We start from the raw sequence: 72089 nt of genomic DNA, 5'->3' as shown, positions 1-72089 counted from the left end.
ACTCGAGTACCAGCACTTCTCTCATAGCGGTCGCAAACCCGGGTCCCTATGGCTGAAAAAAAGTACGTTATCCTGTACCATGTTTGTTACTACTTTATTCTTTTTTTCAAAATAACGCATATTTCACTGCATTTCCCTACACTGACACACCACTAGGTTGCTTGCATATCACACCCGAGGATCACATATGCGTATTTTTACGTAACACAAAGAGAAACTACCTAATTCTATCAAACTTATATATTTTTCTGAAATCGAAGTGTTATTTTGTCTTCTGCAGCGCTATATTTTGATGCACCCTGTATATATATTTTCGATGTCAGAACAAAATATGTTGTTTTCATATTCTACACATCAGGATAGGTAGGAAAAGCACAAATTAGCAGAATAAAAATAAAATAATGAAGTTAGAAACATATATTCTACATGAACGACTTTAACCCTTACCTTTTCAATGAGATCACATGACGCACACCTTCTGTCAAAAATTGATTCCAATTACCACGGAGCTATTCAATTTTGTTTTAATTTTCTTATTTCACGTAAAAATGTTGGCTGGCAACCGCCTAACAATATATTATATGTCATTATGTGCATATTGAATTGTTACTAATTGTCGTGTATTATAATCTGTTTTGGTCTATATCTTAAGAACCATTTAACATATTTTCACGAAATAAAGCTCAAACTCGAGTACCAGCACTTCTCTCATAGCGGTCGTAAACCCGGGTCTCTATGGCTGAAAAAAAGTACCTTATCCTGTACCATGTTTGTTACTACTTTATTCTTTTTTTCAAAATAACGCATATTTCACTGCATTTCCCTACACTGACACACCACTAGGTTGCTTGCATATGACACCCGAGGATCACATATGCGTATTTTTACGTAACAGAAAGAGAAACTACCTAATTCTATCAAACTTATATATTTTTCTGAAATCGAAGTGTTATTTTGTCTTCTGCAGCGCTATATTTTGATGCACCCTGTATATATATTTTCGATGTCAGAACAAAATATGTTGTTTTCGTATTCTACACATCAGGATATGTACGAAAAGCACAAATTAGCAGAATAAAAATAAAATAATGAAGTTAGAAACATATATTCTACATGAACGACTTTAACCCTTACCTTTTCAATGAGATCACATGACGCACACCTTCTGTCGAAAATTGATTCAAATTACCACGGAGGTATTCAATTTTGTTTTAATTTTCTTATTTCACGTAAAAATGTTGGCTGGCAACCGCCTAACAATATATTATATGTCATTATGTGCATATTGAATTGTTACTAATTGTCGTGTATTATAATGTGTTTTGGTCTATATCTTAAGAACCATTTAACATATTTTCACGAAATAAAGCTCAAACTCGAGTACCAGCATTTCTCTCATAGAGGTCGCAAACCCGGGTCCCTATGGCTGAAAAAAGGTACCTTATCCTGTACCATGTTTGTTACTACTTTATTCTTTTTTTCAAAATAACGCATATTTCACTGCATTTCCCTACACTGACACACCACTAGGTTGCTTGCATATGACACCCGAGGATCACATATGCGTATTTTTACGTAACACAAAGAGAAACTACCTAATTCTATCAAACTTATATATTTTTCTGAAATCGAAGTCTTTTTTTGTCTTCTGCAGCGCTATATTTTGATGCACTCTGTATATATATTTTCGATGTCAGAACAAAATATGTTGTTTTCATATTCTACACATCAGGATATATACGAAAAGCACAAATTAGCAGAATAAAAATAAAATAATGAAGTTAGAAACATATATTCTACATGAACGACTTTAACCCTTACCTTTTCAATGAGATCACATGACGCACACCTTCTGTCAAAAATTGATTCCAATTACCACGGAGCTATTCAATTTTGTTTTAATTTTCTTATTTCACGTAAAAATGTTGGCTGGCAACCGCCTAACAATATATTATATGTCATTATGTGCATATTGAATTGTTACTAATTGTCGTGTATTATAATCTGTTTTGGTCTATATCTTAAGAACCATTTAACATATTTTCACGAAATAAAGCTCAAACTCGAGTACCAGCATTTCTCTCATAGAGGTCGCAAACCCGGGTCCCTATGGCTGAAAAAAGGTACCTTATCCTGTACCATGTTTGTTACTACTTTATTCTTTTTTTCAAAATAACGCATATTTCACTGCATTTCCCTACACTGACACACCACTAGGTTGCTTGCATATGACACCCGAGGATCACATATGCGTATTTTTACGTAACACAAAGAGAAACTACCTAATTCTATCAAACTTATATATTTTTCTGAAATCGAAGTCTCATTTTGTCTTCTGCAGCGCTATATTTTGATGCACCCTGTATATATATTTTCGATGTCAGAACAAAATATGTTGTTTTCATATTCTACACATCAGGATAGGTAGGAAAAGCACAAATTAGCAGAATAAAAATAAAATAATGAAGTTAGAAACATATATTCTACATGAACGACTTTAACCCTTACTTTTTCAATGAGATCACATGACGCACACCTTCTGTCAAAAATTGATTCCAATTACCACGGAGCTATTCAATTTTGTTTTAATTTTCTTATTTCACGTAAAAATGTTGGCTGGCAACCGCCTAACAATATATTATATGTCATTATGTGCATATTGAATTGTTACTAATTGTCGTGTATTATAATCTGTTTTGGTCTATATCTTAAGAACCATTTAACATATTTTCACGAAATAAAGCTCAAACTCGAGTACCAGCATTTCTCTCATAGAGGTCGCAAACCCGGGTCCCTATGGCTGAAAAAAGGTACCTTATCCTGTACCATGTTTGTTACTACTTTATTCTTTTTTTCAAAATAACGCATATTTCACTGCATTTCCCTACACTGACACACCACTAGGTTGCTTGCATATGACACCCGAGGATCACATATGCGTATTTTTACGTAACACAAAGAGAAACTACCTAATTCTATCAAACTTATATATTTTTCTGAAATCGAAGTCTTATTTTGTCTTCTGCAGCGCTATATTTTGATGCACTCTGTATATATATTTTCGATGTCAGAACAAAATATGTTGTTTTCATATTCTACACATCAGGATATGTACGAAAAGCACAAATTAGCAGAATAAAAATAAAATAATGAAGTTAGAAACATATATTCTACATGAACGACTTTAACCCTTACCTTTTCAATGAGATCACATGACGCACACCTTCTGTCGAAAATTGATTCAAATTACCACGGAGCTATTCAATTTTGTTTTAATTTTCTTATTTCACGTAAAAATGTTGGCTGGCAACCGCCTAACAATATATTATATGTCATTATGTGCATATTGAATTGTTACTAATTGTCGTGTATTATAATCTGTTTTGGTCTATATCTTAAGAACCATTTAACATATTTTCACGAAATAAAGCTCAAACTCGAGTACCAGCACTTCTCTCATAGAGGTCGCAAACCCGGGTCCCTATGGCTGAAAAAAAGTACCTTATCCTGTACCATGTTTGTTACTACTTTATTCTTTTTTTCAAAATAACGCATATTTCACTGCATTTCCCTTCACTGACACTACCACTAGGTTGCTTGCATATCACACACGAGGATCACATATGCGTATTTTTACGTAACACAAACAGAAACTACCTAATTTTATCAAACTTATATATTTTTCTGAAATCGAAGTTTATTTTGTCTTCTGCAGCGCTATATTTTGATGCACCCTGTATATATATTTTCGATGTCAGAACAAAATATGTTGTTTTCATATTCTACACATCAGGATAGGTAGGAAAAGCACAAATTAGCAGAATAAAAATAAAATAATGAAGTTAGAAACATATATTCTACATGAACGACTTTAACCCTTACTTTTTCAATGAGATCACATGACGCACACCTTCTGTCAAAAATTGATTACAATTACCACGGAGCTATTCAATTTTGTTTTAATTTTCTTATTTCACGTAAAAATGTTGGCTGGCAACCGCCTAACAATATATTATATGTCATTATGTGCATATTGAATTGTTACTAATTGTCGTGTATTATAATCTGTTTTGGTCTATATCTTAAGAACCATTTAACATATTTTCACGAAATAAAGCTCAAACTCGAGTACCAGCACTTCTCTCATAGCGGTCGTAAACCCGGGTCTCTATGGCTGAAAAAAAGTACCTTATCCTGTACCATGTTTGTTACTACTTTATTCTTTTTTCAAAATAACGCATATTTCACTGCATTTCCCTACACTGACACACCACTAGGTTGCTTGCATATGACACCCGAGGATCACATATGCGTATTTTTACGTAACAGAAAGAGAAACTACCAAATTCTATCAAACTTATATATTTTTCTGAAATCGAAGTGTTATTTTGTCTTCTGCAGCGCTATATTTTGATGCACCCTTTATATATATTTTCGATGTCAGAACAAAATATGTTGTTTTCATATTCTACACATCAGGATATGTACGAAAAGCACAAATTAGCAGAATAAAAATAAAATAATGAAGTTAGAAACATATATTCTACATGAACGACTTTAACCCTTACCTTTTCAATGAGATCACATGACGCACACCTTCTGTCGAAAATTGATTCAAATTACCACGGAGGTATTCAATTTTGTTTTAATTTTCTTATTTCACGTAAAAATGTTGGCTGGCAACCGCCTAACAATATATTATATGTCATTATGTGCATATTGAATTGTTACTAATTGTCGTGTATTATAATGTGTTTTGGTCTATATCTTAAGAACCATTTAACATATTTTCACGAAATAAAGCTCAAACTCGAGTACCAGCATTTCTCTCATAGAGGTCGCAAACCCGGGTCCCTATGGCTGAAAAAAGGTACCTTATCCTGTACCATGTTTGTTACTACTTTATTCTTTTTTTCAAAATAACGCATATTTCACTGCATTTCCCTACACTGACACACCACTAGGTTGCTTGCATATGACACCCGAGGATCACATATGCGTATTTTTACGTAACACAAAGAGAAACTACCTAATTCTATCAAACTTATATATTTTTCTGAAATCGAAGTCTTTTTTTGTCTTCTGCAGCGCTATATTTTGATGCACTCTGTATATATATTTTCGATGTCAGAACAAAATATGTTGTTTTCATATTCTACACATCAGGATATGTACGAAAAGCACAAATTAGCAGAATAAAAATAAAATAATGAAGTTAGAAACATATATTCTACATGAACGACTTTAACCCTTACCTTTTCAATGAGATCACATGACGCACACCTTCTGTCAAAAATTGATTCCAATTACCACGGAGCTATTCAATTTTGTTTTAATTTTCTTATTTCACGTAAAAATGTTGGCTGGCAACCGCCTAACAATATATTATATGTCATTATGTGCATATTGAATTGTTACTAATTGTCGTGTATTATAATCTGTTTTGGTCTATATCTTAAGAACCATTTAACATATTTTCACGAAATAAAGCTCAAACTCGAGTACCAGCACTTCTCTCATAGAGGTCGCAAACCCGGGTCCCTAAGGCTGAAAAAAAGTACCTTATCTTGTACCATGTTTGTTACTACTTTATTCTTTTTTTCAAAATAACGCATATTTCACTGCATTTCCCTACACTGACACACCACTAGGTTGCTTGCATATCACACACGAGGATCACATATGCGTATTTTTACGTAACACAAAGAGAAACTACCTAATTCTATCAAACTTATATATTTTTCTGAAATCGAAGTGTTATTTTGTCTTCTGCAGCGCTATATTTTGATGCACCCTGTATATATATTTTCGATGTCAGAACAAAATATGTTGTTTTCATATTCTACACATCAGGATAGGTAGGAAAAGCACAAATTAGCAGAATAAAAATAAAATAATGAAGTTAGAAACATATATTCTACATGAACGACTTTAACCCTTACTTTTTCAATGAGATCACATGACGCACACCTTCTGTCAAAAATTGATTCCAATTACCACGGAGCTATTCAATTTTGTTTTAATTTTCTTATTTCACGTAAAAATGTTGGCTGGCAACCGCCTAACAATATATTATATGTCATTATGTGCATATTGAATTGTTACTAATTGTCGTGTATTATAATCTGTTTTGGTCTATATCTTAAGAACCATTTAACATATTTTCACGAAATAAAGCTCAAACTCGAGTACCAGCATTTCTCTCATAGAGGTCGCAAACCCGGGTCCCTATGGCTGAAAAAAGGTACCTTATCCTGTACCATGTTTGTTACTACTTTATTCTTTTTTTCAAAATAACGCATATTTCACTGCATTTCCCTACACTGACACACCACTAGGTTGCTTGCATATGACACCCGAGGATCACATATGCGTATTTTTACGTAACACAAGGAGAAACTACCTAATTCTATCAAACTTATATATTTTTCTGAAATCGAAGTCTTATTTAGTCTTCTGCAGCGCTATATTTTGATGCACTCTGTATATATATTTTCGATGTCAGAACAAAATATGTTGTTTTCATATTCTACACATCAGGATATGTACGAAAAGCACAAATTAGCAGAATAAAAATAAAATAATGAAGTTAGAAACATATATTCTACATGAACGAATTTAACCCTTACCTTTTCAATGAGATCACATGACGCACACCTTCTGTCGAAAATTGATTCAAATTACCACGGAGCTATTCAATTTTGTTTTAATTTTCTTATTTCACGTAAAAATGTTGGCTGGCAACCGCCTAACAATATATTATATGTCATTATGTGCATATTGAATTGTTACTAATTGTCGTGTATTATAATCTGTTTTGGTCTATATCTTAAGAACCATTTAACATATTTTCACGAAATAAAGCTCAAACTCGAGTACCAGCACTTCTCTCATAACGGTCGCAAACCGGGGTCCCTATGGCTGAAAAAAAGTACGTTATCCTGTACCATGTTTGTTACTACTTTATTCTTTTTTTCAAAATAACACATATTTCACTGCATTTCCCTACACTGACACACCACTAGGTTGCTTGCATATGACACCCGAGGATCACATATGCGTATTTTTACGTAACACAAAGAGAAACTACCTAATTCTATCAAACTTATATATTTTTGTGAAATCGAAGTGTTATTTTGTCTTCTGCAGTGCTATATTTTGATGCACCCTGTATATACCCGCTATATTTTCAATGTGAGAACAAAATATGTTGTTTTCATATTCTACACGTCAGGATATGTTCGAAAAGCACAAATTAGAAGAATAAAAATAAAATAATGAAGTTAGAAACATATATTCTACATGAACGACTTTAACCCTTACCTTTTCAATGAGATCACATGACGCACACCTTCTGTCAAAAATTGATTCCAATTACCACGGAGCTATTCAATTTTGTTTTAATTTTCTTATTCCACGTAAAAATGTTGGCTGGCAACCGCCTAACAATATATTATATGTCATTATGTGCATATTGAATTGTTACTAATTGTCGTGTATTATAATCTGTTTTGGTCTATATCTTAAGAACCATTTAACATATTTTCACGAAATAAAGCTCAAACTCGAGTACCAGCACTTCTCTCATAGAGGTCGCAAACCCGGGTCCCTATGGCTGAAAAAAAGTACCTTATCCTGTACCATGTTTGTTACTACTTTATTCTTTTTTTCAAAATAACGCATATTTCACTGCATTTCCCTTCACTGACACACCACTAGGTTGCTTGCATATCACACACGAGGATCACATATGCGTATTTTTACGTAACACAAACAGAAACTACCTAATTTTATCAAACTTATATATTTTTCTGAAATCGAAGTGTTATTTTGTCTTCTGCAGCGCTATATTTTGATGCACCCTGTATATATATTTTCGATGTCAGAACAAAATATGTTGTTTTCATATTCTACACATCAGGATAGGTAGGAAAAGCACAAATTAGCAGAATAAAAATAAAATAATGAAGTTAGAAACATATATTCTACATGAACGACTTTAACCCTTACTTTTTCAATGAGATCACATGACGCACACCTTCTGTCAAAAATTGATTCCAATTACCACGGAGCTATTCAATTTTGTTTTAATTTTCTTATTTCACGTAAAAATGTTGGCTGGCAACCGCCTAACAATATATTATATGTCATTATGTGCATATTGAATTGTTACTAATTGTCGTGTATTATAATCTGTTTTGGTCTATATCTTAAGAACCATTTAACATATTTTCACGAAATAAAGCTCAAACTCGAGTACCAGCATTTCTCTCATAGAGGTCGCAAACCCGGGTCCCTATGGCTGAAAAAAGGTACCTTATCCTGTACCATGTTTGTTACTACTTTATTCTTTTTTTCAAAATAACGCATATTTCACTGCATTTCCCTACACTGACACACCACTAGGTTGCTTGCATATGACACCCGAGGATCACATATGCGTATTTTTACGTAACACAAAGAGAAACTACCTAATTCTATCAAACTTATATATTTTTCTGAAATCGAAGTGTTATTTTGTCTTCTGCAGCGCTATATTTTGATGCACCCTGTATATATATTTTCGATGTCAGAACAAAATATGTTGTTTTCATATTCTACACATCAGGATATGTACGAAAAGCACAAATTAGCAGAATAAAAATAAAATAATGAAGTTAGAAACATATATTCTACATGAACGACTTTAACCCTTACCTTTTCAATGAGATCACATGACGCACACCTTCTGTCGAAAATTGATTCAAATTACCACGGAGCTATTCAATTTTGTTTTAATTTTCTTATTTCACGTAAAAATGTTGGCTGGCAACCGCCTAACAATATATTATATGTCATTATGTGCATATTGAATTGTTACTAATTGTCGTGTATTATAATCTGTTTTGGTCTATATCTTAAGAACCATTTAACATATTTACACGAAATAAAGCTCAAACTCGAGTACCACAAGTTCTCTTATAGAGGTCGCAAACCCGGGTCCCTATGGCTGAAAAAAAGTACGTTATCCTGTACCATGTTTGTTACTACTTTATTCTTTTTTTCAAAATAACGCATATTTCACTGCATTTCCCTACACTGACACACCACTAGGTTGCTTGCATATCACACCCGAGGATCACATATGCGTATTTTTACGTAACACAAAGAGAAACTACCTAATTTTATCAAACTTATATATTTTTCTGAAATCGAAGTGTTATTTTGTCTTCTGCAGCGCTATATTTTGATGCACCCTGTATATATATTTTCGATGTCAGAACAAAATATGTTGTTTTCATATTCTACACATCAGGATAGGTACGAAAAGCACAAATTAGAAGAATAAAAATAAAATAACGAAGTTAGAAACATATATTCTACATGAACGACTTTAACCCTTACCTTTTCAATGAGATCACATGACGCACACCTTCTGTCAAAAATTGATTCCAATTACCACGGAGCTATTCAATTTTGTTTTAATTTTCTTATTTCACGTAAAAATATTGGCTGGCAACCGCCTAACAATATATTATATGTCATTATGTGCATATTGAATTGTTACTAATTGTCGAGTATTATAATCTGTTTTTGTCTATATCTTAAGAACCATTTAACATATTTTCACGAAATAAAGCTCAAACTCGAGTACCATCACTTCTCTCATAGCGGTCGTAAACCCGGGTCTCTATGGCTGAAAAAAAGTACCTTATCCTGTACCATGTTTGTTACTACTTTATTCTTTTTTTCAAAATAACGCATATTTCACTGCATTTCCCTACACTGTCACACCACTAGGTTGCTTGCATATCACACCCGAGGATCACATATGCGTATTTTTACGTAAAACAAAGAGAAACTACCTAATTCTATCAAACTTATATATTTTTCTGAAATCGAAGTGTTATTTTGTCTTCTGCAGCGCTATATTTTGATGCACCCTGTATATATATTTTCGATGTCAGAACAAAATATGTTGTTTTCATATTCTACACATCAGGATATGTACGAAAAGCACAAATTAGCAGAATAAAAATAAAATAATGAAGTTAGAAACATATATTCTACATGAACGACTTTAACCCTTACCTTTTCAATGAGATCACATGACGCACACCTTCTGTCAAAAATTGATTCCAATTACCACGGAGCTATTCAATTTTGTTTTAATTTTCTTATTTCACGTAAAAATGTTGGCTGGCAACCGCCTAACAATATATTATATGTCATTATGTGCATATTGAATTGTTACTAATTTTCGTGTATTATAATCTGTTTTGGTTTATATCTTAAGAACCATTTAACATATTTTCACGAAATAAAGCTCAAACTCGAGTACCAGCACTTATCTTATAGCGGTCGCAAACCCGGGTCCCTATGGCTGAAACAAAGTACCTTATTCTCTACCATGTTTGTTACTACTTTATTCTTTTTTTCAAAATAACGCATATTTCACTGCATTACCCTACACTGACACACCACTAGGTTGCTTGCATATGACACCCGAGGATCACATATGCGTATTTTTACGTAACACAAAGAGAAACTACCTAATTATATCAAACTTTTAAAATTTTCTGAAATCGAAGTTTTATCTTATCTTCTGCAACGGGTTATTTTGATGCACCCTGTATATATATTTTCAATGTTAGAACAAAAAAAATGTTTTCATATTCTACACATCAGGATAGGTACGAAAGGCACAAATTAGCAGAAAAAGCATAAAATAATGAAGTTAGAAACATATATTCTATATGAGCGACTATAACCCTTACCTTTTCTATGAGATCACATGACGCACACCTTCTGTCAAAAATTGATTCCAATTACCACGGAGCTATTCAATTTTGTTTTAATTTTCTTATTTCACGTAAAAATGTTGGCTGGCAACCGCCTAACAATATATTATATGTCATTATGTGCATATTGAATTGTTACTAATTGTCGTGTATTATAATCTGTTTTGGTCTATATCTTAAGAACCATTTAACATATTTTCACGAAATAAAGCTCAAACTCGAGTACCAGCATTTCTCTCATAGAGGTCGCAAACCCGGGTCCCTATGGCTGAAAAAAGGTACCTTATCCTGTACCATGTTTGTTACTACTTTATTCTTTTTTTCAAAATAACGCATATTTCACTGCATTTCCCTACACTGACACACCACTAGGTTGCTTGCATATGACACCGGAGGATCACATATGCGTATTTTTACGTAACACAAAGAGAAACTACCTAATTCTATCAAACTTATATATTTTTGTGAAATCGAAGTGTTATTTTGTCTTCTGCAGTGCTATATTTTGATGCACCCTGTATATACCCGCTATATTTTCGATGTGAGAACAAAATATGTTGTTTTCATATTCTACACGTCAGGATATGTTCGAAAAGCACAAATTAGAAGAATAAAAATAAAATAATGAAGTTAGAAACATATATTCTACATGAACGACTTTAACCCTTACCTTTTCAATGAGATCACATGACGCACACCTTCTGTCAAAAATTGATTCCAATTACCACGGAGCTATTCAATTTTGTTTTAATTTTCTTATTCCACGTAAAAATGTTGGCTGGCAACCGCCTAACAATATATTATATGTCATTATGTGCATATTGAATTGTTACTAATTGTCGTGTATTATAATCTGTTTTGGTCTATATTTTAAGAACCATTTAACATATTTTCACGAAATAAAGCTCAAACTCGAGTACCAGCACTTCTCTCATAGAGGTCGCAAACCCGGGTCCCTATGGCTGAAAAAAAGTACCTTATCCTGTACCATGTTTGTTACTACTTTATTCTTTTTTTCAAAATAACACATATTTCACTGCATTTCCCTACACTGACACACCACTAGGTTGCATGCATATGACACCCGAGGATCACATATGCGTATTTTTACGTAACACAAAGAGAAACTACCTAATTCTATCAAACTTATAAATTTTTCTGAAATCGAAGTCTTATTTTGTCTTCTGCAGCGCTATATTTTGATGCACTCTGTATATATATTTTCGATGTCAGAACAAAATATGTTGTTTTCATATTCTACACATCAGGATATGTACGAAAAGCACAAATTAGCAGAATAAAAATAAAATAATGAAGTTAGAAACATATATTCTACATGAACGACTTTAACCCTTACCTTTTCAATGAGATCACATGACGCACACCTTCTGTCGAAAATTGATTCAAATTACCACGGAGCTATTCAATTTTGTTTTAATTTTCTTATTTCACGTAAAAATGTTGGCTGGCAACCGCCTAACAATATATTATATGTCATTATGTGCATATTGAATTGTTACTAATTGTCGTGTATTATAATCTGTTTTGGTCTATATCTTAAGAACCATTTAACATATTTTCACGAAATAAAGCTCAAACTCGAGTACCAGCACTTCTCTCATAACGGTCGCAAACCGGGGTCCCTATGGCTGAAAAAAAGTACGTTATCCTGTACCATGTTTGTTACTACTTTATTCTTTTTTTCAAAATAACACATATTTCACTGCATTTCCCTACACTGACACACCACTAGGTTGCATGCATATGACACCCGAGGATCACATATGCGTATTTTTACGTAACACAAAGAGAAACTACCTAATTCTATCAAACTTATATATTTTTGTGAAATCGAAGTGTTATTTTGTCTTCTGCAGTGCTATATTTTGATGCACCCTGTATATACCCGCTATATTTTCGATGTGAGAACAAAATATGTTGTTTTCATATTCTACACGTCAGGATATGTTCGAAAAGCACAAATTAGAAGAATAAAAATAAAATAATGAAGTTAGAAACATATATTCTACATGAACGACTTTAACCCTTACCTTTTCAATGAGATCACATGACGCACACCTTCTGTCAAAAATTGATTCCAATTACCACGGAGCTATTCAATTTTGTTTTAATTTTCTTATTCCACGTAAAAATGTTGGCTGGCAACCGCCTAACAATATATTATATGTCATTATGTGCATATTGAATTGTTACTAATTGTCGTGTATTATAATCTGTTTTGGTCTATATTTTAAGAACCATTTAACATATTTTCACGAAATAAAGCTCAAACTCGAGTACCAGCACTTCTCTCATAGAGGTCGCAAACCCGGGTCCCTATGGCTGAAAAAAAGTACCTTATCCTGTACCATGTTTGTTACTACTTTATTCTTTTTTTCAAAATAACGCATATTTCACTGCATTTCCCTTCACTGACACACCACTAGGTTGCTTGCATATCACACACGAGGATCACATATGCGTATTTTTACGTAACACAAACAGAAACTACCTAATTTTATCAAACTTATATATTTTTCTGAAATCGAAGTGTTATTTTGTCTTCTGCAGCGCTATATTTTGATGCACCCTGTATATATATTTTCGATGTCAGAACAAAATATGTTGTTTTCATATTCTACACATCAGGATAGGTAGGAAAAGCACAAATTAGCAGAATAAAAATAAAATAATGAAGTTAGAAACATATATTCTACATGAACGACTTTAACCCTTACTTTTTCAATGAGATCACATGACGCACACCTTCTGTCAAAAATTGATTCCAATTACCACGGAGCTATTCAATTTTGTTTTAATTTTCTTATTTCACGTAAAATTGTTGGCTGGCAACCGCCTAACAATATATTATATGTCATTATGTGCATATTGAATTGTTACTAATTGTCATGTATTATAATCTGTTTTGGTCTATATCTTAAGAACCATTTAACATATTTTCACGAAATAAAGCTCAAACTCGAGTACCAGCATTTCTCTCATAGAGGTCGCAAACCCGGGTCCCTATGGCTGAAAAAAGGTACCTTATCCTGTACCATGTTTGTTACTACTTTATTCTTTTTTTCAAAATAACGCATATTTCACTGCATTTCCCTACACTGACACACCACTAGGTTGCTTGCATATGACACCCGAGGATCACATATGCGTATTTTTACGTAACACAAAGAGAAACTACCTAATTCTATCAAACTTATATATTTTTCTGAAATCGAAGTCTTATTTTGTCTTCTGAAGCGCTATATTTTGATGCACTCTGTATATATATTTTCGATGTCAGAACAAAATATGTTGTTTTCATATTCTACACATCAGGATATGTACGAAAAGCACAAATTAGCAGAATAAAAATAAAATAATGAAGTTAGAAACATATATTCTACATGAACGACTTTAACCCTTACCTTTTCAATGAGATCACATGACGCACACCTTCTGTCGAAAATTGATTCAAATTACCACGGAGCTATTCAATTTTGTTTTAATTTTCTTATTTCACGTAAAAATGTTGGCTGGCAACCGCCTAACAATATATTATATGTCATTATGTGCATATTGAATTGTTACTAATTGTCGTGTATTATAATCTGTTTTGGTCTATATCTTAAGAACCATTTAACATATTTACACGAAATAAAGCTCAAACTCGAGTACCAGCAGTTCTCTTATAGAGGTCGCAAACCCGGGTCCCTATGGCTGAAAAAAAGTACGTTATCCTGTACCATGTTTGTTACTACTTTATTCTTTTTTTCAAAATAACGCATATTTCACTGCATTTCCCTTCACTGACACACCACTAGGTTGCTTGCATATCACACACGAGGATCACATATGCGTATTTTTACGTAACACAAACAGAAACTACCTAATTTTATCAAACTTATATATTTTTCTGAAATCGAAGTGTTATTTTGTCTTCTGCAGCGCTATATTTTGATGCACCCTGTATATATATTTTCGATGTCAGAACAAAATATGTTGTTTTCATATTCTACACATCAGGATATGTACGAAAAGCACAAATTAGCAGAATAAAAATAAAATAATGAAGTTAGAAACATATATTCTACATGAACGACTTTAACCCTTACCTTTTCAATGAGATCACATGACGCACACCTTCTGTCGAAAAGTGATTCAAATTACCACGGAGCTATTCAATTTTGTTTTAATTTTCTTATTTCACGTAAAAATGTTGGCTGGCAACCGCCTAACAATATATTATATGTCATTATGTGCATATTGAATTGTTACTAATTGTCGTGTATTATAATCTGTTTTGGTCTATATCTTAAGAACCATTTAACATATTTTCACGAAATAAAGCTCAAACTCGAGTACCATCACTTCTCTCATAGCGGTCGTAAACCCGGGTCTCTATGGCTGAAAAAAGTACCTTATCCTGTACCATGTTTGTTACTACTTTATTCTTTTTTTCAAAATAACGCATATTTCACTGCATTTCCCTACACTGACACACCACTAGGTTGCTTGCATATCACACCCGAGGATCACATATGCGTATTTTTACGTAACACAAAGAGAAACTACCTAATTCTATCAAACTTATATATTTTTCTGAAATCGAAGTGTTATTTTGTCTTCTGCAGCGCTATATTTTGATGCACCCTGTATATATATTTTCGATGTCAGAACAAAATATGTTGTTTTCATATTCTACACATCAGGATATGTACGAAAAGCACAAATTAGCAGAATAAAAATAAAATAATGAAGTTAGAAACATATATTCTACATGAACGACTTTAACCCTTACCTTTTCAATGAGATCACATGACGCACACCTTCTGTCAAAAATTGATTCCAATTACCACGGAGCTATTCAATTTTGTTTTAATTTTCTTATTTCACGTAAAAATGTTGGCTGGCAACCGCCTAACAATATATTATATGTCATTATGTGCATATTGAATTGTTACTAATTTTCGTGTATTATAATCTGTTTTGGTTTATATCTTAAGAACCATTTAACATATTTTCACGAAATAAAGCTCAAACTCGAGTACCAGCACTTATCTTATAGCGGTCGCAAACCCGGGTCCCTATGGCTGAAACAAAGTACCTTATTCTCTACCATGTTTGTTACTACTTTATTCTTTTTTTCAAAATAACGCATATTTCACTGCATTACCCTACACTGACACACCACTAGGTTGCTTGCATATGACACCCGAGGATCACATATGCGTATTTTTACGTAACACAAAGAGAAACTACCTAATTATATCAAACTTTTAAAATTTTCTGAAATCGAAGTTTTATCTTATCTTCTGCAACGGGTTATTTTGATGCACCCTGTATATATATTTTCAATGTTAGAACAAAAAAAATGTTTTCATATTCTACACATCAGGATAGGTACGAAAGGCACAAATTAGCAGAAAAAGCATAAAATAATGAAGTTAGAAACATATATTCTATATGAGCGACTATAACCCTTACCTTTTCTATGAGATCACATGACGCACACCTTCTGTCAAAAATTGATTCCAATTACCACGGAGCTATTCAATTTTGTTTTAATTTTCTTATTTCACGTAAAAATGTTGGCTGGCAACCGCCTAACAATATATTATATGTCATTATGTGCATATTGAATTGTTACTAATTGTCGTGTATTATAATCTGTTTTGGTCTATATCTTAAGAACCATTTAACATATTTTCACGAAATAAAGCTCAAACTCGAGTACCAGCATTTCTCTCATAGAGGTCGCAAACCCGGGTCCCTATGGCTGAAAAATGGTACCTTATCCTGTACCATGTTTGTTACTACTTTATTCTTTTTTTCAAAATAACGCATATTTCACTGCATTTCCCTACACTGACACACCACTAGGTTGCTTGCATATGACACCCGAGGATCACATATGCGTATTTTTACGTAACACAAAGAGAAACTACCTAATTCTATCAAACTTATATATTTTTCTGAAATCGAAGTTTTATTTTGTCTTCTGCAGCGCTATATTTTGATGCACTCTGTATATATATTTTCGATGTCAGAACAAAATATGTTGTTTTATATTCTACACATCAGGATATGTACGAAAAGAACAAATTAGCAGAATAAAAATAAAATAATGAAGTTAGAAACATATATTCTACATGAACGACTTTAACCCTTACCTTTTCAATGAGATCACATGACGCACACCTCTGTCGAAAATTGATTCAAATTACCACGGAGCTATTCAATTTTGTTTTAATTTTCTTATTTCACGTAAAAATGTTGGCTGGCAACCGCCTAACAATATATTATATGTCATTATGTGCATATTGAATTGTTACTAATTGTCGTGTATTATAATCTGTTTTGGTCTATATCTTAAGAACCATTTAACATATTTTCACGAAATAAAGCTCAAACTCGAGTACCAGCACTTCTCTCATAACGGTCGCAAACCGGGGTCCCTATGGCTGAAAAAAAGTACGTTATCCTGTACCATGTTTGTTACTACTTTATTCTTTTTTTCAAAATAACACATATTTCACTGCATTTCCCTACACTGACACACCACTAGGTTGCTTGCATATGACACCCGAGGATCACATATGCGTATTTTTACGTAACACAAAGAGAAACTACCTAATTCTATCAAACTTATATATTTTTGTGAAATCGAAGTGTTATTTTGTCTTCTGCAGTGCTATATTTTGATGCACCCTGTATATACCCGCTATATTTTCGATGTGAGAACAAAATATGTTGTTTTCATATTCTACACGTCAGGATATGTTCGAAAAGCACAAATTAGAAGAATAAAAATAAAATAATGAAGTTAGAAACATATATTCTACATGAACGACTTTAACCCTTACCTTTTCAATGAGATCACATGACGCACACCTTCTGTCAAAAATTGATTCCAATTACCACGGAGCTATTCAATTTTGTTTTAATTTTCTTATTCCACGTAAAAATGTTGGCTGGCAACCGCCTAACAATATATTATATGTCATTATGTGCATATTGAATTGTTACTAATTGTCGTGTATTATAATCTGTTTTGGTCTATATTTTAAGAACCATTTAACATATTTTCACGAAATAAAGCTCAAACTCGAGTACCAGCACTTCTCTCATAGAGGTCGCAAACCCGGGTCCCTATGGCTGAAAAAAAGTACCTTATCCTGTACCATGTTTGTTACTACTTTATTCTTTTTTTCAAAATAACGCATATTTCACTGCATTTCCCTTCACTGACACACCACTAGGTTGCTTGCATATCACACACGAGGATCACATATGCGTATTTTTACGTAACACAAACAGAAACTACCTAATTTTATCAAACTTATATATTTTTCTGAAATCGAAGTGTTATTTTGTCTTCTGCAGCGCTATATTTTGATGCACCCTGTATATATATTTTCGATGTCAGAACAAAATATGTTGTTTTCATATTCTACACATCAGGATAGGTAGGAAAAGCACAAATTAGCAGAATAAAAATAAAATAATGAAGTTAGAAACATATATTCTACATGAACGACTTTAACCCTTACTTTTTCAATGAGATCACATGACGCACACCTTCTGTCAAAAATTGATTCCAATTACCACGGAGCTATTCAATTTTGTTTTAATTTTCTTATTTCACGTAAAATTGTTGGCTGGCAACCGCCTAACAATATATTATATGTCATTATGTGCATATTGAATTGTTACTAATTGTCATGTATTATAATCTGTTTTGGTCTATATCTTAAGAACCATTTAACATATTTTCACGAAATAAAGCTCAAACTCGAGTACCAGCATTTCTCTCATAGAGGTCGCAAACCCGGGTCCCTATGGCTGAAAAAAGGTACCTTATCCTGTACCATGTTTGTTACTACTTTATTCTTTTTTTCAAAATAACGCATATTTCACTGCATTTCCCTACACTGACACACCACTAGGTTGCTTGCATATGACACCCGAGGATCACATATGCGTATTTTTACGTAACACAAAGAGAAACTACCTAATTCTATCAAACTTATATATTTTTCTGAAATCGAAGTCTTATTTTGTCTTCTGAAGCGCTATATTTTGATGCACTCTGTATATATATTTTCGATGTCAGAACAAAATATGTTGTTTTCATATTCTACACATCAGGATATGTACGAAAAGCACAAATTAGCAGAATAAAAATAAAATAATGAAGTTAGAAACATATATTCTACATGAACGACTTTAACCCTTACCTTTTCAATGAGATCACATGACGCACACCTTCTGTCGAAAATTGATTCAAATTACCACGGAGCTATTCAATTTTGTTTTAATTTTCTTATTTCACGTAAAAATGTTGGCTGGCAACCGCCTAACAATATATTATATGTCATTATGTGCATATTGAATTGTTACTAATTGTCGTGTATTATAATCTGTTTTGGTCTATATCTTAAGAACCATTTAACATATTTACACGAAATAAAGCTCAAACTCGAGTACCAGCAGTTCTCTTATAGAGGTCGCAAACCCGGGTCCCTATGGCTGAAAAAAAGTACGTTATCCTGTACCATGTTTGTTACTACTTTATTCTTTTTTTCAAAATAACGCATATTTCACTGCATTTCCCTTCACTGACACACCACTAGGTTGCTTGCATATCACACACGAGGATCACATATGCGTATTTTTACGTAACACAAACAGAAACTACCTAATTTTATCAAACTTATATATTTTTCTGAAATCGAAGTGTTATTTTGTCTTCTGCAGCGCTATATTTTGATGCACCCTGTATATATATTTTCGATGTCAGAACAAAATATGTTGTTTTCATATTCTACACATCAGGATAGGTAGGAAAAGCACAAATTAGCAGAATAAAAATAAAATAATGAAGTTAGAAACATATATTCTACATGAACGACTTTAACCCTTACTTTTTCAATGAGATCACATGACGCACACCTTCTGTCAAAAATTGATTCCAATTACCACGGAGCTATTCAATTTTGTTTTAATTTTCTTATTTCACGTAAAAATGTTGACTGGCAACCGCCTAACAATATATTATATGTCATTATGTGCATATTGAATTGTTACTAATTGTCGTGTATTATAATCTGTTTTGGTCTATATCTTAAGAACCATTTAACATATTTTCACGAAATAAAGCTCAAACTCGAGTACCAGCATTTCTCTCATAGAGGTCGCAAACCCGGGTCCCTATGGCTGAAAAAAGGTACCTTATCCTGTACCATGTTTGTTACTACTTTATTCTTTTTTTTCAAAATAACGCATATTTCACTGCATTTCCCTACACTGACACACCACTAGGTTGCTTGCATATGACACCCGAGGATCACATATGCGTATTTTTACGTAACACAAAGAGAAACTACCTAATTCTATCAAACTTATATATTTTTCTGAAATCGAAGTCTTATTTTGTCTTCTGAAGCGCTATATTTTGATGCACTCTGTATATATATTTTCGATGTCAGAACAAAATATGTTGTTTTCATATTCTACACATCAGGATATGTACGAAAAGCACAAATTAGCAGAATAAAAATAAAATAATGAAGTTAGAAACATATATTCTACATGAACGACTTTAACCCTTACCTTTTCAATGAGATCACATGACGCACACCTTCTGTCGAAAATTGATTCAAATTACCACGGAGCTATTCAATTTTGTTTTAATTTTCTTATTTCACGTAAAAATGTTGGCTGGCAACCGCCTAACAATATATTATATGTCATTATGTGCATATTGAATTGTTACTAATTGTCGTGTATTATAATCTGTTTTGGTCTATATCTTAAGAACCATTTAACATATTTTCACGAAATAAAGCTCAAACTCGAGTACCATCACTTCTCTCATAGCGGTCGTAAACCCGGGTCTCTATGGCTGAAAAAAGTACCTTATCCTGTACCATGTTTGTTACTACTTTATTCTTTTTTTCAAAATAACGCATATTTCACTGCATTTCCCTACACTGACACACCACTAGGTTGCTTGCATATCACACCCGAGGATCACATATGCGTATTTTTACGTAACACAAAGAGAAACTACCTAATTCTATCAAACTTATATATTTTTCTGAAATCGAAGTGTTATTTTGTCTTCTGCAGCGCTATATTTTGATGCACCCTGTATATATATTTTCGATGTCAGAACAAAATATGTTGTTTTCATATTCTACACATCAGGATATGTACGAAAAGCACAAATTAGCAGAATAAAAATAAAATAATGAAGTTAGAAACATATATTCTACATGAACGACTTTAACCCTTACCTTTTCAATGAGATCACATGACGCACACCTTCTGTCAAAAATTGATTCCAATTACCACGGAGCTATTCAATTTTGTTTTAATTTTCTTATTTCACGTAAAAATGTTGGCTGGCAACCGCCTAACAATATATTATATGTCATTATGTGCATATTGAATTGTTACTAATTTTCGTGTATTATAATCTGTTTTGGTTTATATCTTAAGAACCATTTAACATATTTTCACGAAATAAAGCTCAAACTCGAGTACCAGCACTTATCTTATAGCGGTCGCAAACCCGGGTCCCTATGGCTGAAACAAAGTACCTTATTCTCTACCATGTTTGTTACTACTTTATTCTTTTTTTCAAAATAACGCATATTTCACTGCATTACCCTACACTGACACACCACTAGGTTGCTTGCATATGACACCCGAGGATCACATATGCGTATTTTTACGTAACACAAAGAGAAACTACCTAATTATATCAAACTTTTAAAATTTTCTGAAATCGAAGTTTTATCTTATCTTCTGCAACGGGTTATTTTGATGCACCCTGTATATATATTTTCAATGTTAGAACAAAAAAAATGTTTTCATATTCTACACATCAGGATAGGTACGAAAGGCACAAATTAGCAGAAAAAGCATAAAATAATGAAGTTAGAAACATATATTCTATATGAGCGACTATAACCCTTACCTTTTCTATGAGATCACATGACGCACACCTTCTGTCAAAAATTGATTCCAATTACCACGGAGCTATTCAATTTTGTTTTAATTTTCTTATTTCACGTAAAAATGTTGGCTGGCAACCGCCTAACAATATATTATATGTCATTATGTGCATATTGAATTGTTACTAATTGTCGTGTATTATAATCTGTTTTGGTCTATATCTTAAGAACCATTTAACATATTTTCACGAAATAAAGCTCAAACTCGAGTACCAGCATTTCTCTCATAGAGGTCGCAAACCCGGGTCCCTATGGCTGAAAAATGGTACCTTATCCTGTACCATGTTTGTTACTACTTTATTCTTTTTTTCAAAATAACGCATATTTCACTGCATTTCCCTACACTGACACACCACTAGGTTGCTTGCATATGACACCCGAGGATCACATATGCGTATTTTTACGTAACACAAAGAGAAACTACCTAATTCTATCAAACTTATATATTTTTCTGAAATCGAAGTTTTATTTTGTCTTCTGCAGCGCTATATTTTGATGCACTCTGTATATATATTTTCGATGTCAGAACAAAATATGTTGTTTTATATTCTACACATCAGGATATGTACGAAAAGAACAAATTAGCAGAATAAAAATAAAATAATGAAGTTAGAAACATATATTCTACATGAACGACTTTAACCCTTACCTTTTCAATGAGATCACATGACGCACACCTCTGTCGAAAATTGATTCAAATTACCACGGAGCTATTCAATTTTGTTTTAATTTTCTTATTTCACGTAAAAATGTTGGCTGGCAACCGCCTAACAATATATTATATGTCATTATGTGCATATTGAATTGTTACTAATTGTCGTGTATTATAATCTGTTTTGGTCTATATCTTAAGAACCATTTAACATATTTTCACGAAATAAAGCTCAAACTCGAGTACCAGCACTTCTCTCATAACGGTCGCAAACCGGGGTCCCTATGGCTGAAAAAAAGTACGTTATCCTGTACCATGTTTGTTACTACTTTATTCTTTTTTTCAAAATAACACATATTTCACTGCATTTCCCTACACTGACACACCACTAGGTTGCTTGCATATGACACCCGAGGATCACATATGCGTATTTTTACGTAACACAAAGAGAAACTACCTAATTCTATCAAACTTATATATTTTTGTGAAATCGAAGTGTTATTTTGTCTTCTGCAGTGCTATATTTTGATGCACCCTGTATATACCCGCTATATTTTCGATGTGAGAACAAAATATGTTGTTTTCATATTCTACACGTCAGGATATGTTCGAAAAGCACAAATTAGAAGAATAAAAATAAAATAATGAAGTTAGAAACATATATTCTACATGAACGACTTTAACCCTTACCTTTTCAATGAGATCACATGACGCACACCTTCTGTCAAAAATTGATTCCAATTACCACGGAGCTATTCAATTTTGTTTTAATTTTCTTATTTCACGTAAAAATGTTGGCTGGCAACCGCCTAACAATATATTATATGTCATTATGTGCATATTGAATTGTTACTAATTGTCGTGTATTATAATCTGTTTTGGTCTATATCTTAAGAACCATTTAACATATTTTCACGAAATAAAGCTCAAACTCGAGTACCAGCACTTCTCTCATAGAGGTCGCAAACCCGGGTCCCTATGGCTGAAAAAAAGTACCTTATCCTGTACCATGTTTGTTACTACTTTATTCTTTTTTTCAAAATAACGCATATTTCACTGCATTTCCCTTCACTGACACACCACTAGGTTGCTTGCATATCACACACGAGGATCACATATGCGTATTTTTACGTAACACAAACAGAAACTACCTAATTCTATCAAACTTATATATTTTTCTGAAATCGAAGTGTTATTTTGTCTTCTGCAGCGCTATATTTTGATGCACCCTGTATATATATTTTCGATGTCAGAACAAAATATGTTGTTTTCATATTCTACACATCAGGATATGTACGAAAAGCACAAATTAGCAGAATAAAAATAAAATAATGAAGTTAGAAACATATATTCTACATGAACGACTTTAACCCTTACCTTTTCAATGAGATCACATGACGCACACCTTCTGTCAAAAATTGATTCCAATTACCACGGAGCTATTCAATTTTGTTTTAATTTTCTTATTTCACGTAAAAATGTTGGCTGGCAACCGCCTAACAATATATTATATGTCATTATGTGCATATTGAATTGTTACTAATTTTCGTGTATTATAATCTGTTTTGGTTTATATCTTAAGAACCATTTAACATATTTTCACGAAATAAAGCTCAAACTCGAGTACCAGCACTTCTCTCATAGCGGTCGCAAACCCGGGTCCCTATGGCTGAAAAAAGTACCTTATCCTGTACCATGTTTGTTACTACTTTATTCTTTTTTTCAAAATAACGCATATTTCACTGCATTTCCCTACACTGACACACCACTAGGTTGCTTGCATATGACACCCGAGGATCACATATGCGTATTTTTACGTAACACAAAGAGAAACTACCTAATTCTATCAAACTTATATATTTTTCTGAAATCGAAGTGTTATTTTGTCTTCTGCAGCGCTATATTTTGATGCACCCTGTATATATATTTTCGATGTCAGAACAAAATATGTTGTTTTCATATTCTACACATCAGGATATGTACGAAAAGCACAAATTAGCAGAATAAAAATAAAATAATGAAGTTAGAAACATATATTCTACATGAACGACTTTAACCCTTACCTTTTCAATGAGATCACATGACGCACACCTTCTGTCAAAAATTGATTCCAATTACCACGGAGCTATTCAATTTTGTTTTAATTTTCTTATTTCACGTAAAAATGTTGGCTGGCAACCGCCTAACAATATATTATATGTCATTATGTGCATATTGAATTGTTACTAATTTTCGTGTATTATAATCTGTTTTGGTTTATATCTTAAGAACCATTTAACATATTTTCACGAAATAAAGCTCAAACTCGAGTACCAGCAATAATCTTATAGCGGTCGCAAACCCGGGTCCCTATGGCTGAAACAAAGTACCTTATTCTCTACCATGTTTGTTACTACTTTATTCTTTTCTTCAAAATAACGCATATTTCACTGCATTACCCTACACTGACACACCACTAGGTTGCTTGCATATGACACCCGAGGATCACATATGCGTATTTTTACGTAACACAAAGAGAAACTACCTAATTATATCAAACTTTTAAAATTTTCTGAAATCGAAGTTTTATCTTATCTTCTGCAACGGGTTATTTTGATGCACCCTGTATATATATTTTCAATGTTAGAACAAAAAAAATGTTTTCATATTTTACACATCAGGATAGGTACGAAAGGCACAAATTAGCAGAAAAAGCATAAAATAATGAAGTTAGAAACATATATTCTATATGAGCGACTATAACCCTTACCTTTTCTATGAGATCACATGACGCACACCTTCTGTCAAAAATTGATTCCAATTACCACGGAGCTATTCAATTTTGTTTTAATTTTCTTATTTCACGTAAAAATGTTGGCTGGCAACCGCCTAACAATATATTATATGTCATTATGTGCATATTGAATTGTTACTAATTGTCGTGTATTATAATCTGTTTTGGTCTATATCTTAAGAACCATTTAACATATTTTCACGAAATAAAGCTCAAACTCGAGTACCAGCATTTCTCTCATAGAGGTCGCAAACCCGGGTCCCTATGGCTGAAAAAAGGTACCTTATCCTGTACCATGTTTGTTACTACTTTATTCTTTTTTTCAAAATAACGCATATTTCACTGCATTTCCCTACACTGACACACCACTAGGTTGCTTGCATATGACACCCGAGGATCACATATGCGTATTTTTACGTAACACAAACAGAAACTACCTAATTCTATCAAACTTATATATTTTTCTGAAATCGAAGTCTTATTTTGTCTTCTGCAGCGCTATATTTTGATGCACTCTGTATATATATTTTCGATGTCAGAACAAAATATGTTGTTTTCATATTCTACACATCAGGATATGTACGAAAAGCACAAATTAGCAGAATAAAAATAAAATAATGAAGTTAGAAACATATATTCTACATGAACGACTTTAACCCTTACCTTTTCAATGAGATCACATGACGCACACCTTCTGTCGAAAATTGATTCAAATTACCACGGAGCTATTCAATTTTGTTTTAATTTTCTTATTTCACGTAAAAATGTTGGCTGGCAACCGCCTAACAATATATTATATGTCATTATGTGCATATTGAATTGTTACTAATTGTCGTGTATTATAATCTGTTTTGGTCTATATCTTAAGAACCATTTAACATATTTTCACGAAATAAAGCTCAAACTCGAGTACCAGCACTTCTCTCATAACGGTCGCAAACCGGGGTCCCTATGGCTGAAAAAAAGTACGTTATCCTGTACCATGTTTGTTACTACTTTATTCTTTTTTTCAAAATAACACATATTTCAGTGCATTTCCCTACACTGACACACCACTAGGTTGCTTGCATATGACACCCGAGGATCACATATGCGTATTTTTACGTAACACAAAGAGAAACTACCTAATTCTATCAAACTTATATATTTTTGTGAAATCGAAGTGTTATTTTGTCTTCTGCAGTGCTATATTTTGATGCACCCTGTATATACCCGCTATATTTTCGATGTGAGAACAAAATATGTTGTTTTCATATTCTACACGTCAGGATATGTTCGAAACGCACAAATTAGAAGAATAAAAATAAAATAATGAAGTTAGAAACATATATTCTACATGAACGACTTTAACCCTTACCTTTTCAATGAGATCACATGACGCACACCTTCTGTCAAAAATTGATTCCAATTACCACGGAGCTATTCAATTTTGTTTTAATTTTCTTATTCCACGTAAAAATGTTGGCTGGCAACCGCCTAACAATATATTATATGTCATTATGTGCATATTGAATTGTTACTAATTGTCGTGTATTATAATCTGTTTTGGTCTATATCTTAAGAACCATTTAACATATTTTCACGAAATAAAGCTCAAACTCGAGTACCAGCACTTCTTTCATAGAGGTCGCAAACCCGGGTCCCTATGGCTGAAAAAAAGTACCTTATCCTGTACCATGTTTGTTACTACTTTATTCTTTCTTTCAAAATAACGCATATTTCACTGCATTTCCCTTCACTGACACACCACTAGGTTGCTTGCATATGACACCCGAGGATCACATATGCGTATTTTTACGTAACACAAAGAGAAACTACCTAATTTTATCAAACTTATATATTTTTCTGAAATCGAAGTGTTATTTTGTCTTCTGCAGCGCTATATTTTGATGCACCCTGTATATATATTTTCGATGTCAGAACAAAATATGTTGTTTTCATATTCTACACATCAGGATAGGTAGGAAAAGCACAAATTAGCAGAATAAAAATAAAATAATGAAGTTAGAAACATATATTCTACATGAACGACTTTAACCCTTACTTTTTCAATGAGATCACATGACGCACACCTTCTGTCAAAAATTGATTCCAATTACCACGGAGCTATTCAATTTTGTTTTAATTTTCTTATTTCACGTAAAAATGTTGGCTGGCAACCGCCTAACAATATATTATATGTCATTATGTGCATATTGAATTGTTACTAATTGTCGTGTATTATAATCTGTTTTGGTCTATATCTTAAGAACCATTTAACATATTTTCACGAAATAAAGCTCAAACTCGAGTACCAGCACTTCTCTCATAGCGGTCGTAAACCCGGGTCTCTATGGCTGAAAAAAAGTACCTTATCCTGTACCATGTTTGTTACTACTTTATTCTTTTTTTCAAAATAACGCATATTTCACTGCATTTCCCTACACTGACACACAACTAGGTTTCTTGCATATGACACCGGAGGATCACATATGCGTATTTTTACGTAACACAAAGAGAAACTACCTAATTCTATCAAACTTATATATTTTTCTGAAATCGAAGTCTTATTTTGTCTTCTGCAGCGCTATATTTTGATGCACTCTGTATATATATTTTCGATGTCAGAACAAAATATGTTGTTTTCATATTCTACACATCAGGATATGTACGAAAAGCACAAATTAGCAGAATAAAAATAAAATAATGAAGTTAGAAACATATATTCTACATGAACGACTTTAACCCTTACCTTTTCAATGAGATCACATGACGCACACCTTCTGTCGAAAATTGATTCAAATTACCACGGAGCTATTCAATTTTGTTTTAATTTTCTTATTTCACGTAAAAATGTTGGCTGGCAACCGCCTAACAATATATTATATGTCATTATGTGCATATTGAATTGTTACTAATTGTCGTGTATTATAATCTGTTTTGGTCTATATCTTAAGAACCATTTAACATATTTTCACGAAATAAAGCTCAAACTCGAGTACCAGCACTTCTCTCATAACGGTCGCAAACCGGGGTCCCTATGGCTGAAAAAAAGTACGTTATCCTCTACCATGTTTGTTACTACTTTATTCTTTTTTTCAAAATAACACATATTTCACTGCATTTCCCTACACTGACACACCACTAGGTTGCTTGCATATGACACCCGAGGATCACATATGCGTATTTTTACGTAACACAAAGAGAAACTACCTAATTCTATCAAACTTATATATTTTTGTGAAATCGAAGTGTTATTTTGTCTTCTGCAGTGCTATATTTTGATGCACCCTGTATATACCCGCTATATTTTCGATGTGAGAACAAAATATGTTGTTTTCATATTCTACACGTCAGGATATGTTCGAAAAGCACAAATTAGAAGAATAAAAATAAAATAATGAAGTTAGAAACATATATTCTACATGAACGACTTTAACCCTTACCTTTTCAATGAGATCACATGACGCACACCTTCTGTCAAAAATTGATTCCAATTACCACGGAGCTATTCAATTTTGTTTTAATTTTCTTATTTCACGTAAAAATGTTGGCTGGCAACCGCCTAACAATATATTATATGTCATTATGTGCATATTGAATTGTTACTAATTGTCGTGTATTATAATCTGTTTTGGTCTATATCTTAAGAACCATTTAACATATTTTCACGAAATAAAGCTCAAACTCGAGTACCAGCACTTCTCTCATAGAGGTCGCAAACGCGGGTCCCTATGGCTGAAAAAAAGTACCTTATCCTGTACCATGTTTGTTACTACTTTATTCTTTTTTTCAAAATAACGCATATTTCACTGCATTTCCCTTCACTGACACACCACTAGGTTGCTTGCATATCACACACGAGGATCACATATGCGTATTTTTACGTAACACAAACAGAAACTACCTAATTCTATCAAACTTATATATTTTTCTGAAATCGAAGTGTTATTTTGTCTTCTGCAGCGCTATATTTTGATGCACCCTGTATATATATTTTCGATGTCAGAACAAAATATGTTGTTTTCATATTCTACACATCAGGATATGTACGAAAAGCACAAATTAGCAGAATAAAAATAAAATAATGAAGTTAGAAACATATATTCTACATGAACGACTTTAACCCTTACCTTTTCAATGAGATCACATGACGCACACCTTCTGTCAAAAATTGATTCCAATTACCACGGAGCTATTCAATTTTGTTTTAATTTTCTTATTTCACGTAAAAATGTTGGCTGGCAACCGCCTAACAATATATTATATGTCATTATGTGCATATTGAATTGTTACTAATTTTCGTGTATTATAATCTGTTTTGGTTTATATCTTAAGAACCATTTAACATATTTTCACGAAATAAAGCTCAAACTCGAGTACCAGCACTTCTCTCATAACGGTCGCAAACCGGGGTCCCTATGGCTGAAAAAAAGTACGTTATCCTGTACCATGTTTGTTACTACTTTATTCTTTTTTTCAAAATAACACATATTTCAGTGCATTTCCCTACACTGACACACCACTAGGTTGCTTGCATATGACACCCGAGGATCACATATGCGTATTTTTACGTAACACAAAGAGAAACTACCTAATTCTATCAAACTTATATATTTTTGTGAAATCGAAGTGTTATTTTGTCTTCTGCAGTGCTATATTTTGATGCACCCTGTATATACCCGCTATATTTTCGATGTGAGAACAAAATATGTTGTTTTCATATTCTACACGTCAGGATATGTTCGAAACGCACAAATTAGAAGAATAAAAATAAAATAATGAAGTTAGAAACATATATTCTACATGAACGACTTTAACCCTTACCTTTTCAATGAGATCACATGACGCACACCTTCTGTCAAAAATTGATTCCAATTACCACGGAGCTATTCAATTTTGTTTTAATTTTCTTATTCCACGTAAAAATGTTGGCTGGCAACCGCCTAACAATATATTATATGTCATTATGTGCATATTGAATTGTTACTAATTGTCGTGTATTATAATCTGTTTTGGTCTATATCTTAAGAACCATTTAACATATTTTCACGAAATAAAGCTCAAACTCGAGTACCAGCACTTCTTTCATAGAGGTCGCAAACCCGGGTCCCTATGGCTGAAAAAAAGTACCTTATCCTGTACCATGTTTGTTACTACTTTATTCTTTTTTTCAAAATAACGCATATTTCACTGCATTTCCCTTCACTGACACACCACTAGGTTGCTTGCATATGACACCCGAGGATCACATATGCGTATTTTTACGTAACACAAAGAGAAACTACCTAATTTTATCAAACTTATATATTTTTCTGAAATCGAAGTGTTATTTTGTCTTCTGCAGCGCTATATTTTGATGCACCCTGTATATATATTTTCGATGTCAGAACAAAATATGTTGTTTTCATATTCTACACATCAGGATAGGTAGGAAAAGCACAAATTAGCAGAATAAAAATAAAATAATGAAGTTAGAAACATATATTCTACATGAACGACTTTAACCCTTACTTTTTCAATGAGATCACATGACGCACACCTTCTGTCAAAAATTGATTCCAATTACCACGGAGCTATTCAATTTTGTTTTAATTTTCTTATTTCACGTAAAAATGTTGGCTGGCAACCGCCTAACAATATATTATATGTCATTATGTGCATATTGAATTGTTACTAATTGTCGTGTATTATAATCTGTTTTGGTCTATATCTTAAGAACCATTTAACATATTTTCACGAAATAAAGCTCAAACTCGAGTACCAGCACTTCTCTCATAGCGGTCGTAAACCCGGGTCTCTATGGCTGAAAAAAAGTACCTTATCCTGTACCATGTTTGTTACTACTTTATTCTTTTTTTCAAAATAACGCATATTTCACTGCATTTCCCTACACTGACACACAACTAGGTTTCTTGCATATGACACCGGAGGATCACATATGCGTATTTTTACGTAACACAAAGAGAAACTACCTAATTCTATCAAACTTATATATTTTTCTGAAATCGAAGTCTTATTTTGTCTTCTGCAGCGCTATATTTTGATGCACTCTGTATATATATTTTCGATGTCAGAACAAAATATGTTGTTTTCATATTCTACACATCAGGATATGTACGAAAAGCACAAATTAGCAGAATAAAAATAAAATAATGAAGTTAGAAACATATATTCTACATGAACGAATTTAACCCTTACCTTTTCAATGAGATCACATGACGCACACCTTCTGTCGAAAATTGATTCAAATTACCACGGAGCTATTCAATTTTGTTTTAATTTTCTTATTTCACGTAAAAATGTTGGCTGGCAACCGCCTAACAATATATTATATGTCATTATGTGCATATTGAATTGTTACTAATTGTCGTGTATTATAATCTGTTTTGGTCTATATCTTAAGAACCATTTAACATATTTTCACGAAATAAAGCTCAAACTCGAGTACCAGCACTTCTCTCATAACGGTCGCAAACCGGGGTCCCTATGGCTGAAAAAAAGTACGTTATCCTGTACCATGTTTGTTACTACTTTATTCTTTTTTTCAAAATAACACATATTTCACTGCATTTCCCTACACTGACACACCACTAGGTTGCTTGCATATGACACCCGAGGATCACATATGCGTATTTTTACGTAACACAAAGAGAAACTACCTAATTCTATCAAACTTATATATTTTTGTGAAATCGAAGTGTTATTTTGTCTTCTGCAGTGCTATATTTTCATGCACCCTGTATATACCCGCTATATTTTCGATGTGAGAACAAAATATGTTGTTTTCATATTCTACACGTCAGGATATGTTCGAAAAGCACAAATTAGAAGAATAAAAATAAAATAATGAAGTTAGAAACATATATTCTACATGAACGACTTTAACCCTTACCTTTTCAATGAGATCACATGACGCACACCTTCTGTCAAAAATTGATTCCAATTACCACGGAGCTATTCAATTTTGTTTTAATTTTCTTATTTCACGTAAAAATGTTGGCTGGCAACCGCCTAACAATATATTATATGTCATTATGTGCATATTGAATTGTTACTAATTGTCGTGTATTATAATCTGTTTTGGTCTATATCTTAAGAACCATTTAACATATTTTCACGAAATAAAGCTCAAACTCGAGTACCAGCACTTCTCTCATAGAGGTCGCAAACCCGGGTCCCTATGGCTGAAAAAAAGTACCTTATCCTGTACCATGTTTGTTACTACTTTATTCTTTTTTTCAAAATAACGCATATTTCACTGCATTTCCCTTCACTGACACACCACTAGGTTGCTTGCATATCACACACGAGGATCACATATGCGTATTTTTACGTAACACAAACAGAAACTACCTAATTCTATCAAACTTATATATTTTTCTGAAATCGAAGTGTTATTTTGTCTTCTGCAGCGCTATATTTTGATGCACCCTGTATATATATTTTCGATGTCAGAACAAAATATGTTGTTTTCATATTCTACACATCAGGATATGTACGAAAAGCACAAATTAGCAGAATAAAAATAAAATAATGAAGTTAGAAACATATATTCTACATGAACGACTTTAACCCTTACCTTTTCAATGAGATCACATGACGCACACCTTCTGTCAAAAATTGATTCCAATTACCACGGAGCTATTCAATTTTGTTTTAATTTTCTTATTTCACGTAAAAATGTTGGCTGGCAACCGCCTAACAATATATTATATGTCATTATGTGCATATTCAATTGTTACTAATTTTCGTGTATTATAATCTGTTTTGGTTTATATCTTAAGAACCATTTAACATATTTTCACGAAATAAAGCTCAAACTCGAGTACCAGCACTTCTCTCATAGCGGTCGTAAACCCGGGTCTCTATGGCTGAAAAAAAGTACCTTATCCTGTACCATGTTTGTTACTACTTTATTCTTTTTTTCAAAATAACGCATATTTCACTGCATTTCCCTACACTGACACACAACTAGGTTTCTTGCATATGACACCGGAGGATCACATATGCGTATTTTTACGTAACACAAAGAGAAACTACCTAATTCTATCAAACTTATATATTTTTCTGAAATCGAAGTCTTATTTTGTCTTCTGCAGCGCTATATTTTGATGCACTCTGTATATATATTTTCGATGTCAGAACAAAATATGTTGTTTTCATATTCTACACATCAGGATATGTACGAAAAGCACAAATTAGCAGAATAAAAATAAAATAATGAAGTTAGAAACATATATTCTACATGAACGACTTTAACCCTTACCTTTTCAATGAGATCACATGACGCACACCTTCTGTCGAAAATTGATTCAAATTACCACGGAGCTATTCAATTTTGTTTTAATTTTCTTATTTCACGTAAAAATGTTGGCTGGCAACCGCCTAACAATATATTATATGTCATTATGTGCATATTGAATTGTTACTAATTGTCGTGTATTATAATCTGTTTTGGTCTATATCTTAAGAACCATTTAACATATTTTCACGAAATAAAGCTCAAACTCGAGTACCAGCACTTCTCTCATAACGGTCGCAAACCGGGGTCCCTATGGCTGAAAAAAAGTACGTTATCCTCTACCATGTTTGTTACTACTTTATTCTTTTTTTCAAAATAACACATATTTCACTGCATTTCCCTACACTGACACACCACTAGGTTGCTTGCATATGACACCCGAGGATCACATATGCGTATTTTTACGTAACACAAAGAGAAACTACCTAATTCTATCAAACTTATATATTTTTGTGAAATCGAAGTGTTATTTTGTCTTCTGCAGTGCTATATTTTGATGCACCCTGTATATACCCGCTATATTTTCGATGTGAGAACAAAATATGTTGTTTTCATATTCTACACGTCAGGATATGTTCGAAAAGCACAAATTAGAAGAATAAAAATAAAATAATGAAGTTAGAAACATATATTCTACATGAACGACTTTAACCCTTACCTTTTCAATGAGATCACATGACGCACACCTTCTGTCAAAAATTGATTCCAATTACCACGGAGCTATTCAATTTTGTTTTAATTTTCTTATTTCACGTAAAAATGTTGGCTGGCAACCGCCTAACAATATATTATATGTCATTATGTGCATATTGAATTGTTACTAATTGTCGTGTATTATAATCTGTTTTGGTCTATATCTTAAGAACCATTTAACATATTTTCACGAAATAAAGCTCAAACTCGAGTACCAGCACTTCTCTCATAGAGGTCGCAAACCCGGGTCCCTATGGCTGAAAAAAAGTACCTTATCCTGTACCATGTTTGTTACTACTTTATTCTTTTTTTCAAAATAACGCATATTTCACTGCATTTCCCTTCACTGACACACCACTAGGTTGCTTGCATATCACACACGAGGATCACATATGCGTATTTTTACGTAACACAAACAGAAACTACCTAATTTTATCAAACTTATATATTTTTCTGAAATCGAAGTGTTATTTTGTCTTCTGCAGCGCTATATTTTGATGCACCCTGTATATATATTTTCGATGTCAGAACAAAATATGTTGTTTTCATATTCTACACATCAGGATAGGTAGGAAAAGCACAAATTAGCAGAATAAAAATAAAATAATGAAGTTAGAAACATATATTCTACATGAACGACTTTAACCCTTACTTTTTCAATGAGATCACATGACGCACACCTTCTGTCAAAAATTGATTCCAATTACCACGGAGCTATTCAATTTTGTTTTAATTTTCTTATTTCACGTAAAATTGTTGGCTGGCAACCGCCTAACAATATATTATATGTCATTATGTGCATATTGAATTGTTACTAATTGTCATGTATTATAATCTGTTTTGGTCTATATCTTAAGAACCATTTAACATATTTTCACGAAATAAAGCTCAAACTCGAGTACCAGCATTTCTCTCATAGAGGTCGCAAACCCGGGTCCCTATGGCTGAAAAAAGGTACCTTATCCTGTACCATGTTTGTTACTACTTTATTCTTTTTTTCAAAATAACGCATATTTCAGTGCATTTCCCTACACTGACACACCACTAGGTTGCTTGCATATGACACCCGAGGATCACATATGCGTATTTTTACGTAACACAAAGAGAAACTACCTAATTCTATCAAACTTATATATTTTTGTGAAATCGAAGTGTTATTTTGTCTTCTGCAGTGCTATATTTTGATGCACCCTGTATATACCCGCTATATTTTCGATGTGAGAACAAAATATGTTGTTTTCATATTCTACACGTCAGGATATGTTCGAAACGCACAAATTAGAAGAATAAAAATAAAATAATGAAGTTAGAAACATATATTCTACATGAACGACTTTAACCCTTACCTTTTCAATGAGATCACATGACGCACACCTTCTGTCAAAAATTGATTCCAATTACCACGGAGCTATTCAATTTTGTTTTAATTTTCTTATTCCACGTAAAAATTTTGGCTGGCAACCGCCTAACAATATATTATATGTCATTATGTGCATATTGAATTGTTACTAATTGTCGTGTATTATAATCTGTTTTGGTCTATATCTTAAGAACCATTTAACATATTTTCACGAAATAAAGCTCAAACTCGAGTACCAGCACTTCTTTCATAGAGGTCGCAAACCCGGGTCCCTATGGCTGAAAAAAAGTACCTTATCCTGTACCATGTTTGTTACTACTTTATTCTTTCTTTCAAAATAACGCATATTTCACTGCATTTCCCTTCACTGACACACCACTAGGTTGCTTGCATATGACACCCGAGGATCACATATGCGTATTTTTACGTAACACAAAGAGAAACTACCTAATTTTATCAAACTTATATATTTTTCTGAAATCGAAGTGTTATTTTGTCTTCTGCAGCGCTATATTTTGATGCACCCTGTATATATATTTTCGATGTCAGAACAAAATATGTTGTTTTCATATTCTACACATCAGGATAGGTAGGAAAAGCACAAATTAGCAGAATAAAAATAAAATAATGAAGTTAGAAACATATATTCTACATGAACGACTTTAACCCTTACTTTTTCAATGAGATCACATGACGCACACCTTCTGTCAAAAATTGATTCCAATTACCACGGAGCTATTCAATTTTGTTTTAATTTTCTTATTTCACGTAAAAATGTTGGCTGGCAACCGCCTAACAATATATTATATGTCATTATGTGCATATTGAATTGTTACTAATTGTCGTGTATTATAATCTGTTTTGGTCTATATCTTAAGAACCATTTAACATATTTTCACGAAATAAAGCTCAAACTCGAGTACCAGCACTTCTCTCATAGCGGTCGTAAACCCGGGTCTCTATGGCTGAAAAAAAGTACCTTATCCTGTACCATGTTTGTTACTACTTTATTCTTTTTTTCAAAATAACGCATATTTCACTGCATTTCCCTACACTGACACACAACTAGGTTTCTTGCATATGACACCGGAGGATCACATATGCGTATTTTTACGTAACACAAAGAGAAACTACCTAATTCTATCAAACTTATATATTTTTCTGAAATCGAAGTCTTATTTTGTCTTCTGCAGCGCTATATTTTGATGCACTCTGTATATATATTTTCGATGTCAGAACAAAATATGTTGTTTTCATATTCTACACATCAGGATATGTACGAAAAGCACAAATTAGCAGAATAAAAATAAAATAATGAAGTTAGAAACATATATTCTACATGAACGAATTTAACCCTTACCTTTTCAATGAGATCACATGACGCACACCTTCTGTCGAAAATTGATTCAAATTACCACGGAGCTATTCAATTTTGTTTTAATTTTCTTATTTCACGTAAAAATGTTGGCTGGCAACCGCCTAACAATATATTATATGTCATTATGTGCATATTGAATTGTTACTAATTGTCGTGTATTATAATCTGTTTTGGTCTATATCTTAAGAACCATTTAACATATTTTCACGAAATAAAGCTCAAACTCGAGTACCAGCACTTCTCTCATAACGGTCGCAAACCGGGGTCCCTATGGCTGAAAAAAAGTACGTTATCCTGTACCATGTTTGTTACTACTTTATTCTTTTTTTCAAAATAACACATATTTCACTGCATTTCCCTACACTGACACACCACTAGGTTGCTTGCATATGACACCCGAGGATCACATATGCGTATTTTTACGTAACACAAAGAGAAACTACCTAATTCTATCAAACTTATATATTTTTGTGAAATCGAAGTGTTATTTTGTCTTCTGCAGTGCTATATTTTGATGCACCCTGTATATACCCGCTATATTTTCGATGTGAGAACAAAATATGTTGTTTTCATATTCTACACGTCAGGATATGTTCGAAACGCACAAATTAGAAGAATAAAAATAAAATAATGAAGTTAGAAACATATATTCTACATGAACGACTTTAACCCTTACCTTTTCAATGAGATCACATGACGCACACCTTCTGTCAAAAATTGATTCCAATTACCACGGAGCTATTCAATTTTGTTTTAATTTTCTTATTCCACGTAAAAATGTTGGCTGGCAACCGCCTAACAATATATTATATGTCATTATGTGCATATTGAATTGTTACTAATTGTCGTGTATTATAATCTGTTTTGGTCTATATCTTAAGAACCATTTAACATATTTTCACGAAATAAAGCTCAAACTCGAGTACCAGCACTTCTTTCATAGAGGTCGCAAACCCGGGTCCCTATGGCTGAAAAAAAGTACCTTATCCTGTACCATGTTTGTTACTACTTTATTCTTTCTTTCAAAATAACGCATATTTCACTGCATTTCCCTTCACTGACACACCACTAGGTTGCTTGCATATGACACCCGAGGATCACATATGCGTATTTTTACGTAACACAAAGAGAAACTACCTAATTTTATCAAACTTATATATTTTTCTGAAATCGAAGTGTTATTTTGTCTTCTGCAGCGCTATATTTTGATGCACCCTGTATATATATTTTCGATGTCAGAACAAAATATGTTGTTTTCATATTCTACACATCAGGATAGGTAGGAAAAGCACAAATTAGCAGAATAAAAATAAAATAATGAAGTTAGAAACATATATTCTACATGAACGACTTTAACCCTTACTTTTTCAATGAGATCACATGACGCACACCTTCTGTCAAAAATTGATTCCAATTACCACGGAGCTATTCAATTTTGTTTTAATTTTCTTATTTCACGTAAAAATGTTGGCTGGCAACCGCCTAACAATATATTATATGTCATTATGTGCATATTGAATTGTTACTAATTGTCGTGTATTATAATCTGTTTTGGTCTATATCTTAAGAACCATTTAACATATTTTCACGAAATAAAGCTCAAACTCGAGTACCAGCACTTCTCTCATAGCGGTCGTAAACCCGGGTCTCTATGGCTGAAAAAAAGTACCTTATCCTGTACCATGTTTGTTACTACTTTATTCTTTTTTTCAAAATAACGCATATTTCACTGCATTTCCCTACACTGACACACAACTAGGTTTCTTGCATATGACACCGGAGGATCACATATGCGTATTTTTACGTAACACAAAGAGAAACTACCTAATTCTATCAAACTTATATATTTTTCTGAAATCGAAGTCTTATTTTGTCTTCTGCAGCGCTATATTTTGATGCACTCTGTATATATATTTTCGATGTCAGAACAAAATATGTTGTTTTCATATTCTACACATCAGGATATGTACGAAAAGCACAAATTAGCAGAATAAAAATAAAATAATGAAGTTAGAAACATATATTCTACATGAACGAATTTAACCCTTACCTTTTCAATGAGATCACATGACGCACACCTTCTGTCGAAAATTGATTCAAATTACCACGGAGCTATTCAATTTTGTTTTAATTTTCTTATTTCACGTAAAAATGTTGGCTGGCAACCGCCTAACAATATATTATATGTCATTATGTGCATATTGAATTGTTACTAATTGTCGTGTATTATAATCTGTTTTGGTCTATATCTTAAGAACCATTTAACATATTTTCACGAAATAAAGCTCAAACTCGAGTACCAGCACTTCTCTCATAACGGTCGCAAACCGGGGTCCCTATGGCTGAAAAAAAGTACGTTATCCTGTACCATGTTTGTTACTACTTTATTCTTTTTTTCAAAATAACACATATTTCACTGCATTTCCCTACACTGACACACCACTAGGTTGCTTGCATATGACACCCGAGGATCACATATGCGTATTTTTACGTAACACAAAGAGAAACTACCTAATTCTATCAAACTTATATATTTTTGTGAAATCGAAGTGTTATTTTGTCTTCTGCAGTGCTATATTTTCATGCACCCTGTATATACCCGCTATATTTTCGATGTGAGAACAAAATATGTTGTTTTCATATTCTACACGTCAGGATATGTTCGAAAAGCACAAATTAGAAGAATAAAAATAAAATAATGAAGTTAGAAACATATATTCTACATGAACGACTTTAACCCTTACCTTTTCAATGAGATCACATGACGCACACCTTCTGTCAAAAATTGATTCCAATTACCACGGAGCTATTCAATTTTGTTTTAATTTTCTTATTTCACGTAAAAATGTTGGCTGGCAACCGCCTAACAATATATTATATGTCATTATGTGCATATTGAATTGTTACTAATTGTCGTGTATTATAATCTGTTTTGGTCTATATCTTAAGAACCATTTAACATATTTTCACGAAATAAAGCTCAAACTCGAGTACCAGCACTTCTCTCATAGAGGTCGCAAACCCGGGTCCCTATGGCTGAAAAAAAGTACCTTATCCTGTACCATGTTTGTTACTACTTTATTCTTTTTTTCAAAATAACGCATATTTCACTGCATTTCCCTTCACTGACACACCACTAGGTTGCTTGCATATCACACACGAGGATCACATATGCGTATTTTTACGTAACACAAACAGAAACTACCTAATTCTATCAAACTTATATATTTTTCTGAAATCGAAGTGTTATTTTGTCTTCTGCAGCGCTATATTTTGATGCACCCTGTATATATATTTTCGATGTCAGAACAAAATATGTTGTTTTCATATTCTACACATCAGGATATGTACGAAAAGCACAAATTAGCAGAATAAAAATAAAATAATGAAGTTAGAAACATATATTCTACATGAACGACTTTAACCCTTACCTTTTCAATGAGATCACATGACGCACACCTTCTGTCAAAAATTGATTCCAATTACCACGGAGCTATTCAATTTTGTTTTAATTTTCTTATTTCACGTAAAAATGTTGGCTGGCAACCGCCTAACAATATATTATATGTCATTATGTGCATATTGAATTGTTACTAATTTTCGTGTATTATAATCTGTTTTGGTTTATATCTTAAGAACCATTTAACATATTTTCACGAAATAAAGCTCAAACTCGAGTACCAGCACTTCTCTCATAGCGGTCGTAAACCCGGGTCTCTATGGCTGAAAAAAAGTACCTTATCCTGTACCATGTTTGTTACTACTTTATTCTTTTTTTCAAAATAACGCATATTTCACTGCATTTCCCTACACTGACACACAACTAGGTTTCTTGCATATGACACCGGAGGATCACATATGCGTATTTTTACGTAACACAAAGAGAAACTACCTAATTCTATCAAACTTATATATTTTTCTGAAATCGAAGTCTTATTTTGTCTTCTGCAGCGCTATATTTTGATGCACTCTGTATATATATTTTCGATGTCAGAACAAAATATGTTGTTTTCATATTCTACACATCAGGATATGTACGAAAAGCACAAATTAGCAGAATAAAAATAAAATAATGAAGTTAGAAACATATATTCTACATGAACGACTTTAACCCTTACCTTTTCAATGAGATCACATGACGCACACCTTCTGTCGAAAATTGATTCAAATTACCACGGAGCTATTCAATTTTGTTTTAATTTTCTTATTTCACGTAAAAATGTTGGCTGGCAACCGCCTAACAATATATTATATGTCATTATGTGCATATTGAATTGTTACTAATTGTCGTGTATTATAATCTGTTTTGGTCTATATCTTAAGAACCATTTAACATATTTTCACGAAATAAAGCTCAAACTCGAGTACCAGCACTTCTCTCATAACGGTCGCAAACCGGGGTCCCTATGGCTGAAAAAAAGTACGTTATCCTCTACCATGTTTGTTACTACTTTATTCTTTTTTTCAAAATAACACATATTTCACTGCATTTCCCTACACTGACACACCACTAGGTTGCTTGCATATGACACCCGAGGATCACATATGCGTATTTTTACGTAACACAAAGAGAAACTACCTAATTCTATCAAACTTATATATTTTTGTGAAATCGAAGTGTTATTTTGTCTTCTGCAGTGCTATATTTTGATGCACCCTGTATATACCCGCTATATTTTCGATGTGAGAACAAAATATGTTGTTTTCATATTCTACACGTCAGGATATGTTCGAAAAGCACAAATTAGAAGAATAAAAATAAAATAATGAAGTTAGAAACATATATTCTACATGAACGACTTTAACCCTTACCTTTTCAATGAGATCACATGACGCACACCTTCTGTCAAAAATTGATTCCAATTACCACGGAGCTATTCAATTTTGTTTTAATTTTCTTATTTCACGTAAAAATGTTGGCTGGCAACCGCCTAACAATATATTATATGTCATTATGTGCATATTGAATTGTTACTAATTGTCGTGTATTATAATCTGTTTTGGTCTATATCTTAAGAACCATTTAACATATTTTCACGAAATAAAGCTCAAACTCGAGTACCAGCACTTCTCTCATAGAGGTCGCAAACCCGGGTCCCTATGGCTGAAAAAAAGTACCTTATCCTGTACCATGTTTGTTACTACTTTATTCTTTTTTTCAAAATAACGCATATTTCACTGCATTTCCCTTCACTGACACACCACTAGGTTGCTTGCATATCACACACGAGGATCACATATGCGTATTTTTACGTAACACAAACAGAAACTACCTAATTTTATCAAACTTATATATTTTTCTGAAATCGAAGTGTTATTTTGTCTTCTGCAGCGCTATATTTTGATGCACCCTGTATATATATTTTCGATGTCAGAACAAAATATGTTGTTTTCATATTCTACACATCAGGATAGGTAGGAAAAGCACAAATTAGCAGAATAAAAATAAAATAATGAAGTTAGAAACATATATTCTACATGAACGACTTTAACCCTTACTTTTTCAATGAGATCACATGACGCACACCTTCTGTCAAAAATTGATTCCAATTACCACGGAGCTATTCAATTTTGTTTTAATTTTCTTATTTCACGTAAAATTGTTGGCTGGCAACCGCCTAACAATATATTATATGTCATTATGTGCATATTGAATTGTTACTAATTGTCATGTATTATAATCTGTTTTGGTCTATATCTTAAGAACCATTTAACATATTTTCACGAAATAAAGCTCAAACTCGAGTACCAGCATTTCTCTCATAGAGGTCGCAAACCCGGGTCCCTATGGCTGAAAAAAGGTACCTTATCCTGTACCATGTTTGTTACTACTTTATTCTTTTTTTCAAAATAACGCATATTTCAGTGCATTTCCCTACACTGACACACCACTAGGTTGCTTGCATATGACACCCGAGGATCACATATGCGTATTTTTACGTAACACAAAGAGAAACTACCTAATTCTATCAAACTTATATATTTTTGTGAAATCGAAGTGTTATTTTGTCTTCTGCAGTGCTATATTTTGATGCACCCTGTATATACCCGCTATATTTTCGATGTGAGAACAAAATATGTTGTTTTCATATTCTACACGTCAGGATATGTTCGAAACGCACAAATTAGAAGAATAAAAATAAAATAATGAAGTTAGAAACATATATTCTACATGAACGACTTTAACCCTTACCTTTTCAATGAGATCACATGACGCACACCTTCTGTCAAAAATTGATTCCAATTACCACGGAGCTATTCAATTTTGTTTTAATTTTCTTATTCCACGTAAAAATGTTGGCTGGCAACCGCCTAACAATATATTATATGTCATTATGTGCATATTGAATTGTTACTAATTGTCGTGTATTATAATCTGTTTTGGTCTATATCTTAAGAACCATTTAACATATTTTCACGAAATAAAGCTCAAACTCGAGTACCAGCACTTCTTTCATAGAGGTCGCAAACCCGGGTCCCTATGGCTGAAAAAAAGTACCTTATCCTGTACCATGTTTGTTACTACTTTATTCTTTCTTTCAAAATAACGCATATTTCACTGCATTTCCCTTCACTGACACACCACTAGGTTGCTTGTATATGACACCCGAGGATCACATATGCGTATTTTTACGTAACACAAAGAGAAACTACCTAATTTTATCAAACTTATATATTTTTCTGAAATCGAAGTGTTATTTTGTCTTCTGCAGCGCTATATTTTGATGCACCCTGTATATATATTTTCGATGTCAGAACAAAATATGTTGTTTTCATATTCTACACATCAGGATAGGTAGGAAAAGCACAAATTAGCAGAATAAAAATAAAATAATGAAGTTAGAAACATATATTCTACATGAACGACTTTAACCCTTACTTTTTCAATGAGATCACATGACGCACACCTTCTGTCAAAAATTGATTCCAATTACCACGGAGCTATTCAATTTTGTTTTAATTTTCTTATTTCACGTAAAAATGTTGGCTGGCAACCGCCTAACAATATATTATATGTCATTATGTGCATATTGAATTGTTACTAATTGTCGTGTATTATAATCTGTTTTGGTCTATATCTTAAGAACCATTTAACATATTTTCACGAAATAAAGCTCAAACTCGAGTACCAGCACTTCTCTCATAGCGGTCGTAAACCCGGGTCTCTATGGCTGAAAAAAAGTACCTTATCCTGTACCATGTTTGTTACTACTTTATTCTTTTTTTCAAAATAACGCATATTTCACTGCATTTCCCTACACTGACACACAACTAGGTTTCTTGCATATGACACCGGAGGATCACATATGCGTATTTTTACGTAACACAAAGAGAAACTACCTAATTCTATCAAACTTATATATTTTTCTGAAATCGAAGTCTTATTTTGTCTTCTGCAGCGCTATATTTTGATGCACTCTGTATATATATTTTCGATGTCAGAACAAAATATGTTGTTTTCATATTCTACACATCAGGATATGTACGAAAAGCACAAATTAGCAGAATAAAAATAAAATAATGAAGTTAGAAACATATATTCTACATGAACGAATTTAACCCTTACCTTTTCAATGAGATCACATGACGCACACCTTCTGTCGAAAATTGATTCAAATTACCACGGAGCTATTCAATTTTGTTTTAATTTTCTTATTTCACGTAAAAATGTTGGCTGGCAACCGCCTAACAATATATTATATGTCATTATGTGCATATTGAATTGTTACTAATTGTCGTGTATTATAATCTGTTTTGGTCTATATCTTAAGAACCATTTAACATATTTTCACGAAATAAAGCTCAAACTCGAGTACCAGCACTTCTCTCATAACGGTCGCAAACCGGGGTCCCTATGGCTGAAAAAAAGTACGTTATCCTGTACCATGTTTGTTACTACTTTATTCTTTTTTTCAAAATAACACATATTTCACTGCATTTCCCTACACTGACACACCACTAGGTTGCTTGCATATGACACCCGAGGATCACATATGCGTATTTTTACGTAACACAAAGAGAAACTACCTAATTCTATCAAACTTATATATTTTTGTGAAATCGAAGTGTTATTTTGTCTTCTGCAGTGCTATATTTTCATGCACCCTGTATATACCCGCTATATTTTCGATGTGAGAACAAAATATGTTGTTTTCATATTCTACACGTCAGGATATGTTCGAAAAGCACAAATTAGAAGAATAAAAATAAAATAATGAAGTTAGAAACATATATTCTACATGAACGACTTTAACCCTTACCTTTTCAATGAGATCACATGACGCACACCTTCTGTCAAAAATTGATTCCAATTACCACGGAGCTATTCAATTTTGTTTTAATTTTCTTATTTCACGTAAAAATGTTGGCTGGCAACCGCCTAACAATATATTATATGTCATTATGTGCATATTGAATTGTTACTAATTGTCGTGTATTATAATCTGTTTTGGTCTATATCTTAAGAACCATTTAACATATTTTCACGAAATAAAGCTCAAACTCGAGTACCAGCACTTCTCTCATAGAGGTCGCAAACCCGGGTCCCTATGGCTGAAAAAAAGTACCTTATCCTGTACCATGTTTGTTACTACTTTATTCTTTTTTTCAAAATAACGCATATTTCACTGCATTTCCCTTCACTGACACACCACTAGGTTGCTTGCATATCACACACGAGGATCACATATGCGTATTTTTACGTAACACAAACAGAAACTACCTAATTCTATCAAACTTATATATTTTTCTGAAATCGAAGTGTTATTTTGTCTTCTGCAGCGCTATATTTTGATGCACCCTGTATATATATTTTCGATGTCAGAACAAAATATGTTGTTTTCATATTCTACACATCAGGATATGTACGAAAAGCACAAATTAGCAGAATAAAAATAAAATAATGAAGTTAGAAACATATATTCTACATGAACGACTTTAACCCTTACCTTTTCAATGAGATCACATGACGCACACCTTCTGTCAAAAATTGATTCCAATTACCACGGAGCTATTCAATTTTGTTTTAATTTTCTTATTTCACGTAAAAATGTTGGCTGGCAACCGCCTAACAATATATTATATGTCATTATGTGCATATTGAATTGTTACTAATTTTCGTGTATTATAATCTGTTTTGGTTTATATCTTAAGAACCATTTAACATATTTTCACGAAATAAAGCTCAAACTCGAGTACCAGCACTTCTCTCATAGCGGTCGCAAACCCGGGTCCCTATGGCTGAAAAAAGTACCTTATCCTGTACCATGTTTGTTACTACTTTATTCTTTTTTTCAAAATAACGCATATTTCACTGCATTTCCCTACACTGACACACCACTAGGTTGCTTGCATATGACACCCGAGGATCACATATGCGTATTTTTACGTAACACAAAGAGAAACTACCTAATTCTATCAAACTTATATATTTTTCTGAAATCGAAGTGTTATTTTGTCTTCTGCAGCGCTATATTTTGATGCACCCTGTATATATATTTTCGATGTCAGAACAAAATATGTTGTTTTCATATTCTACACATCAGGATATGTACGAAAAGCACAAATTAGCAGAATAAAAATAAAATAATGAAGTTAGAAACATATATTCTACATGAACGACTTTAACCCTTACCTTTTCAATGAGATCACATGACGCACACCTTCTGTCAAAAATTGATTCCAATTACCACGGAGCTATTCAATTTTGTTTTAATTTTCTTATTTCACGTAAAAATGTTGGCTGGCAACCGCCTAACAATATATTATATGTCATTATGTGCATATTGAATTGTTACTAATTTTCGTGTATTATAATCTGTTTTGGTTTATATCTTAAGAACCATTTAACATATTTTCACGAAATAAAGCTCAAACTCGAGTACCAGCACTTATCTTATAGCGGTCGCAAACCCGGGTCCCTATGGCTGAAACAAAGTACCTTATTCTCTACCATGTTTGTTACTACTTTATTCTTTTCTTCAAAATAACGCATATTTCACTGCATTACCCTACACTGACACACCACTAGGTTGCTTGCATATGACACCCGAGGATCACATATGCGTATTTTTACGTAACACAAAGAGAAACTACCTAATTATATCAAACTTTTAAAATTTTCTGAAATCGAAGTTTTATCTTATCTTCTGCAACGGGTTATTTTGATGCACCCTGTATATATATTTTCAATGTTAGAACAAAAAAAATGTTTTCATATTTTACACATCAGGATAGGTACGAAAGGCACAAATTAGCAGAAAAAGCATAAAATAATGAAGTTAGAAACATATATTCTATATGAGCGACTATAACCCTTACCTTTTCTATGAGATCACATGACGCACACCTTCTGTCAAAAATTGATTCCAATTACCACGGAGCTATTCAATTTTGTTTTAATTTTCTTATTTCACGTAAAAATGTTGGCTGGCAACCGCCTAACAATATATTATATGTCATTATGTGCATATTGAATTGTTACTAATTGTCGTGTATTATAATCTGTTTTGGTCTATATCTTAAGAACCATTTAACATATTTTCACGAAATAAAGCTCAAACTCGAGTACCAGCATTTCTCTCATAGAGGTCGCAAACCCGGGTCCCTATGGCTGAAAAAAGGTACCTTATCCTGTACCATGTTTGTTACTACTTTATTCTTTTTTTCAAAATAACGCATATTTCACTGCATTTCCCTACACTGACACACCACTAGGTTGCTTGCATATGACACCCGAGGATCACATATGCGTATTTTTACGTAACACAAAGAGAAACTACCTAATTCTATCAAACTTATATATTTTTCTGAAATCGAAGTCTTATTTTGTCTTCTGCAGCGCTATATTTTGATGCACTCTGTATATATATTTTCGATGTCAGAACAAAATATGTTGTTTTCATATTCTACACATCAGGATATGTACGAAAAGCACAAATTAGCAGAATAAAAATAAAATAATGAAGTTAGAAACATATATTCTACATGAACGACTTTAACCCTTACCTTTTCAATGAGATCACATGACGCACACCTTCTGTCGAAAATTGATTCAAATTACCACGGAGCTATTCAATTTTGTTTTAATTTTCTTATTTCACGTAAAAATGTTGGCTGGCAACCGCCTAACAATATATTATATGTCATTATGTGCATATTGAATTGTTACTAATTGTCGTGTATTATAATCTGTTTTGGTCTATATCTTAAGAACCATTTAACATATTTTCACGAAATAAAGCTCAAACTCGAGTACCAGCACTTCTCTCATAACGGTCGCAAACCGGGGTCCCTATGGCTGAAAAAAAGTACGTTATCCTGTACCATGTTTGTTACTACTTTATTCTTTTTTTCAAAATAACACATATTTCACTGCATTTCCCTACACTGACACACCACTAGGTTGCTTGCATATGACACCCGAGGATCACATATGCGTATTTTTACGTAACACAAAGAGAAACTACCTAATTCTATCAAACTTATATATTTTTGTGAAATCGAAGTGTTATTTTGTCTTCTGCAGTGCTATATTTTGATGCACCCTGTATATACCCGCTATATTTTCGATGTGAGAACAAAATATGTTGTTTTCATATTCTACACGTCAGGATATGTTCGAAACGCACAAATTAGAAGAATAAAAATAAAATAATGAAGTTAGAAACATATATTCTACATGAACGACTTTAACCCTTACCTTTTCAATGAGATCACATGACGCACACCTTCTGTCAAAAATTGATTCCAATTACCACGGAGCTATTCAATTTTGTTTTAATTTTCTTATTCCACGTAAAAATGTTGGCTGGCAACCGCCTAACAATATATTATATGTCATTATGTGCATATTGAATTGTTACTAATTGTCGTGTATTATAATCTGTTTTGGTCTATATCTTAAGAACCATTTAACATATTTTCACGAAATAAAGCTCAAACTCGAGTACCAGCACTTCTTTCATAGAGGTCGCAAACCCGGGTCCCTATGGCTGAAAAAAAGTACCTTATCCTGTACCATGTTTGTTACTACTTTATTCTTTCTTTCAAAATAACGCATATTTCACTGCATTTCCCTTCACTGACACACCACTAGGTTGCTTGCATATGACACCCGAGGATCACATATGCGTATTTTTACGTAACACAAAGAGAAACTACCTAATTTTATCAAACTTATATATTTTTCTGAAATCGAAGTGTTATTTTGTCTTCTGCAGCGCTATATTTTGATGCACCCTGTATATATATTTTCGATGTCAGAACAAAATATGTTGTTTTCATATTCTACACATCAGGATAGGTAGGAAAAGCACAAATTAGCAGAATAAAAATAAAATAATGAAGTTAGAAACATATATTCTACATGAACGACTTTAACCCTTACCTTTTCAATGAGATCACATGACGCACACCTTCTGTCAAAAATTGATTCCAATTACCACGGAGCTATTCAATTTTGTTTTAATTTTCTTATTTCACGTAAAAATGTTGGCTGGCAACCGCCTAACAATATATTATATGTCATTATGTGCATATTGAATTGTTACTAATTGTCGTGTATTATAATCTGTTTTGGTCTATATCTTAAGAACCATTTAACATATTTTCACGAAATAAAGCTCAAACTCGAGTACCAGCACTTCTCTCATAGCGGTCGTAAACCCGGGTCTCTATGGCTGAAAAAAAGTACCTTATCCTGTACCATGTTTGTTACTACTTTATTCTTTTTTTCAAAATAACGCATATTTCACTGCATTTCCCTACACTGACACACCACTACGTTGCTTGCATATGACACCGGAGGATCACATATGCGTATTTTTACGTAACACAAAGAGAAACTACCTAATTCTATCAAACTTATATATTTTTCTGAAATCGAAGTCTTATTTTGTCTTCTGCAGCGCTATATTTTGATGCACTCTGTATATATATTTTCGATGTCAGAACAAAATATGTTGTTTTCATATTCTACACATCAGGATATGTACGAAAAGCACAAATTAGCAGAATAAAAATAAAATAATGAAGTTAGAAACATATATTCTACATGAACGACTTTAACCCTTACCTTTTCAATGAGATCACATGACGCACACCTTCTGTCGAAAATTGATTCCAATTACCACGGAGCTATTCAATTTTGTTTTAATTTTCTTATTTCACGTAAAAATGTTGGCTGGCAACCGCCTAACAATATATTATATGTCATTATGTGCATATTGAATTGTTACTAATTGTCGTGTATTATAATCTGTTTTGGTCTATATCTTAAGAACCATTTAACATATTTTCACGAAATAAAGCTCAAACTCGAGTACCAGCACTTCTCTCATAACGGTCGCAAACCGGGGTCCCTATGGCTGAAAAAAAGTACGTTATCCTGTACCATGTTTGTTACTACTTTATTCTTTTTTTCAAAATAACACATATTTCACTGCATTTCCCTACACTGACACACCACTAGGTTGCTTGCATATGACACCCGAGGATCACATATGCGTATTTTTACGTAACACAAAGAGAAACTACCTAATTCTATCAAACTTATATATTTTTGTGAAATCGAAGTGTTATTTTGTCTTCTGCAGTGCTATATTTTGATGCACCCTGTATATACCCGCTATATTTTCGATGTGAGAACAAAATATGTTGTTTTCATATTCTACACGTCAGGATATGTTCGAAAAGCACAAATTAGAAGAATAAAGATAAAATAATGAAGTTAGAAACATATATTCTACATGAACGACTTTAACCCTTACCTTTTCAATGAGATCACATGACGCACACCTTCTGTCAAAAATTGATTCCAATTACCACGGAGCTATTCAATTTTGTTTTAATTTTCTTATTCCACGTAAAAATGTTGGCTGGCAACCGCCTAACAATATATTATATGTCATTATGTGCATATTGAATTGTTACTAATTGTCGTGTATTATAATCTGTTTTGGTCTATATCTTAAGAACCATTTAACATATTTTCACGAAATAAAGCTCAAACTCGAGTACCAGCACTTCTCTCATAGAGGTCGCAAACCCGGGTCCTATGGCTGAAAAAAAGTACCTTATCCTGTACCATGTTTGTTACTACTTTATTCTTTTTTTCAAAATAACGCATATTTCACTGCATTTCCCTTCACTGACACACCACTAGGTTGCTTGCATATCACACACGAGGATCACATATGCGTATTTTTACGTAACACAAACAGAAACTACCTAATTTTATCAAACTTATATATTTTTCTGAAATCGAAGTGTTATTTTGTCTTCTGCAGCGCTATATTTTGATGCACCCTGTATATATATTTTCGATGTCAGAACAAAATATGTTGTTTTCATATTCTACACATCAGGATAGGTAGGAAAAGCACAAATTAGCAGAATAAAAATAAAATAATGAAGTTAGAAACATATATTCTACATGAACGACTTTAACCCTTACTTTTTCAATGAGATCACATGACGCACACCTTCTGTCAAAAATTGATTCCAATTACCACGGAGCTATTCAATTTTGTTTTAATTTTCTTATTTCACGTAAAAATGTTGGCTGGCAACCGCCTAACAATATATTATATGTCATTATGTGCATATTGAATTGTTACTAATTGTCGTGTATTATAATCTGTTTTGGTCTATATCTTAAGAACCATTTAACATATTTTCACGAAATAAAGCTCAAACTCGAGTACCAGCATTTCTCTCATAGAGGTCGCAAATCCGGGTCCCTATGGCTGAAAAAACGTACCTTATCCTGTACCATGTTTGTTACTACTTTATTCTTTTTTTCAAAATAACGCATATTTCACTGCATTTCCCTACACTGACACACCACTAGGTTGCTTGCATATGACACCCGAGGATCACATATGCGCTTTTTTACGTAACACAAAGAGAAACTACCTAATTCTATCAAACTTATATATTTTTCTGAAATCGAAGTCTTATTTTGTCTTCTGAAGCGCTATATTTTGATGCACTCTGTATATATATTTTCGATGTCAGAACAAAATATGTTGTTTTCATATTCTACACATCAGGATATGTACGAAAAGCACAAATTAGCAGAATAAAAATAAAATAATGAAGTTAGAAACATATATTCTACATGAACGAATTTAACCCTTACCTTTTCAATGAGATCACATGACGCACACCTTCTGTCGAAAATTGATTCAAATTACCACGGAGCTATTCAATTTTGTTTTAATTTTCTTATTTCACGTAAAAATGTTGGCTGGCAACCGCCTAACAATATATTATATGTCATTATGTGCATATTGAATTGTTACTAATTGTCGTGTATTATAATCTGTTTTGGTTTATATCTTAAGAACCATTTAACATATTTTCACGAAATAAAGCTCAAACTCGAGTACCAGCACTTCTCTCATAACGGTCGCAAACCGGGGTCCCTATGGCTGAAAAAAAGTACGTTATCCTGTACCATGTTTGTTACTACTTTATTCTTTTTTTCAAAATAACACATATTTCACTGCATTTCCCTACACTGACACACCACTAGGTTGCTTGCATATGACACCCGAGGATCACATATGCGTATTTTTACGTAACACAAAGAGAAACTACCTAATTCTATCAAACTTATATATTTTTGTGAAATCGAAGTGTTATTTTGTCTTCTGCAGTGCTATATTTTCATGCACCCTGTATATACCCGCTATATTTTCGATGTGAGAACAAAATATGTTGTTTTCATATTCTACACGTCAGGATATGTTCGAAAAGCACAAATTAGAAGAATAAAAATAAAATAATGAAGTTAGAAACATATATTCTACATGAACGACTTTAACCCTTACCTTTTCAATGAGATCACATGACGCACACCTTCTGTCAAAAATTGATTCCAATTACCACGGAGCTATTCAATTTTGTTTTAATTTTCTTATTTCACGTAAAAATGTTGGCTGGCAACCGCCTAACAATATATTATATGTCATTATGTGCATATTGAATTGTTACTAATTGTCGTGTATTATAATCTGTTTTGGTCTATATCTTAAGAACCATTTAACATATTTTCACGAAATAAAGCTCAAACTCGAGTACCAGCACTTCTCTCATAGAGGTCGCAAACCCGGGTCCCTATGGCTGAAAAAAAGTACCTTATCCTGTACCATGTTTGTTACTACTTTATTCTTTTTTTCAAAATAACGCATATTTCACTGCATTTCCCTTCACTGACACACCACTAGGTTGCTTGCATATCACACACGAGGATCACATATGCGTATTTTTACGTAACACAAACAGAAACTACCTAATTCTATCAAACTTATATATTTTTCTGAAATCGAAGTGTTATTTTGTCTTCTGCAGCGCTATATTTTGATGCACCCTGTATATATATTTTCGATGTCAGAACAAAATATGTTGTTTTCATATTCTACACATCAGGATATGTACGAAAAGCACAAATTAGCAGAATAAAAATAAAATAATGAAGTTAGAAACATATATTCTACATGAACGACTTTAACCCTTACCTTTTCAATGAGATCACATGACGCACACCTTCTGTCAAAAATTGATTCCAATTACCACGGAGCTATTCAATTTTGTTTTAATTTTCTTATTTCACGTAAAAATGTTGGCTGGCAACCGCCTAACAATATATTATATGTCATTATGTGCATATTGAATTGTTACTAATTTTCGTGTATTATAATCTGTTTTGGTTTATATCTTAAGAACCATTTAACATATTTTCACGAAATAAAGCTCAAACTCGAGTACCAGCACTTCTCTCATAGCGGTCGCAAACCCGGGTCCCTATGGCTGAAAAAAGTACCTTATCCTGTACCATGTTTGTTACTACTTTATTCTTTTTTTCAAAATAACGCATATTTCACTGCATTTCCCTACACTGACACACCACTAGGTTGCTTGCATATGACACCCGAGGATCACATATGCGTATTTTTACGTAACACAAAGAGAAACTACCTAATTCTATCAAACTTATATATTTTTCTGAAATCGAAGTGTTATTTTGTCTTCTGCAGCGCTATATTTTGATGCACCCTGTATATATATTTTCGATGTCAGAACAAAATATGTTGTTTTCATATTCTACACATCAGGATATGTACGAAAAGCACAAATTAGCAGAATAAAAATAAAATAATGAAGTTAGAAACATATATTCTACATGAACGACTTTAACCCTTACCTTTTCAATGAGATCACATGACGCACACCTTCTGTCAAAAATTGATTCCAATTACCACGGAGCTATTCAATTTTGTTTTAATTTTCTTATTTCACGTAAAAATGTTGGCTGGCAACCGCCTAACAATATATTATATGTCATTATGTGCATATTGAATTGTTACTAATTTTCGTGTATTATAATCTGTTTTGGTTTATATCTTAAGAACCATTTAACATATTTTCACGAAATAAAGCTCAAACTCGAGTACCAGCACTTATCTTATAGCGGTCGCAAACCCGGGTCCCTATGGCTGAAACAAAGTACCTTATTCTCTACCATGTTTGTTACTACTTTATTCTTTTCTTCAAAATAACGCATATTTCACTGCATTACCCTACACTGACACACCACTAGGTTGCTTGCATATGACACCCGAGGATCACATATGCGTATTTTTACGTAACACAAAGAGAAACTACCTAATTATATCAAACTTTTAAAATTTTCTGAAATCGAAGTTTTATCTTATCTTCTGCAACGGGTTATTTTGATGCACCCTGTATATATATTTTCAATGTTAGAACAAAAAAAATGTTTTCATATTTTACACATCAGGATAGGTACGAAAGGCACAAATTAGCAGAAAAAGCATAAAATAATGAAGTTAGAAACATATATTCTATATGAGCGACTATAACCCTTACCTTTTCTATGAGATCACATGACGCACACCTTCTGTCAAAAATTGATTCCAATTACCACGGAGCTATTCAATTTTGTTTTAATTTTCTTATTTCACGTAAAAATGTTGGCTGGCAACCGCCTAACAATATATTATATGTCATTATGTGCATATTGAATTGTTACTAATTGTCGTGTATTATAATCTGTTTTGGTCTATATCTTAAGAACCATTTAACATATTTTCACGAAATAAAGCTCAAACTCGAGTACCAGCATTTCTCTCATAGAGGTCGCAAACTCGGGTCCCTATGGCTGAAAAAAGGTACCTTATCCTGTACCATGTTTGTTACTACTTTATTCTTTTTTTCAAAATAACGCATATTTCACTGCATTTCCCTACACTGACACACCACTAGGTTGCTTGCATATGACACCCGAGGATCACATATGCGTATTTTTACGTAACACAAAGAGAAACTACCTAATTCTATCAAACTTATATATTTTTCTGAAATCGAAGTCTTATTTTGTCTTCTGCAGCGCTATATTTTGATGCACTCTGTATATATATTTTCGATGTCAGAACAAAATATGTTGTTTTCATATTCTACACATCAGGATATGTACGAAAAGCACAAATTAGCAGAATAAAAATAAAATAATGAAGTTAGAAACATATATTCTACATGAACGACTTTAACCCTTACCTTTTCAATGAGATCACATGACGCACACCTTCTGTCGAAAATTGATTCAAATTACCACGGAGCTATTCAATTTTGTTTTAATTTTCTTATTTCACGTAAAAATGTTGGCTGGCAACCGCCTAACAATATATTATATGTCATTATGTGCATATTGAATTGTTACTAATTGTCGTGTATTATAATCTGTTTTGGTCTATATCTTAAGAACCATTTAACATATTTTCACGAAATAAAGCTCAAACTCGAGTACCAGCACTTCTCTCATAACGGTCGCAAACCGGGGTCCCTATGGCTGAAAAAAAGTACGTTATCCTGTACCATGTTTGTTACTACTTTATTCTTTTTTTCAAAATAACACATATTTCACTGCATTTCCCTACACTGACACACCACTAGGTTGCTTGCATATGACACCCGAGGATCACATATGCGTATTTTTACGTAACACAAAGAGAAACTACCTAATTCTATCAAACTTATATATTTTTGTGAAATCGAAGTGTTATTTTGTCTTCTGCAGTGCTATATTTTGATGCACCCTGTATATACCCGCTATATTTTCGATGTGAGAACAAAATATGTTGTTTTCATATTCTACACGTCAGGATATGTTCGAAACGCACAAATTAGAAGAATAAAAATAAAATAATGAAGTTAGAAACATATATTCTACATGAACGACTTTAACCCTTACCTTTTCAATGAGATCACATGACGCACACCTTCTGTCAAAAATTGATTCCAATTACCACGGAGCTATTCAATTTTGTTTTAATTTTCTTATTCCACGTAAAAATGTTGGCTGGCAACCGCCTAACAATATATTATATGTCATTATGTGCATATTGAATTGTTACTAATTGTCGTGTATTATAATCTGTTTTGGTCTATATCTTAAGAACCATTTAACATATTTTCACGAAATAAAGCTCAAACTCGAGTACCAGCACTTCTTTCATAGAGGTCGCAAACCCGGGTCCCTATGGCTGAAAAAAAGTACCTTATCCTGTACCATGTTTGTTACTACTTTATTCTTTCTTTCAAAATAACGCATATTTCACTGCATTTCCCTTCACTGACACACCACTAGGTTGCTTGCATATGACACCCGAGGATCACATATGCGTATTTTTACGTAACACAAAGAGAAACTACCTAATTTTATCAAACTTATATATTTTTCTGAAATCGAAGTGTTATTTTGTCTTCTGCAGCGCTATATTTTGATGCACCCTGTATATATATTTTCGATGTCAGAACAAAATATGTTGTTTTCATATTCTACACATCAGGATAGGTAGGAAAAGCACAAATTAGCAGAATAAAAATAAAATAATGAAGTTAGAAACATATATTCTACATGAACGACTTTAACCCTTACCTTTTCAATGAGATCACATGACGCACACCTTCTGTCAAAAATTGATTCCAATTACCACGGAGCTATTCAATTTTGTTTTAATTTTCTTATTTCACGTAAAAATGTTGGCTGGCAACCGCCTAACAATATATTATATGTCATTATGTGCATATTGAATTGTTACTAATTGTCGTGTATTATAATCTGTTTTGGTCTATATCTTAAGAACCATTTAACATATTTTCACGAAATAAAGCTCAAACTCGAGTACCAGCACTTCTCTCATAGCGGTCGTAAACCCGGGTCTCTATGGCTGAAAAAAAGTACCTTATCCTGTACCATGTTTGTTACTACTTTATTCTTTTTTTCAAAATAACGCATATTTCACTGCATTTCCCTACACTGACACACCACTACGTTGCTTGCATATGACACCGGAGGATCACATATGCGTATTTTTACGTAACACAAAGAGAAACTACCTAATTCTATCAAACTTATATATTTTTCTGAAATCGAAGTCTTATTTTGTCTTCTGCAGCGCTATATTTTGATGCACTCTGTATATATATTTTCGATGTCAGAACAAAATATGTTGTTTTCATATTCTACACATCAGGATATGTACGAAAAGCACAAATTAGCAGAATAAAAATAAAATAATGAAGTTAGAAACATATATTCTACATGAACGACTTTAACCCTTACCTTTTCAATGAGATCACATGACGCACACCTTCTGTCGAAAATTGATTCAAATTACCACGGAGCTATTCAATTTTGTTTTAATTTTCTTATTTCACGTAAAAATGTTGGCTGGCAACCGCCTAACAATATATTATATGTCATTATGTGCATATTGAATTGTTACTAATTGTCGTGTATTATAATCTGTTTTGGTCTATATCTTAAGAACCATTTAACATATTTTCACGAAATAAAGCTCAAACTCGAGTACCAGCACTTCTCTCATAACGGTCGCAAACCGGGGTCCCTATGGCTGAAAAAAAGTACGTTATCCTGTACCATGTTTGTTACTACTTTATTCTTTTTTTCAAAATAACACATATTTCACTGCATTTCCCTACACTGACACACCACTAGGTTGCTTGCATATGACACCCGAGGATCACATATGCGTATTTTTACGTAACACAAAGAGAAACTACCTAATTCTATCAAACTTATATATTTTTGTGAAATCGAAGTGTTATTTTGTCTTCTGCAGTGCTATATTTTGATGCACCCTGTATATACCCGCTATATTTTCGATGTGAGAACAAAATATGTTGTTTTCATATTCTACACGTCAGGATATGTTCGAAAAGCACAAATTAGAAGAATAAAGATAAAATAATGAAGTTAGAAACATATATTCTACATGAACGACTTTAACCCTTACCTTTTCAATGAGATCACATGACGCACACCTTCTGTCAAAAATTGATTCCAATTACCACGGAGCTATTCAATTTTGTTTTAATTTTCTTATTCCACGTAAAAATGTTGGCTGGCAACCGCCTAACAATATATTATATGTCATTATGTGCATATTGAATTGTTACTAATTGTCGTGTATTATAATCTGTTTTGGTCTATATCTTAAGAACCATTTAACATATTTTCACGAAATAAAGCTCAAACTCGAGTACCAGCACTTCTCTCATAGAGGTCGCAAACCCGGGTCCTATGGCTGAAAAAAAGTACCTTATCCTGTACCATGTTTGTTACTACTTTATTCTTTTTTTCAAAATAACGCATATTTCACTGCATTTCCCTTCACTGACACACCACTAGGTTGCTTGCATATCACACACGAGGATCACATATGCGTATTTTTACGTAACACAAACAGAAACTACCTAATTTTATCAAACTTATATATTTTTCTGAAATCGAAGTGTTATTTTGTCTTCTGCAGCGCTATATTTTGATGCACCCTGTATATATATTTTCGATGTCAGAACAAAATATGTTGTTTTCATATTCTACACATCAGGATAGGTAGGAAAAGCACAAATTAGCAGAATAAAAATAAAATAATGAAGTTAGAAACATATATTCTACATGAACGACTTTAACCCTTACTTTTTCAATGAGATCACATGACGCACACCTTCTGTCAAAAATTGATTCCAATTACCACGGAGCTATTCAATTTTGTTTTAATTTTCTTATTTCACGTAAAAATGTTGGCTGGCAACCGCCTAACAATATATTATATGTCATTATGTGCATATTGAATTGTTACTAATTGTCGTGTATTATAATCTGTTTTGGTCTATATCTTAAGAACCATTTAACATATTTTCACGAAATAAAGCTCAAACTCGAGTACCAGCATTTCTCTCATAGAGGTCGCAAATCCGGGTCCCTATGGCTGAAAAAACGTACCTTATCCTGTACCATGTTTGTTACTACTTTATTCTTTTTTTCAAAATAACGCATATTTCACTGCATTTCCCTACACTGACACACCACTAGGTTGCTTGCATATGACACCCGAGGATCACATATGCGCTTTTTTACGTAACACAAAGAGAAACTACCTAATTCTATCAAACTTATATATTTTTCTGAAATCGAAGTCTTATTTTGTCTTCTGAAGCGCTATATTTTGATGCACTCTGTATATATATTTTCGATGTCAGAACAAAATATGTTGTTTTCATATTCTACACATCAGGATATGTACGAAAAGCACAAATTAGCAGAATAAAAATAAAATAATGAAGTTAGAAACATATATTCTACATGAACGACTTTAACCCTTACCTTTTCAATGAGATCACATGACGCACACCTTCTGTAGAAAATTGATTCAAATTACCACGGAGCTATTCAATTTTGTTTTAATTTTCTTATTTCACGTAAAAATGTTGGCTGGCAACCGCCTAACAATATATTATATGTCATTATGTGCATATTGAATTGTTACTAATTGTCGTGTATTATAATCTGTTTTGGTCTATATCTTAAGAACCATTTAACATATTTACACGAAATAAAGCTCAAACTCGAGTACCAGCAGTTCTCTTATAGAGGTCGCAAACCCGGGTCCCTATGGCTGAAAAAAAGTACGTTATCCTGTACCATGTTTGTTACTACTTTATTCTTTTTTTCAAAATAACGCATATTTCACTGCATTTCCCTACACTGACACACCACTAGGTTGCTTGCATATCACACCCGAGGATCACATATGCGTATTTTTACGTAACACAAAGAGAAACTACCTAATTTTATCAAACTTATATATTTTTCTGAAATCGAAGTGTTATTTTGTCTTCTGCAGCGCTATATTTTGATGCACCCTGTATATATATTTTCGATGTCAGAACAAAATATGTTGTTTTCATATTCTACACATCAGGATAGGTACGAAAAGCACAAATTAGAAGAATAAAAATAAAATAACGAAGTTAGAAACATATATTCTACATGAACGACTTTAACCCTTACCTTTTCAATGAGATCACATGACGCACACCTTCTGTCAAAAATTGATTCCAATTACCACGGAGCTATTCAATTTTGTTTTAATTTTCTTATTTCACGTAAAAATATTGGCTGGCAACCGCCTAACAATATATTATATGTCATTATGTGCATATTGAATTGTTACTAATTGTCGAGTATTATAATCTGTTTTGGTCTATATCTTAAGAACCATTTAACATATTTTCACGAAATAAAGCTCAAACTCGAGTACCAGCACTTCTCTCATAGCGGTCGCAAACCCGGGTCCCTATGGCTTAAAAAATACGTTATCCTCTACCATGTTTGTTACTACTTTATTCTTTTTTTCAAAATAACGCATATTTCACTGCATTTCCCTACACTGACACACCACTAGGTTGCTTGCATATCACACCCGAGGATCACATATGCGTATTTTTACGTAACACAAAGAGAAACTACCTAATTCTATCAAACTTATATATTTTTCTGAAATCGAAGTGTTATTTTGTCTTCTGCAGCGCTATATTTTGATGCACCCTGTATATATATTTTCGATGTCAGAACAAAATATGTTGTTTTCATATTCTACACATCAGGATATGTACGAAAAGCACAAATTAGCAGAATAAAAATAAAATAATGAAGTTAGAAACATATATTCTACATGAACGACTTTAACCCTTACCTTTTCAATGAGATCACATGACGCACACCTTCTGTCAAAAATTGATTCCAATTACCACGGAGCTATTCAATTTTGTTTTAATTTTCTTATTTCACGTAAAAATGTTGGCTGGCAACCGCCTAACAATATATTATATGTCATTATGTGCATATTGAATTGTTACTAATTTTCGTGTATTATAATCTGTTTTGGTTTATATCTTAAGAACCATTTAACATATTTTCACGAAATAAAGCTCAAACTCGAGTACCAGCACTTATCTTATAGCGGTCGCAAACCCGGGTCCCTATGGCTGAAACAAAGTACCTTATTCTCTACCATGTTTGTTACTACTTTATTCTTTTTTTCAAAATAACGCATATTTCACTGCATTACCCTACACTGACACACCACTAGGTTGCTTGCATATGACACCCGAGGATCACATATGCGTATTTTTACGTAACACAAAGAGAAACTACCTAATTATATCAAACTTTTAAAATTTTCTGAAATCGAAGTTTTATCTTATCTTCTGCAACGGGTTATTTTGATGCACCCTGTATATATATTTTCAATGTTAGAACAAAAAAAATGTTTTCATATTCTACACATCAGGATAGGTACGAAAGGCACAAATTAGCAGAAAAAGCATAAAATAATGAAGTTAGAAACATATATTCTATATGAGCGACTATAACCCTTACCTTTTCTATGAGATCACATGACGCACACCTTCTGTCAAAAATTGATTCCAATTACCACGGAGCTATTCAATTTTGTTTTAATTTTCTTATTTCACGTAAAAATGTTGGCTGGCAACCGCCTAACAATATATTATATGTCATTATGTGCATATTGAATTGTTACTAATTGTCGTGTATTATAATCTGTTTTGGTCTATATCTTAAGAACCATTTAACATATTTTCACGAAATAAAGCTCAAACTCGAGTACCAGCATTTCTCTCATAGAGGTCGCAAACCGGGGTCCCTATGGCTGAAAAATGGTACCTTATCCTGTACCATGTTTGTTACTACTTTATTCTTTTTTTCAAAATAACGCATATTTCACTGCATTTCCCTACACTGACACACCACTAGGTTGCTTGCATATGACACCCGAGGATCACATATGCGTATTTTTACGTAACACAAAGAGAAACTACCTAATTCTATCAAACTTATATATTTTTCTGAAATCGAAGTCTTATTTTGTCTTCTGCAGCGCTATATTTTGATGCACTCTGTATATATATTTTCGATGTCAGAACAAAATATGTTGTTTTCATATTCTACACATCAGGATATGTACGAAAAGAACAAATTAGCAGAATAAAAATAAAATAATGAAGTTAGAAACATATATTCTACATGAACGACTTTAACCCTTACCTTTTCAATGAGATCACATGACGCACACCTTCTGTCGAAAATTGATTCAAATTACCACGGAGCTATTCAATTTTGTTTTAATTTTCTTATTTCACGTAAAAATGTTGGCTGGCAACCGCCTAACAATATATTATATGTCATTATGTGCATATTGAATTGTTACTAATTGTCGTGTATTATAATCTGTTTTGGTCTATATCTTAAGAACCATTTAACATATTTTCACGAAATAAAGCTCAAACTCGAGTACCAGCACTTCTCTCATAGAGGTCGCAAACCCGGGTCCCTATGGCTGAAAAAAAGTACCTTATCCTGTACCATGTTTGTTACTACTTTATTCTTTTTTTCAAAATAACGCATATTTCACTGCATTTCCCTTCACTGACACACCACTAGGTTGCTTGCATATCACACACGAGGATCACATATGCGTATTTTTACGTAACACAAACAGAAACTACCTAATTCTATCAAACTTATATATTTTTCTGAAATCGAAGTGTTATTTTGTCTTCTGCAGCGCTATATTTTGATGCACCCTGTATATATATTTTCGATGTCAGAACAAAATATGTTGTTTTCATATTCTACACATCAGGATATGTACGAAAAGAACAAATTAGCAGAATAAAAATAAAATAATGAAGTTAGAAACATATATTCTACATGAACGACTTTAACCCTTACCTTTTCAATGAGATCACATGACGCACACCTTCTGTCAAAAATTGATTCCAATTACCACGGAGCTATTCAATTTTGTTTTAATTTTCTTATTTCACGTAAAAATATTGGCTGGCAACCGCCTAACAATATATTATATGTCATTATGTGCATATTGATTTGTTACTAATTTTCGTGTATTATAATCTGTTTTGGTTTATATCTTAAGAACCATTTAACATATTTTCACGAAATAAAGCTCAAACTCGAGTACCAGCACTTCTCTCATAGCGGTCGCAAACCCGGGTCCCTATGGCTGAAAAAAGTACCTGATCCTGTACCATGTTTGTTACTACTTTATTCTTTTTTTCAAAATAACGCATATTTCACTGCATTTCCCTACACTGACACACCACTAGGTTGCTTGCATATGACACCCGAGGATCACATATGCGTATTTTTACGTAACACAAAGAGAAACTACCTAATTCTATCAAACTTATATATTTTTCTGAAATCGAAGTGTTATTTTGTCTTCTGCAGCGCTATATTTTGATGCACCCTGTATATATATTTTCGATGTCAGAACAAAATATGTTGTTTTCATATTCTACACATCAGGATATGTAAGAAAAGCACAAATTAGCAGAATAAAAATAAAATAATGAAGTTAGAAACATATATTCTACATGAACGACTTTAACCCTTACCTTTTCAATGAGATCACATGACGCACACCTTCTGTCAAAAATTGATTCCAATTACCACGGAGCTATTCAATTTTGTTTTAATTTTCTTATTTCACGTAAAAATGTTGGCTGGCAACCGCCTAACAATATATTATATGTCATTATGTGCATATTGAATTGTTACTAATTTTCGTGTATTATAATCTGTTTTGGTTTATATCTTAAGAACCATTTAACATATTTTCACGAAATAAAGCTCAAACTCGAGTACCAGCACTTATCTTATAGCGGTCGCAAACCCGGGTCCCTATGGCTGAAACAAAGTACCTTATTCTCTACCATGTTTGTTACTACTTTATTCTTTTCTTCAAAATAACGCATATTTCACTGCATTACCCTACACTGACACACCACTAGGTTGCTTGCATATGACACCCGAGGATCACATATGCGTATTTTTACGTAACACAAAGAGAAACTACCTAATTATATCAAACTTTTAAAATTTTCTGAAATCGAAGTTTTATCTTATCTTCTGCAACGGGTTATTTTGATGCACCCTGTATATATATTTTCAATGTTAGAACAAAAAAAATGTTTTCATATTTTACACATCAGGATAGGTACGAAAGGCACAAATTAGCAGAAAAAGCATAAAATAATGAAGTTAGAAACATATATTCTATATGAGCGACTATAACCCTTACCTTTTCTATGAGATCTCATGACGCAAACCTTCTGTCAAAAATTGATTCCAATTACCACGGAGCTATTCAATTTTGTTTTAATTTTCTTATTTCACGTAAAAATGTTGGCTGCCAACCGCCTAACAATATATTATATGTCATTATGTGCATATTGAATTGTTACTAATTGTCGTGTATTATAATCTGTTTTGGTCTATATCTTAAGAACCATTTAACATATTTTCACGAAATAAAGCTCAAACTCGAGTACCAGCATTTCTCTCATAGAGGTCGCAAACCCGGGTCCCTATGGCTGAAAAAAGGTACCTTATCCTGTACCATGTTTGTTACTACTTTATTCTTTTTTTCAAAATAACGCATATTTCACTGCATTTCCCTACACTGACACACCACTAGGTTGCTTGCATATGACACCCGAGGATCACATATGCGTATTTTTATGTAACACAAAGAGAAACTACCTAATTCTATCAAACTTATATATTTTTCTGAAATCGAAGTCTTATTTTGTCTTCTGCAGCGCTATATTTTGATGCACTCTGTATATATATTTTCGATGTCAGAACAAAATATGTTGTTTTCATATTCTACACATCAGGATATGTACGAAAAGCACAAATTAGCAGAATAAAAATAAAATAATGAAGTTAGAAACATATATTCTACATGAACGACTTTAACCCTTACCTTTTCAATGAGATCACATGACGCACACCTTCTGTCGAAAATTGATTCAAATTACCACGGAGCTATTCAATTTTGTTTTAATTTTCTTATTTCACGTAAAAATGTTGGCTGGCAACCGCCTAACAATATATTATATGTCATTATGTGCATATTGAATTGTTACTAATTGTCGTGTATTATAATCTGTTTTGGTCTATATCTTAAGAACCATTTAACATATTTTCACGAAATAAAGCTCAAACTCGAGTACCAGCACTTCTCTCATAACGGTCGCAAACCGGGGTCCCTATGGCTGAAAAAAAGTACGTTATCCTGTACCATGTTTGTTACTACTTTATTCTTTTTTTCAAAATAACACATATTTCACTGCATTTCCCTACACTGACACACCACTAGGTTGCTTGCATATGACACCCGAGGATCACATATGCGTATTTTTACGTAACACAAAGAGAAACTACCTAATTCTATCAAACTTATATATTTTTGTGAAATCGAAGTGTTATTTTGTCTTCTGCAGTGCTATATTTTGATGCACCCTGTATATACCCGCTATATTTTCGATGTGAGAACAAAATATGTTGTTTTCATATTCTACACGTCAGGATATGTTCGAAAAGCACAAATTAGAAGAATAAAAATAAAATAATGAAGTTAGAAACATATATTCTACATGAACGACTTTAACCCTTACCTTTTCAATGAGATCACATGACGCACACCTTCTGTCAAAAATTGATTCCAATTACCACGGAGCTATTCAATTTTGTTTTAATTTTCTTATTCCACGTAAAAATGTTGGCTGGCAACCGCCTAACAATATATTATATGTCATTATGTGCATATTGAATTGTTACTAATTGTCGTGTATTATAATCTGTTTTGGTCTATATCTTAAGAACCATTTAACATATTTTCACGAAATAAAGCTCAAACTCGAGTACCAGCACTTCTCTCATAGAGGTCGCAAACCCGGGTCCCTATGGCTGAAAAAAAGTACCTTATCCTGTACCATGTTTGTTACTACTTTATTCTTTTTTTCAAAATAACGCATATTTCACTGCATTTCCCTTCACTGACACACCACTAGGTTGCTTGCATATGACACCCGAGGATCACATATGCGTATTTTTACGTAACACAAAGAGAAACTACCTAATTTTATCAAACTTATATATTTTTCTGAAATCGAAGTGTTATTTTGTCTTCTGCAGCGCTATATTTTGATGCACCCTGTATATATATTTTCGATGTCAGAACAAAATATGTTGTTTTCATATTCTACACATCAGGATAGGTAGGAAAAGCACAAATTAGCAGAATAAAAATAAAATAATGAAGTTAGAAACATATATTCTACATGAACGACTTTAACCCTTACTTTTTCAATGAGATCACATGACGCACACCTTCTGTCAAAAATTGATTCCAATTACCACGGAGCTATTCAATTTTGTTTTAATTTTCTTATTTCACGTAAAAATGTTGGCTGGCAACCGCCTAACAATATATTATATGTCATTATGTGCATATTGAATTGTTACTAATTTTCGTGTATTATAATCTGTTTTGGTTTATATCTTAAGAACCATTTAACATATTTTCACGAAATAAAGCTCAAACTCGAGTACCAGCACTTATCTTATAGCGGTCGCAAACCCGGGTCCCTATGGCTGAAACAAAGTACCTTATTCTCTACCATGTTTGTTACTACTTTATTCTTTTCTTCAAAATAACGCATATTTCACTGCATTACCCTACACTGACACACCACTAGGTTGCTTGCATATGACACAAGAGGATCACATATGCGTATTTTTACGTAACACAAAGAGAAACTACCTAATTATATCAAACTTTTAAAATTTTCTGAAATCGAACTTTTATCTTATCTTCTGCAACGGGTTATTTTGATGCACCCTGTATATATATTTTCAATGTTAGAACAAAAAAAATGTTTTCATATTTTACACATCAGGATAGGTACGAAAGGCACAAATTAGCAGAAAAAGCATAAAATAATGAAGTTAGAAACATATATTCTATATGAGCGACTATAACCCTTACCTTTTCTATGAGATCACATGACGCACACCTTCTGTCAAAAATTGATTCTAATTACCACGGAGCTATTCAATTTTGTTTTAATTTTCTTATTTCACGTAAAAATGTTGGCTGGCAACCGCCTAACAATATATTATATGTCATTATGTGCATATTGAATTGTTACTAATTATCGTGTATTATAATCTGTTTTGGTCTATATCTTAAGAACCATTTAACATATTTTCACGAAATAAAGCTCAAACTCGAGTACCAGCATTTCTCTCATAGAGGTCGCAAACCCGGGTCCCTATGGCTGAAAAAAGGTACCTTATCCTGTACCATGTTTGTTACTACTTTATTCTTTTTTTCAAAATAACGCATATTTCACTGCATTTCCCTACACTGACACACCACTAGGTTGCTTGCATATGACACCCGAGGATCACATATGCGTATTTTTACGTAACACAAAGAGAAACTACCTAATTCTATCAAACTTATATATTTTTCTGAAATCGAAGTCTTATTTTGTCTTCTGCAGCGCTATATTTTGATGCACTCTGTATATATATTTTCGATGTCAGAACAAAATATGTTGTTTTCATATTCTACACATCAGGATATGTACGAAAAGCACAAATTAGCAGAATAAAAATAAAATAATGAAGTTAGAAACATATATTCTACATGAACGACTTTAACCCTTACCTTTTCAATGAGATCACATGACGCACACCTTCTGTCGAAAATTGATTCAAATTACCACGGAGCTATTCAATTTTGTTTTAATTTTCTTATTTCACGTAAAAATGTTGGCTGGCAACCGCCTAACAATATATTATATGTCATTATGTGCATATTGAATTGTTACTAATTGTCGTGTATTATAATCTGTTTTGGTCTATATCTTAAGAACCATTTAACATATTTTCACGAAATAAAGCTCAAACTCGAGTACCAGCACTTCTCTCATAACGGTCGCAAACCGGGGTCCCTATGGCTGAAAAAAAGTACGTTATCCTGTACCATGTTTGTTACTACTTTATTCTTTTTTTCAAAATAACACATATTTCACTGCATTTCCCTACACTGACACACCACTAGGTTGCTTGCATATGACACCCGAGGATCACATATGCGTATTTTTACGTAACACAAAGAGAAACTACCTAATTCTATCAAACTTATATATTTTTGTGAAATCGAAGTGTTATTTTGTCTTCTGCAGTGCTATATTTTGATGCACCCTGTATATACCCGCTATATTTTCGATGTGAGAACAAAATATGTTGTTTTCATATTCTACACGTCAGGATATGTTCGAAAAGCACAAATTAGAAGAATAAAAATAAAATAATGAAGTTAGAAACATATATTCTACATGAACGACTTTAACCCTTACCTTTTCAATGAGATCACATGACGCACACCTTCTGTCAAAAATTGATTCCAATTACCACGGAGCTATTCAATTTTGTTTTAATTTTCTTATTCCACGTAAAAATGTTGGCTGGCAACCGCCTAACAATATATTATATGTCATTATGTGCATATTGAATTGTTACTAATTTTCGTGTATTATAATCTGTTTTGGTCTATATCTTAAGAACCATTTAACATATTTTCACGAAATAAAGCTCAAACTCGAGTAACAGCACTTCTCTCATAGAGGTCGCAAACCCGGGTCCCTATGGCTGAAAAAAAGTACCTTATCCTGTACCATGTTTGTTACTACTTTATTCTTTTTTTCAAAATAACGCATATTTCACTGCATTTCCCTTCACTGACACACCACTAGGTTGCTTGCATATCACACACGAGGATCACATATGCGTATTTTTACGTAACACAAACAGAAACTACCTAATTTTATCAAACTTATATATTTTTCTGAAATCGAAGTGTTATTTTGTCTTCTGCAGCGCTATATTTTGATGCACCCTGTATATATATTTTCGATGTCAGAACAAAATATGTTGTTTTGATATTCTACACATCAGGATAGGTAGGAAAAGCACAAATTAGCAGAATAAAAATAAAATAATGAAGTTAGAAACATATATTCTACATGAACGACTTTAACCCTTACTTTTTCAATGAGATCACATGACGCACACCTTCTGTCAAAAATTGATTCCAATTACCACGGAGCTATTCAATTTTGTTTTAATTTTCTTATTTCACGTAACAATGTTGGCTGGCAACCGCCTAACAATATATTATATGTCATTATGTGCTTATTGAATTGTTACTAATTGTCGTGTATTATAATCTGTTTTGGTCTATATCTTAAGAACCATTTAACATATTTTCACGAAATAAAGCTCAAACTCGAGTACCAGCATTTCTCTCATAGAGGTCGCAAACCCGGGTCCCTATGGCTGAAAAAAGGTACCTTATCCTGTACCATGTTTGTTACTACTTTATTCTTTTTTTCAAAATAACGCATATTTCACTGCATTTCCCTACACTGACACACCACTAGGTTGCTTGCATATGACACCCGAGTATCACATATGCGTATTTTTACGTAACACAAAGAGAAACTACCTAATTCTATCAAACTTATATATTTTTCTGAAATCGAAGTCTTATTTTGTCTTCTGAAGCGCTATATTTTGATGCACTCTGTATATATATTTTCGATGTCAGAACAAAATATGTTGTTTTCATATTCTACACATCAGGATATGTACGAAAAGCACAAATTAGCAGAATAAAAATAAAATAATGAAGTTAGAAACATATATTCTACATGAACGACTTTAACCCTTACCTTTTCAATGAGATCACATGACGCACACCTTCTGTCGAAAATTGATTCAAATTACCACGGAGCTATTCAATTTTGTTTTAATTTTCTTATTTCACGTAAAAATGTTGGCTGGCAACCGCCTAACAATATATTATATGTCATTATGTGCATATTGAATTGTTACTAATTGTCGTGTATTATAATCTGTTTTGGTCTATATCTTAAGAACCATTTAACATATTTACACGAAATAAAGCTCAAACTCGAGTACCAGCAGTTCTCTTATAGAGGTCGCAAACCCGGGTCCCTATGGCTGAAAAAAAGTACGTTATCCTGTACCATGTTTGTTACTACTTTATTCTTTTTTTCAAAATAACGCATATTTCACTGCATTTCCCTACACTGACACACCACTAGGTTGCTTGCATATCACACCCGAGGATCACATATGCGTATTTTTACGTAACACAAAGAGAAACTACCTAATTTTATCAAACTTATATATTTTTCTGAAATCGAAGTAATATTTTGTCTTCTGCAGCGCTATATTTTGATGCACCCTGTATATATATTTTCGATGTCAGAACAAAATATGTAGTTTTCATATTCTACACATCAGGATAGGTACGAAAAGCACAAATTAGAAGAATAAAAATAAAATAACGAAGTTAGAAACATATATTCTACATGAACGACTTTAACCCTTACCTTTTCAATGAGATCACATGACGCACACCTTCTGTCAAAAATTGATTCCAATTACCACGGAGCTATTCAATTTTGTTTTAATTTTCTTATTTCACGTAAAAATATTGGCTGGCAACCGCCTAACATTATATTATATGTCATTATGTGCATATTGAATTGTTACTAATTGTCGTGTATTATAATCTGTTTTGGTCTATATCTTAAGAACCATTTAACATATTTTCACGAAATAAAGCTCAAACTCGAGTAACAGCACTTCTCTCATAGCGTTAGCAAACCCGGGTCCCTATGGCTGAAAACAAGTACGTTATTATGTACCATGTTTGTTACTACTTTATTCTTTTTTTCAAAATAACGCATATTTCACTGCATTTCCCTACACTGACACACCACTAGGTTGCTTGCATATGACACCCGAGGATCACATATGCGTATTTTTACGTAACACAAAGAGAAACTACCTAATTCTATCAAACTTATATATTTTTCTGAAATCGAAGTGTTATTTTGTCTTCTGCAGCGCTATATTTTGATGCACCCTGTATATATATTTTCGATGTCCGAACAAAATATGTTGTTTTCATATTCTACACATCAGGATAGGTAGGAAAAGCACAAATTAGCAGAATAAAAATAAAATAATGAAGTTAGAAACATATATTCTACATGAACGACTTTAACCCTTACCTTTTCAATGAGATCACATGACGCACACCTTCTGTCAAAAATTGATTCCAATTACCACGGAGCTATTCAATTTTGTTTTAATTTTCTTATTTCACGTAAAAATATTGGCTGGCAACCGCCTAACAATATATTATATGTCATTATGTGCATATTGATTTGTTACTAATTTTCGTGTATTATAATCTGTTTTGGTTTATATCTTAAGAACCATTTAACATATTTTCACGAAATAAAGCTCAAACTCGAGTACCAGCACTTCTCTCATAGCGGTCGCAAACCCGGGTCCCTATGGCTGAAAAAAGTACCTGATCCTGTACCATGTTTGTTACTACTTTATTCTTTTTTTCAAAATAACGCATATTTCACTGCATTTCCCTACACTGACACACCACTAGGTTGCTTGCATATGACACCCGAGGATCACATATGCGTATTTTTACGTAACACAAAGAGAAACTACCTAATTCTATCAAACTTATATATTTTTCTGAAATCGAAGTGTTATTTTGTCTTCTGCAGCGCTATATTTTGATGCACCCTGTATATATATTTTCGATGTCAGAACAAAATATGTTGTTTTCATATTCTACACATCAGGATATGTAAGAAAAGCACAAATTAGCAGAATAAAAATAAAATAATGAAGTTAGAAACATATATTCTACATGAACGACTTTAACCCTTACCTTTTCAATGAGATCACATGACGCACACCTTCTGTCAAAAATTGATTCCAATTACCA

This window comes from Thermobia domestica, chromosome 16, assembly GCF_964235325.1.
Source record: "Thermobia domestica chromosome 16, izTheDome1.hap1.1, whole genome shotgun sequence".
NCBI lineage: Eukaryota > Metazoa > Arthropoda > Insecta > Zygentoma > Lepismatidae > Thermobia > Thermobia domestica.
This window is presented reverse-complemented; position numbering follows the sequence as displayed.